The sequence below is a fragment of the Augochlora pura genome, chromosome 7 (assembly GCF_028453695.1).
Source record: "Augochlora pura isolate Apur16 chromosome 7, APUR_v2.2.1, whole genome shotgun sequence".
NCBI classification, from domain to species: domain Eukaryota; kingdom Metazoa; phylum Arthropoda; class Insecta; order Hymenoptera; family Halictidae; genus Augochlora; species Augochlora pura.
Window position 1 is genome coordinate 16355113 of NC_135778.1, and position 72089 is coordinate 16427201.

The following is a 72089-nucleotide window of genomic DNA, read 5'->3' on the forward strand; positions in this document are numbered from 1 at the left end:
ATATGAACAGCTCTATTCCCCGCGTCGCAGTTACGTTCCCACGCGAACTCCCTAAACACCGGCGCGATCGGCTCCCATCACCGGGAAACTATAACAATAAAGCGCCGGTGGAACATCGCCGCGGCGAAGAAAAACGAGCAGCGTATCCACCCTCTCGTTGCAACGCGCTGCCGGATACAAGCAGCCCCGAAGCTGTTCGAGCAAACACGTAACGAGACATAATAACAGAGTGCACAATTCCGCCGCGCAGGAAAGCTCTCTCGCCTCGAAGAGCCGATCGGAACACGAAAATTCGAAGTCGTTTTCGCGGTTAATCGCAGGAAGCGGCTTCGGGTACCATTCGTGACACATTATACGTTTCGATGGAGCCGCAACGGCCTGGCGGGATGATCGGCCCGGTATTCGGCGACGCGGATAACATCCTCGTTACGCGTTCTTGCGTGAATTAACGAGAACCGCGTAACGATATATAATAATAGGACGATACAATTTTCGGCACGAAAGTGTACGGGATCCGCGTTGGGACATCGGGGTTTCGGGGCCCCGACCGCAAACAGCCGTTCGCGTTGGGCCGGTCGAAGTGAAACCGTTCGCGGCGTTACTCCAGTTTTTACTTTCGACGGTACATGGGCGGTCGGGGCTGTCGAAAATTCGGCACGGTTTCTTTAAAAATTTATATTGTCGGCGGCACGCGCTCGTGACTTGCTAACGAAAAATGTAATTATATTGTTGGAAAAATGTAATTATATTATTAGAAAAATGTTTCGTAATTATATTATTAGAAAAATGTTTCGTAATTATATTACTGACAGAATATATCATAATCATATTACTGGCAGAATATATCACAATTATATTACTGGCAGAATATATCGTAATCATATTACTGACAGAATATATCATAATTATATTACTGGCAGAATATATCGTAATTATTTTACTGACGGAATATATCGTAATTATTTTACTGACGGAATATATCGTAATTATTTTACTGACCGAATATATCGTAATCATATTACTGACAGAATATATCGCAATTACATTACTGGCAGAATATATCGTAATTATATTACTGACAGGATCTATCATCATTACGTTAGCAACAATCTGTGTTGTATTTATATTATCGCAAAAATATGGCGTAATTACACTGTTAACAGTTCGATCGCCACTTCGGCTATACGTAGATGATAGATTTATTCGAAGTTTAATTTTGACACTGATACATCGTGATTTCTGAATCTTATTTCGATTGGCAAGGGGTGAGAATGTTAATTTTATGAAACTTTGGAGAGTTTCTGTCATCAAGATATTTTAGATATATTTTATTCTAACATTATTTCGAAACATCTTATTTCTATATTTATTATCTTTTACGTCGTTGAATATAATCAATTGTTTAAGTATCCTCTAGTATTTTTAAATATTTACAAGTACTTGAATTTATCTTCAAACAATTATCCTAGTAATCATTTCGATTATTTCTGTGAATTTCTACGGATTATTTATTGTTTCTACTAAAGACTGTTTTATATATAAGTTAAGCTAATCAATCAATATGTATTATTAATTTAATACATAGGGATGCATTTAAATAAATGATTAAATTCTGCCATCGGTGTGTTAACAGGTAATTTGTAAATTTTCGAAAATGAAACCAAAATAGCTAGTCACTAATTATTTCATTTACAATCATTCAGATAACAACGACACATTTACCAGTTATTTATTTAATAAACATACCACCCGGGACAAATATACTAACAAAACTTGTTAGAAAATCGGGACGAACAGCTTATTCATACTTTCCTAAACGGTTCTAAAACAGGTGTTCTCGCAGCACCGTGAAACATCGGCGTTAAAAGGAAGCATTAGATCGCAAACAAATTAGCGCAGGTATTATTTCTCCACCGCCGAAATCCGGTACAGGATCGTGCACGGTGCGGCGCGCGGTGACTTTCGATTTCTTTGACGCGGTCGCGCTCCTCGAAAACCAGTTTTCCCTATCTTCCCTCATTAAAGCCGGTCGGCACCGGCACCGGCACCGGCCCGCTCCGGCCCGCTCCGCTCGCCGTGGCTCTCTTCCCTGCGTTATCGAGCCAGCCGGATCGAAGGTAATGCAGCTCGCGGCGACATGCACATCGCCCGCGCTAACATTACCGACCTGCCTCAAGCGAGCAAGGCGAACCGCGTCTTGAGGACGCGGCGCGTAAAACTGGAACACTTATGTCATGGAAAACGGTGTCCGCTGCGGTGAAAGAGAGACAGAGAGAGAGAGAGAGAGAGAGAGAGAGAGAGACGCGCACGGCGGAGACGGAGAGGAAAAAAAAATCACACCTACGACCGCGCGCCGGCTTTTATTCCTGTTTCGTGTGGACGACGACGACGACGACGACGACGGCATCGCGGCCTCTATCTTTAGCGAGGCGACTTTGAACGCGCCGGCAAAAACCGCCGGCAAAAACCTCGGAATCCCATGAATATTCCTGCGTGGCTGCGTGCCTGTCCCGACGCGCCTAGAGAGACAGTTCCTGGATCTGTCTATCATCTATCTTTGAATAAAATGCCACGATTTTTCACGCTTTTTCTATACACGGTTCAAAACAACAGGAAAGAGCTACTTACTGTGGGGTAGAAATTACTGTGCCCTTTATTTCCTAGCGTAACTCTTTGTACTTATGCGTATACAAGATAAATTTTGCTTTTTTTTTTCAAAGTAAAATTGATCATTAATTTATTAAAATTAAGCATGTAAAAGACGGAAGTTTCTCAAGCACCGCAAAAATTGTTTTTCAATTTTTTGATACACCGATTTCGCAGAATATTCAGCGGTGCTTCTGAAACAGCTTAAGTTGACTAAATCGGACTACCAAATGCTAGGTGAATGCCCTATTTATTTTGCAAAATACATTACAATAATTTCGAAAAATAAATATTGCTTGAGAAGGCATCGGTCAAGTAAAACTGTGTTCCATCTTCCACGAATTTTAATAAATCAATAGAAAGACTCCTCGGATTCGTATTCTTCTGTTCGCGCGGTTTTGAATTCGCCGGGATCATTTTTGTTGCGAGAACATGATATCCGCAGTTCAGTTACGTGGACGCGAAATCGTTTGCCAATCGAGTTATAGGTGTTGTCCGCGAGGTCGTGGAAATGTCCGCAGCTGGGTTTATATTTGTTTCAAAATTGGTAGTCCGATAATACTGCGGCAGCGGCGTGTCGCGACCCTTCAACTTTGGTTGATAGTTCGGAAAGTGAGCCGGTAACACACACGTGTGTACTAAAAGTTCCGTCGCGGCGATCTGTGTTCTGCGTATTCGATGGAAACAACCCTCGGCATTCGGAACGATGTATACAGGGTGGTCCATGCAACTTGTGCGCCTCTTAAAAAATTCCACACTGTGGTTTGCATGAGAAAATGTTGTATACAAATGTTGCATGGTTTAAAAGGGTACATTATGTAGGGTATTTATTTTTTTAGCGATGCAGGTGTTTTGGAGATTTGGTGATCGATTTTATTTTTTTAGATAGAGCACTATATTTCTTGTATCAAAATATGGGAGGTTATGGACATTGTTATAGGAAAATATGGGAGAATATAGTTACAGTTATAGGAGAATATGGAACAATATAGTTATAGCTATAGGAGAATATGGAACAATATAATTATAGTTCTGAAGAATATACTTATCAGCTCTAAAACAGATAGTTGACGAGTAATTTAACTTAAAACAAGATAATAACTTCAACGTCAACCGCAGCTCTAAAAGGCAATTTAAAAAGAGGCTAATGTTTATAAAATGATCGAATAACGATGCAAGTCGGGAAAATAAGAAAAGCAAAGTGTCGAGGGACTCCGTAGAAATGAAATATTCTGCGATCCGAGCTCTTATCTGCACTGGATCAGCGAATCAATAGCTTTTCTGTCATACTATCGTTCCTATACACTTGCTGACAAAAGTTAAGCAATTTATCATGCCCTTAACGTTTGAATAAAATTCGATATTTTAACAGATACGCGCGTTATTGCATTAATAGTTAGGCACATATTATATAGAAACATATTACTCGCATTATTTATATTCCAATGGGCTCGTTTAGTGCTAGGACGAACGAAAATGAATAGGAATAGAAATAGAAAAAAAATAGCAGAGATAATAAAAAAATAAAAAAAGTTAATAGAAAAATACAAAAATAGGAAAGGTAAAAAGTGAAATGAAAATAAAAGGTTAATAAATCACGAGGAAATAAAGCTAATATTATCGTCGACGTGGTAGCAATTTCGATGTTATCATACCATCGAGTCTAATGTTCCGCGTTCCTTAACTTTTGTCAGCAAGTGTACAGGTATCGACGCGACAATTTTTAATATGCCGTAGTACACGGCTGTACGGTCCGCAAAAGGCCAGGAATCGGAATAATTTTCATCGAACGAGACGTGGCGTCCGAGATGTTATACTTCTGTTGCCACGCCCTTATATCCCGGCCGGGAACGACCGGCAGATTAACGTCGTGGAAACGTCGACTCGATCAATCGGTTTGTCATAATGGCATTTTTCTCCCGCGGTACGTAGCTATAATTGACCTTTATTTCAATACGCTTGCCGCATTCCGTTGCCGCGCGCCGTAACGAGTCTCGCGTGAACTTTTTTTTCTCCATTTCGCCCGGCTCGACGCACGGCGACGACGGCCGTTACGAAAATAACCATAATACTCGAAACGCCATTATCTCGTTACAGTTTCCAATCAGGTGACATTTCCTTTGAAGCATGCGACAATGCCGGGGGATCTAGGACTCGGCGCGCGTTGCATGCGCGCCGCCGCCGTCGCCATTCATAATATCTATAATTTGCAACGGCGAGGCCCGGCGCGGCCGACGCGCGTCTAGTGAAAACGGCCGTCCGTTTGTTCCGCGGTGTCGAGATTTGATACTGTAATTACGAAAGGTCGCGCGAATATCTGCGCCGAACGTTGGCCATCGATTTCACCGTGCGCGAGCGCGCGCGCGCCCGCCGCCAGCCAGAGAAACAAACGACTGCTGCCTGTTAGCCGGCTCGGATGAGTTAACTCGCCGTTTGCGGCTCAATGTGCGATCATCGACGATTTTCTATCGGTCGCATTTCGCACCGGGCATATCGTGCTGCTATCCGTTAGGGTGATTTTGCAATGTTCGCGTTTCTCGCTTTCTTTTCTTGTTGTGCCATTTTTAGGTATTTTTCACTCGAGGAAGTTGTGTACACTCTTTAGTAGCAACTTTCATTGGTGCAATTGTTGGTAGTTTGTTTAATATCCTTTGGTATTTTAATGGACATTGAACCTATTATGCTGGTCAATATACATAACCGGTTTTGCTTTTTCTATTTTAAAATTGTAACATTCTATTTTGAAATCGTAAAATTCTATTTTAAAACAGCAGAATTATATTTTAAAATTGTAAAATTCTATTTTGGAACTATAAAACTCTGTTTTACAAATTAAATATTCTATTTTAGAATTATATAACTCTATTTTAATACCGACAGACTTTCCAATAATACAAACTAAATTATAGAAGCAGAGAGTGTGTCAAAACTTATGCTGCATTCAAGTAATTTATCTTATTCCTTATTATAAATTCACGACACGAAAAATGCGTACAATACCATGGTTTGCATAGTAAAATCCCTTGTCATTTCGTCACCTCACAAGTGAGATATCAAAGCCACCGTTATTAACCAATCTATGAAAACTCGCCTATTTCCCACGCGGAGAACTTTCGGGGCCGTTCGAATAAATCGTAAACGTTGCCATAACCGGCTCATCTACCCTCAGCCCCGGTAAAAGCGAGGCGTAACGGTCTCGAAGATATTACCGCGTTAGCACGCTTCCGAGAGAATGGAAAGCGGAGAGAGGGGTCCCACGGAATGACCGGCGACCAAAAAAGCTCGAGAGTCGTACAATTAGGAAACTAGGTAAGAGTTACAGGGCATAGTTAAGTAGACGAGAGAGCGTTTCGTAGTCCCCGTGCCGTCCTGGTATTACCAAAGAGCGGAGCCCGGCCTGTCCTAACATCGCTCCTAATCCGAAATAGTGAAATCGGCCCCGCCGTAGCCCGTTGCGCAACGAGGAAACGAAGAGAAGACCCATTGACCAATAAGGGAACGTTGCGTGTACGCCCGAAAAACCTGCCTCGTGGCCCGCTCTCCGCCCGGATTCACTCTCCTCTCTTTCTCTTGGTTCTCGTTTTTCTTGGCTCCTACGCGGCCCAACCGATATCTTTCACTTCGATCCCCCCCCTCCTCGGCCCTTTCGGCTACGGAGATCAGCGTTCTGTGAAACCCTACCGTATCTAATATGGTCGCCGCTCTACGCCCCAGATTCGGCAAAATGGCTCCTGCCGGTGCCACGCTAAATTATTCCCGCCATTTTTTACACCGGTCTGGACAATTGTCGACTGCTCGTACAGTTTATTTGCATTTTCATTAAATGAACGTCGCGAACGTCGTTCTTTTTTTCTGTTAGTTTTAATATAGGTTGTTTTCTGTTAGTTTTAATATAGGTTTTTATTTAAATATGTTTGTAATCCTTTATAGCAATGTAATGAGATGGAGGTTATAGTAATTAGGATAATAGACAATAGAAACAGTAGAAAGTAAAAGTAGTAAGGCATAGAAATAATAGAAAATAGAATAATTGAAAATAGAAATAATATAAATATAAACCATAGAAAATAGAATAATGGAAAATAGAAATGATAGAACATAGAAATAATAGAAAATATAAACGATAGAAAATGGAAATAGCAGCAAATAGAAATATTTTTCATTTCGACATTAATAACAATGTACTTCAAGTCTAATTATGCACGCCACTATACCACTATCTGCCGTGATCTTATAGCTTCCGCATTTTCTACATAAATCAAAGTTCTCTTACTAGAATCGATTCTCAGCACATCGCCTGATAAACTGATAAAGAAACCAAATCCTTCAAGTTCCATTCAATTGGCATTCGTTTAAACGCAGCGCGAGCGAACACGTTACCAATAAAAAATCACACAACCACTCAAAAATCAAGTAGGAATATAATCGAGCATTTCCGAATCAATCGTTTAACCAGTTCGCAGTTCTCGAGTGTACTCGTCGCATCAAAAACCATTGCTATTCCTCCATGGCGAGCACTCTCGTCGAAACAGGTTAAGGACACGTATCTCGATATCACTTATTAATTAACCTATATATTTCTAAAACGTCATGTTTAAAGAAAATATGAAGAAAATCGAATCGAATACACGTATTACATAATTACATTAACTCGCAGACTTTACAAAGCAACAGCTAACTGGTTCAGCATTAAATTAGATTTAAAAAATCCCGCGAGTCCGTCTAACAAGATGTCTTTTGTGCTGCCGCGGGAATATATCATCTTACACCGATGATCATCCGCAATAAAAGTCATCACGCTCCGTTTGCTTCTATCGTGTCGATCTTGTCTATCGCGTTTAGTAGAAAGCCTATCGAGGGCTTCCGGTAGCCAAGGAACCCGGACGTGTTCAAATTTCTAGGCTGCTTAAAATTCAACGGATACCTATACGCCACTGTCCCAATATTCGGTTGCTTCCCCAGAAAAATTTAGCTCGCTTTCTTCTTTCCCGTCCCCGTCGCACGCTCCGTGTTTCGTAAACGAGAAGGGTCCCCCGTGGGACAGTTCTGCGCGCCGCGACGATTCGCGGCAGGGCACGGGAAGAAGAAAACGGCACGTACGCGATCGTCGCGAGGGGGGTGTGGGGAGGCACGCGGAAAGATAGGAAATGAAAATAAACTATTGCAACAGTTTGCTCTGCGGGACTACGCCGACGATAAGTGGTACGGTAGAAGGTTGTGGGTGGATGACAGATCAATAGCGGTGACATAGTTACCGAGTAAACCTGGCCCAGTTTTAACACGACCTCATTCCGCCGCTTCTTCCTTCCTTCCTTCCTCCCTTCCTTCCTTCCTTCCTTCCTTCCTTCCTTCCTTCCTTCCTTCCTTCCTAGTCCCTGCTTTATTCATCTAGTCTGCTTTATTCCTTTAGCGCGCGACCTCCGCATTCAAACCTACTCGATCGGGAAATCTAATTTGCCAGATGCCGCGTCGGTTGTCACCTTACCTGGCGACTTTCCTTCGAACGACAACCGTAGGAAAGTTCTCTGTGCCCGTCGTCGCCTCGTCACCTGCGAACATCGAACGGTATAGTTTGTCCTATTTAGGAGCAGAGCTTGCCCCGTGGGGCACCGTTCTTTCGGGACGAAATCGGGCGTCGGTGATAACTAGCCACGCCCACTTACAGAGCATTCCACCGCGGAAAAGTTCCACGGCGAATCGTTCGTTTCTTCGATGTAATTTCTCTCGAAGTGTTGCTTTACGAGTAGATACTGTTCCGCAGTGTTGTCTCGAGTTGGATCTGAAGCATGAGGCCACGCCCACTTGGGAGACTGCAGTGGAGAAAATGAAAAATAGGTGGTCTACCGTCGTCGTTTTCTCTGGCGGTGTTTGATACGTAGGGTAGACAGGGGCCAGTTGTATCGTGTGGGCCACTGTGACGGCTATGTTGCAACCAAAAGGCACGAAGCCACGCCCATTCGAAACAATCGACATATAATAAGCGGGGTAGATATAGTCTTCTGTTAAAATCTTTGATATTATTTGTCGTTGAATGACCAGACACTGAATAAAATTATTCTAGGTGGAAATGTTTTGATTAGATCGATGTTGCGAACAAGACACGCCTACTTAAGGCATTCCACATAAAAATGGGCGACATAGATCATCTTCCAATTTCTGACTTTTATTTGCTCTTAAACACCGTTTTGGCGCATAGACGGACCAAGATTCATCCGAAACAGATTGTTTGTCCGCAAACGTCATTTTCGGGCAACGTCTCGGCTGCGATCAATTCGAGAGCCAAGAAGCCACGCCCACTCCGAGCGCTCCAGTCAAAGAGAACCGCTAGACGGATAGTCTCGCGTCGTTCTCGCTGATATATCTGTTTCGTAGGTATCCAGGTGTGACTCGACCAGCAAAGACAACTGCCAAAAACTTTGTCGGTAGAGCGAATACCTGGCATGCGAGTTAACAACGATCCCGTCCTTCGTCTATTAACGGGCGCGGGCGCGGGGGTGGGCGGGTCCTCGATCGATGATCCATTGTGCGGCGGCGACCGCGGCTCGCGAAAAAGGCGGTTTTCGCACAGGCTGTTATTAGTCGAAAACGCAGACAACGATCTTCGATCCGCCGCTACGTGGAAAGAGGCTGACCTTTAGATCGTGACACGGTTAGACCCTCCGATGCGGCAACCGGAGCCCTCGTTACCCCGGCGAGAGATTAATGCCTGCCCGCCGAATGCACAACGAGCGTTGCGAGAAATTTTGATGATCCTCCTCGTGGCCTCATGCCCGCTTGCAGATTGCCAGTTGCTCGCGGTTAAACGTTATGGTTTCATAAGGAGCACGGCCACCGGGATACACTCCTCTATACGGCGACGCACAAGCGTTGTCTTGTACAGGACGACGGTGCACACGTCGGTGCTATAGGCTCCGTTCACGTTTACGATTTTTGTCGACCTTTCGATAGGGTTTCTATAATTTCAGTAGGTCATACAAGCGGCAATTTCCGCTTCCTGATGAATTTTTCGTTCGCCTGAAAGTTCGCAGTTTATTTATTAATTCTGCGTGCGCGAGAGAGTGTTCGCGATGCCGCAGTTATGCAATGTTGCGGTTATGTTATCTAACGATTTTATTTAGCTTCGAATTTGAAGGAATTTCATTTGGAATTTAATTTGGAATTTATGTTTGAATTTATATTTGAATTTATATTTGAATTTATACTAGAATTTATATTTAAATTTAATTTTAAATTTATATTTGAATTTACATTTCATATATTTGTATTCGACATCGAACCTAAACACGAATTTGACCTCAAACCTAAATCGTATTATAACGTCAAAATTCAAAGAATTTTAATTAAGTTTCTCCTTTGACTTTCAAAAACTTAAATTTAATTTTTACTGTGAATTTAACTACGAATCTAAATTTCAATCGACATTCGAATTACTATTTACATGTAATATCTATATTCAAAATCAGCCCGAGCGAATTACCCAATTCTCAGATATACTAATTAAAGAATCAGTTCTTATGCTACAAACCGCAGCCATTAAAATCATCCAGAATACCTTAACACATTTTTTTGTTGTTCGTCGAACCGCTTACAAATGAGAGCTAATGGAGTCGCGGCAGTGGTGATCCATAGCGTTCTCGAATAATGCAGGGGTAAATTATCGTCCATAAGAAAATTATCCAACGGGGTGGGTAAACGCTTTGGTCACTTATCGAAGTTTCGGGCATCGGGAACGTTCTTTTCTTTTTTTCTTAGCACAGTATCCTGTAAATACACCGCGCTGCTCTATGTATAGCTAACAGGTTGTTGAACAAAGTTCCGGTTTTGGCTACCGAGAAGCAGCCCGGCTTTCCCCCGCAGCGATACAGTCCCCCCCCCGTTTCAAACGCCGCGGTATCTTGATTTAACGACGGTGTCGTGTTCGGTGAACTTACTGTTTCACCGCGCTCGTGGGAAGTCGAAGTTGTGTGTATGACGCTGCAAGTTCGACGCCGGTGTAGTTCGTGCATGGAACATTCCATTTATCAGGCTGCAACGGAGCGACTTCATTCGAGGCATCGACGCGATCTTTAAAGTCTGCCCCGTACACGGCTGAATTTATTAGGATCCTCGCGCTATCGCGATTAATTTCGTGTGGCATTCGATATTCTTTCGCGAGAGGTTGTTATTACCCTTTCGAACTTCTTAGTTGAACCCTCGAAAGTGTTTAGAGCCACGTAGAATATTATTTAGAATATTATGTATCTTTTTATTTTTTTTAGCGAGTTCTCCATTTCTATATAGACTCTATTAAGACGCGCGAAGATTTTTCATTTATATATTTTAATTTATCGAGAGTAACGGAATAAATATTGTTAGAATTATGATAATAATGATAATAATAAGAGAAGCTTTTCTTATCGACGCGTTAAACGTTTCGCTGCAATAAGAGAAAATAATAATAAAGTCACACAAGAACAGATAAAACGTAAAAACTTACAACTAAATAAAACTAACTAAAAAATCGAAAGAGAAGAAAGGTATTAACACGAGATATGATTAAAAATAATAAAGCTTCTTAGCTTCTAAGGAAGGTTAATTCCAGCAGAAATTATATGAAAATATGGCGTAGAAATAAATTCGATCATGTCGTTCTCACGCGGATTAATCACTCCTTTATCTGTCAGCCAGCCTAGAAAAACATGAATAAATAATTCGCGGCATTGAAATATCACTGAAACATTTCACACCGATTTTTATTATCAAAAACAAGACAACGAACATTGCAACACCGACGAGCAATCACTGCATAAACTTCTCCAGAATCAAAATAATTTAATAATTCTAATCAATAAAATAAAAATAGCAGAATTCAAGTTTCTTAAGCTGTTAGCTTCTCGAACTACACCACAACATGTAAATCTCAACGAAGCTCGGTTTCGGTGTCCATATTGCAATAAAAATCGCCCGTACGTGCCGTGTCGCTCATACGAACCGACAGCGGCGCGGTCGTGCTAACAATGTACAGTTTCACAATAAAAATCCGAGCAGATAATCTCGAGTATATTACAGCTTGAAAATGTTTTGTACAGCTGCTTATGCAAGAGTTGGAGCAACTCCAATCTCTCGCGCGGACTCGCTCAAATATAAACAGAGATAAATTAAAACAATTACAAAGGCGAAGCGACCGGGTGTTATTGAAGCTCTGCGCAGATCTTGGATTTCGGGTGTCTTGCGAAAAATTCCAAACGGTTTCGATACTTGCGAAGCTTTGCATAAATGAGTAATGGAATTTATTATACGGAATGTGCTAAATGAAATTTATTAAATGAAGTTTGCTAAATGAAATTTACTAAACTAAATTTATTAAATGATAAACGTACAAAATCCATAGCCCAGTAATTGCACACTTTCTCTTTATATTATACAAGTGGACTCTAGAAGCCGTCCAATAAATAAATAAATAAATAAATAAATAAATAAATAAATAATAAAAAATATTAAAAATTGTACGTTTCGTGGAAGGGTCGTCAATCGTTTGATAGAAGAACGCTTAAATCTTCGACCACGCGCACGGAAAGCAACCAACTGTTTACATTTGAATCGATCAAATGCAACGGGACTCATTAAAAATTGCTAGAGGCCGATTACAAACTAATTAAAAGCGACACGGCTCGGCGGCCGCGCGATCGACGCGATTTCGATCGTTCATTGAAGAGAAGAAAAATACAGGAAAAAAGAACGAGAGGCGCGAGTGCATGAATGAGTTTTAGAACCATTGAAGCCCTCGATCCGGATAGAGTCGACGAATGGAAAAGTTGCGAGATCGCCGTAGGAACCGATCGACGGTTGGACGATGATCATTTTCACGGTGTGCCAGGTCCTATCAGCGGTAAAGGGCCGCGCGCGCGCGCGCGGCTGTCGTTTCGAGGCGTTCGATCGTTGCGCCTCGTCGACGCGCAAGAATGGAGCGTGATCCGCTCAATGCCTCGACGATAAGCAAGTCCGATTACCGTAGGCTATTTACGAGAAGTATCGCCTCGCGAATCGACTTATTTATATCCTTCGATGTTCGTCTGTTTGTTATCCACGGTGTATCGCCGCGGCCATTCTTAGACGGCGTTTTCCAACGCTGCCGACGACCCGCGCAACCAAAACTATTACTTTCTGCGATACCTTTCTGCGATTCATGAGAGCGGGATCCAGGTTGTTATGTAAATAGATTATTGGAGCAATGAAAGTACACCTGTCCGAGAGTTTTCGGAGTAATAATTATTGTAGTTACGTATGGAAACGGTATTTTGAATATTTATTTTAGCATTCTACAAGTACTTTGCGACGGTATAAGAAAATAAGATCTCATTTAATAGCGATGATTTATCGAATCGGAATAGCATTTAAAATAATTGTAGTTCAAGTGATAGGAGATCTTTATCTTGTTTATCTATTTATTTTTAACTTATCAGGATTACTAAGACTTAGCTACTTTTACTCGTGTTTAATTTCTGTTCTTCGCAATCGTCTCGGAACATTTACTGAAAGTCGAGTACAATTTACAAAATACACGATTAATTTAATTTACTAAAGAATAAATATAATTTACAAAAACAGGGTTAATTTAATTTGTTAAAAGACGAATGCAATTTCCAAAACTCAGGATTAATTCGATTGATCAACGCTCAACTTACTGAGTAGTTGACCGGATTTCATACAATTTTCGCGATAATTTATGCCACCATTCAGATCCAGCAACTAAAATAAGCAACCGTTTATTTAACCATGATAGATTTATTATTAATAGGACGGGTTAAGTCGAAACGAAAACCCGTAGAAAGATCCGCAGTCTCTTAATTCTATCTCAAAGCGATTTAATTGGTGCAGAGCCCACAAAGAAATGCGACGTTGTGGTTTCCGCGAGACGATAGGCAGAACGAGTGGTCTTTCTTTTAATTCGCCGTTTAATTGCAGCTAAACCGAACCGAGGAGCGCGTGATTTGGCGAAGGAATCGCAGCCCCCGTCGCCGCCGAATCGCTTCGAACTATAGCGTCGCGGTCTTCGTTCCCCGCGCCCTCCGCAACCCTCTCCCCACCCCTAGGCTTCTCCGTGGCGGTGTACACCGCGTGTTGACCGATTATCGACTGAAGGAGTCGATAAAGAACCACCACCGGGGAAAGCGTGTGTGCAGCGTGTTTGAAACGGTCTGCTGCACTGCGGCTGACCTTGAATGTACTTATCTACTGATGGGAAATACTGCTCACGACGTAGCCATTACACGTTACTCTACCTGTCCTGAATAATTTCGCGACTTGTTGTTCTACACATGTGCCACTGCGACAGTGCTACCTGAACCGCGTCGTTGTTCGTTGCCGCCGTAACCGTCCGCGACGGCCAACCGTCGCGGACGGGCCGAAAAAACGTGCTCACGGAGCCAGGCCTCCGGAAAATTATATGAAAATCTGTTCGGTATAGTTGACACGCTCGCGTCGATGCGAAAATGTTTTTCGAGATTTTCGTTCGACTTCATGGCGAGTCCTATGTGTATTGAAAATAGTAATTTATATTCTGGAAAATAATATTATTCGTTATTCATTGTCCACTGTATTTTCTTCAGATATACCGATTATTTAAAATAGCGTTTCTGAATTTTTATGAATTATTTAATATTCCATTTCCCAGGGTTAATGCTTGGAGAAATAGAAATTCATTGTTTCGAAAAATAAGCTCCTTCTTGGATTCCTCTTGATACGCGTTAATGCAACTGGAATGTTCAACAGCGGTTCGCTTTTAATAATCTACATGCCCGAGATATACTTGCTGGTGAAATAAACAATTTGAAAAATTGTTTCGAAGAATTATTTTAGAGAAATATTCTATTCGAAACGATCGCGTTCATTATTTTAGAGAAACATCTGTTCGAAAGAATTTCGAATAATTATTTTAGGCAGATCATTATTTGAAACGACTTTCAATCATTATTTTAGAGGAGCATTCATTCAAAGCGACTTCGAATAATTATTTTAGGGAACTATTTATTGGAAGTGACTTCGAATTATTATTTTAGGGAACTATTTATTGGAAGCGGCTTCGAATAATTATTTTAGAGAAACATCCATTCGAAACGGCTTTCGAATAATTATTTCAAAGAATTATTTATTCGCAGCGACTTTCGAATTATTATTTTAGAGAAATATCCATTCGAAGCGACTTCGAATAATTATTTTATCGAACTATTTATTCGGAACAGCTTCCAGCTAATTATTTTAGAGAAATATTCATTCGAAGCGACATCGAATAATTATTTTAGAGAAACGTCCATTCGAAACTCGTCCCGAATAATTATTTCGGAGAAATATTTGCTCGGAACGTGTTCGAACACCGCGCGTCATTTCCTCGAGAACTCGTTGTATCGTTGCCGATCGAGAATCGCCGGTCATCGTCGATCCCTACCCCGCGATGTCAGATCGCGCACCGTGACGCGGAATGTTAGAACGAGTTTTCGAGGACCGTTCTTTGCAGAACGCCCAGAGCAGCGTGTGTCCGACCTTCCGAATAGAATCTGTTGAAGTTTGGACGAAGTCCGGCGAGTATCTGCACAGCAAATGCCGTTCGTTAACCCCTTGCACTATCGCTCCTTTCATGCTGCGACGATTAGCTTTTATTTTTTCCTACTTCATAATTTTCCCAATCGGACCAGACAATTTTTGTTTCCCGAATGGTCTTTGTTTATCTGAATTTCTATACTTCGATGACGGAAGAATTTATTTTTATAAAATAAATCGATAAAAATTTTATAACATAAATTTATAAAATAAAATATCGATGTAGAAGGAATTAATAATATTCGTATTTAAATAGAGCTTGCATAAAATCTTCACCACGAGTCCGACTCGTTATTATATAGTGCAAGGGGTTAAAAATTGTTCGGCGGTGTGTCCCGGTCGGAAGAGCGATCGGTACGATCGCGCACAGATCGGCAGATTCGAGGGTTTTCGGTGATAATCTGACGTCGAAGAAATAGGTTAAAGGGTCGCGAGCATTTAACGGGTCGACACGACGGTACTTGGGGGGAGGGGTCCCGGTGACTGAATTTTAGCTGACCTGCTTCCAACGTTGCCGGAACTATTCAAACACGGCCCCGCGAAGCTCGAGCCGGCGTTTCTGACTGTTAATGTAAATACTAGATAATGATGATTCGCGAGCACTTTAATGAGACCGTGCGGCAACGCGGCGGCGTAGGCAGCTCGCATTAATCAGATCCGTCCTGAAATGAATGTCCTTAAAACGCTGGAACATCGCCGCCGCCGCCGCCGCCGCCGCGGTTCAGCTGTTCCGCACGGTAATCCACGCCGAGCAATTAACCAGTCCCCCGTAGTTCTCGGGCAGCTGACATCAATTGCAGCCGATCTACTTTTGTATTAGTCAAAATATTCGTGTGCCCGATCCGGCTAATCGCGAAAGGGTCGCGGCGTTCTACAATTACTAGTTTCGGGTTCTTCCTGCAAAATTTCTACGGTATATACTAATTATTTTAACGCGTTTTGAGGGATCTAGGTTAACTCTTTGCACCCGAAGCCATTTTAAGCTTAGATTCAAAATTGCTATTTTGACCAGCTAGTAGTATAGTACTTGGTATAATTTGCTATATGAGATCGAGTCTTGTGACTCGTAAAACTGTTATACTTTTAACAGAAGGGTCTTTAATAATATCAACATCATCTCGTTAATTATATAACAATTTTCATTGGCGCTTCAGAGGCACCGCTCGAGTGGAAATGGTTAAATAGAACTGTACAGCGACATTGATTACAATGGAATAACTTTTTAGGGGTTGAACGAAGTGTTTTGGAGATGAACTAGTTTACCGTACGGTGGTTATATTTTTTTACTTGGAACTGAATTTCTTTTTCTCAAAAACCTGGTGGGAAGATTTAAAAATTGCTTCTGAACATTTTATCGAAATGAATTAATATATGATAGAATAAAATCGTTTAATTTAATACAGGGTGTCATTTAAAAGAAAACTACAGACTTTTACTCGAAAAACAACAGTTTTTGAAATTTGTTGCGTATCAATAAATAGACGATTTAATACCGATCAACTTTCATCGGGAACATTTTCTTATCAGATTGTCGAAAAGTGACAAAAATCGTGGCAATAATTACGTGACACACCCTGCGCATTTCTGCAGTTTTATACTTCAAGAAACTTCATTTTTGAAAAATAAAAGGAGCGTAATAAAAATATTATACTATATATAAATTGACGATCTATATTTTGTACTGTGTTTAGCAATGTCAATTTATGTACAAAATACCTAACCCTTATTCTATTGTCTACCCTATATACTTTCCAAGCAATATTCCCCAACAAAATCCAAACAATGTATGAACATATTCGAATCGACTGCCAAAGAAAAGAATACATTTTTCCACTTGTCCTTACAAAAGACTGTGATCGGTTGTTAAGCAGGCATACGTGTTTTGAAAATGAGCGGCACGCAACGGTACCGATCGTTAGGTTCGATCCGAAGTAATAACCAGCCGGCCTATTAAAATATTGACGAATTAAGGGGAAAGCGAGGCTCGCAGAAAGAGAAAGAAAGAAGGAGAGAGAGAGAGAGAGAGAGAGAGGAAGAGTTAATTGTAGATCGTGCGCGATGGCTCCCTTAACCTTCCATATGCCGTTCTTGCATACCCGGGCACGCATCCGTCTTCGTGCAGGTGTTCACGCGTGAAGCGTGTCGGCAGCGTTGCTGTTGCTGTTGCTGTTGCCGCCGCCGTTTTATATATTAAATACCACACGTCGTTCTTTTAGCGAGGGACAATATAGCGCCTGCTCGCCGCGGTAAATGTTTCGAGCGAATTCACCGCTCCCTATTCGGAACATTGTCCATTGACTGTGCACACTACGCGCGAAAATATGGCGTTTCGATCGGTCGGTGCAACCGAATACTCGCTCCGGCCACGTGTTCCCTTCAATTAACCTCCAAGAAATTCCAGTCGAGGTATACACATATATACATATACATGTACGAGTACCTATTATGGAACGCTTTCGCCGAGGGTAGAAGATTATCATCTATTTTATTACTGAATTTACATACTTAATTCGCTGTGTTTATTTCTGCGCTGAAAAATATTTTCGTTGGTTATTTGTACCACTTTTTATTCGAGCGAATACTCGTTCGAATGAATTTTTATTCGAGTGAATTTTCGTTCGGCTGAATTTTCGTTCGAGCGAATTTTCATTTGAGTGAATTTTTATTCGAATGAATTCTTATTCGAGTCAATTCTGAGTATCAAAGTTTATATTATGTTCATACATTGAATGACAGTTTATGTAGAATTTCATAAAGATTGATGCGAAATAACTAAGTAACGAATTTATATTTTATTTGGTGCTTGAATAAAGGTTCTCATGGAGATAAATACTAAATGAGTAATTAACTTTTACGTAGTTCCAATCGAGGTATAAGTACCTATTATGGAACGCTTTTCAAAGGGTAGAAGATTTGATTGCCGATTTTATTACCGAATTTATATACTCATTTAATTCACTGTATTTATTTCTTTGCCGAAAAATGTTGAATATTTGTATCATCGACCGAAAAATCGATATTATTAGCTAAAGTGGTCAACTTTGATATATTCATTTAATATCGATACAAATTAATATGGTTGACGTGTAGTCGAAATATTCATTCACATAAATGAGATATTACTATTAATACTGCTGTTACTATTATTATTACTATTATTATTATCATTACTACCATTACAACACCTACCGAACCCTCTCTACACCCAGTGCAATTCAATTATATATATAATAAAAAACAATACATACATATATATACCTATATATATATATATATGAGCCGTTCAGTGCACACATCGACTAACTCCATAAAACAAAAAGTCGAGAAACGCGATGAAATGATGTACATTGATTTTTAAAATTCTTGTTATAACATAGATTCACATATATAATGTAGAATGAATAAATATAGATATAGCTTTCATTTAACGTATAATTTAATGTATAAAATTAATATTATTTAATGTATAAAATTAACAAGAAAGAATAGCTAAAAAGAAAAAAAGAAAAAAAAATTTTGCCGTTTAATGGTGTTAATCTTTATTATTCAGGAAAGTTATTATAAATATAAAAAGTTATGACTATACCAAGTGCTTTGACACTTAAATTTAAGATTTTTCAAAAAGTGGAGTTAATCGATGTGTGCACTGGGCGGCTCATATAATCAACGCAGCACGCAAAATGCTTATCAGATGCAAGAGAACGCGTCAGGATACGCGAAACGCTCGTATATAGAAACGAAACGGCTCGAGGGTAAACCGAGGACCTCGGGTCCGCCTAAAAATAACGCGTTACTTATCGGAGACGCTCGGCTATATAGCACAAGCGTGTTCGGACAAAGATCACGACCATCTCTGGCAGAAATCCGTCTCGAATTTCGCACGTTTTGAAACGGAGCCAGGTAACCGCAGCGATCGCCGCGTCGGAGACGGATGATAAACACTTAGTTACGCTTGTTTCGAAATCGTCGGACTGGGGCCCCGGCCGATCCGCGGAGAGCTCTCTCGGCGCGGGCCCGGTGATCGCGCGCGTTTCGATTGGCCGGGGCTGCTGCGAAATGCATGCATGGCGACCGACGCCGCCGCCGCCGCCGCCGCCGGTGCACCGGCGTGCGCTTACGTGAGCATCGCGAGACGATCGGGCTCTCTCGTCTACGCACTGTTCCAACAATTATTGTTATTAGATTACAATTAGTATTATTTCTTTGTTATTGGTCGTATCTCTTCGTAAGCCGGGCTTCTTTAGTTACTCTATTTTATTAATTAAAATTAACCTTGTATGTTGAGTACCTTGCGTGAACGAGGGAATCAAATTCCATGCATTTATGGTGAAAATGAATATAGATGAAATAAAACAGCGATTGAAGACAACTGAGAATATTAGGGCATTAATTCCAACTTATTAGAATTATTTAACCACTTAGCTGCGTCGATATATTTAGAAGATAAATTTTGTTACGGGGTTTATCGATCATACTGAGTGTAGTCTTTTTGACAATTGTTCTAAAATTATCCTAAACCGTGCGAAATTTATGACTATGTTACCATAAGCATTTCCACATAAATCGTAAGAGAAGAATTTTTATTATAAGATATAAAATTGCCATTTTCTTATGACGTGTATACACTAGTATATTCGTCATTATGACGATTAGTTATTATGACAAAGTTTGGATGCACACGTGGCAACGAATTCGTCGTCGTCTCGCGAGTGCGCCAGGCTCCAGGGTTTCAAAAACTGGCAATTAAACATTTAAATCCGTCTTATAGAACGCCGTAGAAATGGACAACGAAGTGTTAAAATCGCCATCTTTTTATCAGGAAAAATGTACGAATTTCGAAGCCTTTTGGACTTTTGTCCAGCGTCGGTCGCTTCGTGGGACGCAGTCTGGAAACGACTCGCGATTACAGACGGACCGATAGACGGGCAGACGGACGAACGTACAGATGGACGGATGAACACAGGCAGGCAGACAGACAGACAGACAGACGGAGGCGCCCTCGGTCCACGCGGAGAGCCGAGAGAGCGAGTTTGTAGCCAGCAAGAGCGCTCCTCTCTCGCGGGGAGAACTGTGTCAAGGGCAGAGAGCTAGCAGGGCACCGGTCCGTGACGAGCCGAAACGAAACGAAACGAGCCAGCGAGCGAGCGAGCGAGCGAGCCGAGTTTTACCTGGCCGTGTCTACCTCGCGCCGGCTTCTCCGCGGCACTCCCGTGGCCGAACTTCGCGCCCAAATCGCTTTGTACTTGTGAAATAGTCCCTTTCCACTCCCGGCGAACGTTGGTCACACCGGCTTCGGCTTCGGCTCGTCCGCCTCCGCCCGATCCATTCCCGCCGCCTTTCACACGCGTTTTCTTGCCTCGGCACCGGGAATCTCTCGCGTTTCTTCCTCGAAAATCTACGCCTATCGATGGATTTTTTAACGCGGCGATAACCGAGCCGATATTCGCGTTGCAAGTTGCTTTTTTTTTTCTTTTTTTGGTAATAAGTTTGTGGCATGGTTGGAACAGAATTTTATTTCACCGATATTTCGAGGACGCTTTTTAAATAGAATTTCGATATTATTTAATATGTAATTTCATATTAATCCTTCGCAGTCGGAGCCATTTCAACTAGAAATCCAAAATATTTCTTCGGACTTACAGAGTTTCCATTTTATGTAACCTGGAGCCTCTGTTACATTATAAAATTGAATTTTATGACTTATGTAACAGATAGCTGTTAACAGTTTTTGAAATATTAGCAAATTTGATAAAGATTATTTTAAAACGTGGCATGATCATTTTTAGGGGCGCCTGAGTGTCACCATTCGACCGCAAAGAGTAAATATTAATCAATTTCATGTAATTCAATATATAATGCTTTCTATATTAGTCAATATATAATTCATTCAATATTTTAGAATAATTATTTGAGGTAGATTCTTCGGATAGCATTTTATTCAGATAAGGATTTAAATCAATCTTGCAGATACAATTTAATTGGAGTTATGATTTTAATCAATTCTTCGGATACAATTTTGTTCGAATAATATGTCGGATAATTTTTTCGAAATTACTTTCATTCTAATAACAATTTATATAGATTCTTTGGATACAGTTTTATTCGAATAATATATCTGATGAATTTTTCGATTCAAATTTGATTTGAATAATTATTATAATTAATTTCCTGCACATAATTTTATTCGAATAATTATTTGTATGAATTCCTTGTATAAAACTTTATTCAAATAACTATTTAAATCAATTCTTCGTTCAAAATTGTATTATAATAATTATTCGAATTAATTCTTTGTTTGAAATTCGATTCGAACAATTATTTGAATCAATTTCTTGCACATAATTTTATTCGAATAATTATTTGTATGAATTCCTTGTATAAAACTTTATTCAAATAACTATTTGAATCAATTCTTCGTTCAAAATTGTATTATAATAATTATTCGAATTAATTCTTTGTTTGAAATTCGATTCGAACAATTATTTGAATCAATTTCTTGCACACAATTTTATTCAAATAATTATTCGAACTAATTCTTTGGGTACCATTTTATTCAAATAACTATTTAATTCAATTTTTCATATACGAGCGTATTCGAATAATTATTCGAATGAATTCTTCGTATAAAATTGTCTTCGAATACCATTCCGAACGAATTTATGTCTTAAAACTCGAACGAAACTTGATCGAATAAATTCGTTATATGAAATTGTATTCGAAACCAAGCTGCTGCATCGTGTACCTACATCGACCCCGTCGCAAAAGCGAGTTTTACGAGAGAAAGGATAAAAATGGGCCGAAGGGACAGCATCGGTATCCGCGACGTTGTTCCGCCCACGATCGGGCGGCGCGATTCGTCATAAACCGCGAGCCGAGTTGAGGCGGCGGCGGCGGCGGCAGAGCGGAGTCTCATTGTCAGTCGTCTTAAGGAGAAGTCGAAGCTTCTGTTCGCGGCTGAAATCGCACAGAAAATCGTTCCAACTGGTCGCCGAACGAGCACACACGTTCCAATCTGTCGTTCATCAAGCAGGCAACCAATGCGACGGGTTTTGCGGGAGAGCCGCGCCGCGCCGCGCCGCTCCGCGCGTCGCGTCCGCGGTAAAATGCAATCCGCGTCGCAACAACAAATCGCGCGGGACCGTTCTCCGGCGCGCGCGCGAGCGCGCACACACGGTTGCGCGAACAACGCGTTACAATAACCGTTCGCGAACGAAATTTTACAACTTGCCCGGCGATAAATCATAAACCGCCGCAACCATCTGCGCCCGCGTGCCGTGTCGAACGCGATAAAACGAAACGCACCGCCAACAAAGGCTTTAGCAACTTTTATCGGATGAAAAATATGTATACTCAAGCGGCAACGCTTCGCCAGATTTTCCGTATCGGATCGGAAGAGTTCCTCAGAGAAGTTTCTGAGAACCTCGGACCGCTTAGAATCTCTGCAATAAATGTTTGCACAATAACCAATTACGAGTTAGGCGACGTTTACGCTCAGACGGTTGCTAAATGAATCATTCGACGTCATCGTTTTGCGTTATCAAACGCGCACTATGACACTTATTAAGTGAAAACCGAGACATTTTTCACATTTACTTCGACCTACTTTAATGCAAGATAATTCATTTTTTTTTTTTTTTTAAATAATTTCTGGCTGGAAAGAAGCGATCATGCGACTCTCTTTCGAGCGATTCTGTTTGAGACGCTGTCACGTCTTCGATCATTCTTCGAGAAATCCTGAACTGTCGATGCCCGATTTGAAAAGTTTATCTGCTGGTTGATAACCGGGTGACTGACAATTTTAATAAATCTTTTATATAGCGTAACAATCTGTAGCCTGGCGATCAGGCGATGATTATTCCATTGAAATTCTAGATAAATTTACTTCGATTAGCATATTATGTTATTATATAATTATATAATACATTATATATTGATATGATACCTTATATATTGATATGATACCTTATATAATTAGATAATACATTATACAATTGCATAATACATTATACAATTGCATAATACATTGTACAATTACATAATACAGTATACAATTACATAATAAATTAAACAATTACATAATACACTATATAATTATATAATATATTATGCAATTACGTAATACATGGCCATCGCACGTAGTTATTAATTACCGCAGACACAATAAAAAACGAACCTATCACAACTCATCCAGGAGATCGAAATTACTCATTCAGCTTTAAATTAGTTACAAACTATTTGTTTAACATATTAAACGAACGTAAGCATGTGCCATCGGTGGCACACGTGTTAAACAGCGGAGAGAAGCGCATCTTCCTCGAGCTACCTTAAATATTAGCAGCTCGACGCGCGACTATCGACGTGCCGGTGCCGGTGTCCGCGAGATTCTTCTGCGAGCGGATAGGATCTCTAATTATGGTTACGGGGAGAGACGAAGTTTTCCCCCAAGGAGGCGGGAACCCGATTCCGAATCGCTCGGGCCCGGGAATGCGCGCTTTCTTCGGAAACACGTGGCTCCCGGAGTACGTGAAATATTTCACGGAGCGATTCGTGAGCGGTGCTTGCAACACACGAACGCACCTCTCTCTCTCTCTCTCTCTCTCTCTCTCTCTCTCTCTCTCTCTCTCTCTTTGTCTCTTTATCTCTCTTTCCCTTTCTCCCTCTGTCTGTCTTTTCTTTCTCTTTCTTTCTGTCTCTCTTTCTCTTTTTTTCTGTCTGTCTGTCTCTCTCTCTCTCTCTCTCTCTCTCTTTCTCTCTCTTTCTCTCTCTCTGTCTCTCTTTCTCTTCCTTTCCATCTCTCTTCCTCGCTCTCTTTGTTTCTCCGTTTCCCCCCCGCCCTCGTCCCTCGGTCGGCTGGGGGAATAAAAAAAAAATTTCCTTTGTTAATCGGTTCGGGAATGGAAAAAAATGAAACGGTGAAAGCGGTTCACAGTTCAACGCGTACCGGGCAGCAGCTTTGTCCAGTGTGAACATTAAAGTCAGATTGAATCGCTCCAACCTCCAACCCCGGGTTGGAATTTGGATCAAGGAGGGCTCTGCTTACGGAGCGTGACGCCTTTATGGAGCTTACACACGGAACGATCTACGCCCGCGCGTGCGCGTACGATCGCGAGAAAATCGAGATCGAGATACACGCGGCGCAAAGGCAGACGGCGATCGTACTTTTTAGTCAGCGATACAACGGTCCGACCCCTTATGCTCCAACCCTGTTCAGGATAACGCTGACCGTTTCAATTGTTTCGAGATTGTTGTTGTTTTTTTTTTTTTCGTTTTTGGGGAATCGAAGATTTTTATTGCGATTTTTGACATTTCTTCTTTGCGATTGATTTCGTAGCTTCAAGATTCAATTTTGGAAGTATTTTATCGTCTCAACCCTTTGCGTACCCTTTGTACATTGAACTGTTTCTTCTTGTTCTATGTTCATCCCTTAATGGAGTAAAATATAGGCTACACTATTATTAAAAATTGTGTTTGTATGTTCAACATACTATGATTTGTAATTACAATATCTTGTGAGGAGCGTAAGTTATCTAAACATGACTTTTCTCTTTTAGTAATTCGAATAAATTGCGAATAACGCAGAAATATTTTCAATTCTTCACAGTTTTGTATTTTACCTGTTTCTTTTCTGTCACAAATAAATGATATTCGCAGTCTATTTATAGTAAGAATATAATGTATATACAAGTAAAGTTACAAAGGTAAGTAAAAAATTGAAATATTAGTATAGTAAAATAATGCAATATTGAAATATTAAAATATTAAAATATTAGAGTATTAAGATATTAATCCATTAAACTATAAAAATATGAAAATATTAAAGTATTAAAATATGAAAACATTAAAGTATTAAAACATTAAAATATTAAGACATTGAAACATTAATAACTTAGAACATTAAACTATCTTTATGCCTATACCGGCGTACTCGCACCATCACAATACTGAACAGATCAAATGAAAACCTGCGAAGACAGTAAAACAATTTAAGAATCTTTTTACAATATTCTCGACCTATCAGACTTTGAAGCTCGATTCCTCGGATAAATACAAACTAAAAAGATCCTCCGCTAAAATTGATTTGCTACAGATAAAGCACGCGATCGAATATACTCCCCCCCCCCCCCCCCCACCCCCTCGAACCTCGGCGTTCACGAAAGCGCAGGTCCCTGTTATTCCCCCTGCTCCAAGGAAAATACAAGCCAGATCGGCGGCGGTATCGTGCGCGCGATAGTTTCCGGTCGTGTGCATTAAGGGGTTAAGTTGAAAAAGCTCGTCGAACTTTTAGGACAATCCGGAGGAAAGCGCGGCGGCCGGCCGGCCGACCCCCGGCCTGGGTCGATATGCGCCCGGTGTGGCGCGGCTTTTGAGCACCGAACACCCACGCCTCTCTTGCTCTATTTCACATACGATAATGCTCGGAAGTTGGGTCGCGGGAGACCGGGTTAATGAGAAAGAAGTTTGGAAATTGGCCGTGCCGCCCGGCGAAAACGTGTAATGCTCCTCCTCCTCCTCCCCCCCCCCCCTTCCCCCGGGGGGTGGGGGGGGGGTGTAAACGGGCCGCGCGAAATCTATTCTCGAGCAAGCAGCCGACGTTATTATTTTTATTTAGCGCGGCGTAATAATAAACCTGGCCGCACTATAATCGAAAGGTTCCCCCGGCACGGTAATGTTATAAACTAACGCAAAACCGATACGGGCCGCGTGCGCGCGCGCGCGCGCTCTGTCCATTAATTACAAGTTTCCATAGCTGCGGACTATCCGGCCGCGCGTAACTTTCTAATTATCGACGCGTTTGTTCTGCCGGCGATATTCGATTTTATTCAGATCAGACAATTTTGTGGAGTTTACGAAATTGTCGCAGTTAGGCGACACGGATTTTTATGCAAAATAAAAGTTGTCTCTATCGATTGCTTCAAACATGAGCCAAATATTTCTTTCACTCGTTAATAAATTCTCACGAGTTAAAAATAATATGCGAACGTCTTTAATTTTATTCCACGTTCTTGTTTTCAATGTTACGTAACTATTTTTTTACTATAAACGCACAGAAGTCCAGGTACAATTATTTAATCCTCTGTTATATACAAATTAACGCTAAACCTACTATCAAATGAACAGCTTCGCGTTTTGTTATTTCATAACTGTCCCGGTTGTAAAAATTGCTTTTGTTAAAAATTGTTAAATATATTTCTTTATTCAGAAAATCACTGTTACAAAAAATTGCGAAGAGTTTGAATACATTCCATGTTGTGATTCTTATAAAGTAATTTTCGTACGTCGCTTTTAGGTTGGTACAGTATTACTTGTTTAACTTTAAGATTTTCTCGCGGAGGTACTGTAACCATCTTTCACTGTCGCATTTACAGGATTTATTTATACACGTCCCAGTAACATTTACAAATTTTTTTTCGTGTTGAAAGAAGTTAAAACTGGCGGCATCGGCTGTTTCGAAACGTAGTCGAATTTTAGAAAGTTCTTCTTGCGGTGACCACGATTGCGGCCATTTTGTCTGTAAAATGCTTCATTAATAATAATAATAATAATAATAATAATTCTTACATATATATATTATTGTATACATATTCTTAACAATTATTCTAATAATTATTATTCCAACAATATTTTCAATTAGTATCAGTTTGGCTGAAATAGAAGTAAAAAGTCGACAATTAAAGTAATAGCGACGCCATGAGATTAGGTGAACAATTTACCAAGTAACGTTAAAATAAATTTCATAATTATTTATCACGCTAATGCGAACACTTGGGCATCAGAATCCGAATTATTGGAGCACGCCGCGCTATTCTCTATATTCCAGCTATATCGACGGTTGCTCGTTCGACCAATTCTATCACCGAACATGATCCCCTCGTCGCGAGCCAGCCCCACGCGCGGTCGAACATCCCTAAACCATCGATCCGGGGAGGAGATTAAAACATTCCAGTAATTCTATCGGGCCCGGTGAAACGCCGAGAACGGGCCACGGTTGTGCAGGAACGTGGAAAAACCACCCCCCGAATATAGAAAACGGCCGACGAGTCACGGGGGAGAACTGTGACCGAAGATTTTCCATCGCTGCGCATTAACCTCTTAAACGCGACGCGCCACTGTGGCGGTTCTCGCCGATGTTTCGCGTTCTATTCGATTGTATTATCAGTTAGTATTAATTGTATCGGTTATTAAAGTAAACGATTCAAGTGAAAGTGTATATACAGGATGGTCCACGCAATTGTTTCAAGTCATAACTCCGTTGTCATTGCATTTATGAAAAAATGTCAAAGGAGAAAGAGAAGAGCACTGAATCGTTAATTACTAAACGATATTTAATATTTCTTAACGTCAATTAACGTTATTTAATATATTTAGTTCGAAGAGCACTGCGTCCGTAGGCCTTTAAATTCTTTTTTAGAACGCAACAAAATGGTAGAGGAAACTGTGAATATATCACAGAAGAACTCCTTTGATTTTTAAAGCACTGTATACAGGGTGTCGCAAAATTGTGGTATTTCTGGGTAATGAGCGGTTCCCGAGGTTATTTCACGTAACTTTTTCCTGTGCGAAAATGCGATGCGCGGTTTTGTTTATAAGTTATTAAGGGAAAACGGGGACCAATGAGAGACGAGCGTGGCTGGCGAGAGGTGGCAGAGATCAGCTGATATACCAGGGGGCGAGCCAATCAACGTAATTGGGCTTAGTTTGCTAGCTGGCTCGTCCGCCTTACGAAGATGATCTTGTCTCTTATTGGTTAATGTTTCTCTTTAATAACTCGTAAACAAAGCCGCGGATTGGATTTACGTTAAGGAGAAAGTCACTTCGAATGGCCTCGGGAACTCATTATTTTCCAGAAGTATTATAACTTTGGAATGCTTTGTACATTTTAAATTATACAAAGTAAAACGTACAAGTCTTTCGCTATAATTTTCTTGTAAACTATATAGTGTGTGAAAAAATTTTTTTCAATTAAATTTTTGCTACTTTTACCTTTTGCCAAAACATGGAAAATTTGAAAGAAAGGGTTCAACGACTCGTCGCGAATAATTTCAATCGTCAAAAGTTTTAGATTTATAAACAGAGTTCTATGAAAATAAAGTCGAAAAACGTCGGCGCCATCTATCGAAAAAATTTAATACTTTTTAATTAAACAACAGTCGATTTTTCTGCTCCGCTGTGTCATCCTACCCGCAACAATTTCTCCCGATAACGCTAATCGCGCCCACTTGTTAACCCAATTCGCGCTCACCAAAGGGCGTCTCACCGGTAAACAAACGGCACGAAAGAAATTTCTCGCCCCAACCCGTTTCGGGCTTTCTCGCGAACGTTTTTTTTTATCGGTCTCGAGAAGTCGCGAAAGGAAAAAAGAAATGTTTTTCGGAATTACACGGAGCAGTTTCACGGCCCGTTGAAAACATGTCGGCGACTTGACCCGTTTCCGCGACACCCCCCCCTCCGATGAAAATCAATGAACCAAATTTGTCTTTCGTCGTCATAAACGCCGTGGCGCAACTAGAGGCTGCGACGTTAACCCTTTGCAGTCGGGATCCTCTTTAAGTGGAAATCCAAGATATTTGTTTAGACTTGTTGCGTTGGCATTTTATATAACTTGGAGCATTTTATATATTATGGAATCGCATTTTGTGATTCGTGCAACAGTTAACAGCCCTTAACAATTTTCTAAACGCAAAGAAATATGATGAAAATGATTTTGAAACGTGGCATGATCATTTTCAGCGGCGCCTTAGAGTCGCCACACGACCGCGAAGGGTTGAGTCGTTCGCTTCGCGACGTTTAACGACAGCCGGCAATTAGAATAAACATGTCGAGCTTAACGTTCCCAAAGATACATCTCTTTTCCGTTGCTGCTCCAGAAAAGCCCGCGCTTCTTTTCTTCGAGACGGCACGCCGCGCGGCGGGCGACCCTGTTTCATGTTTTCCTAAAATGTGGAACATTCTGCCGCCGCAGAAAGTGCACATCGTCTATTAATAGTTTGTTATTCGCACACTGTTCTAAGAAACGAATATACCTCGCGACATGGAAGAATTAAGATGGCGCTCTCGAATCGATCTAAATTAATTCGGAAAGCGAAACGGGATATCTATTTGCATATCTATTCATCCATTTATTTGTGTATTTATCTATTTATTCATTTATTTACTTATTTATATATTTAACTATCTATCTATCTACCTATCTATCTATCTATCTATATATATATTTATTTATGTATTTATCTATTTATTTACCTATTTATTTATTAATGTATTTATTTACCTATTCATCTATTTATATATTTATATATTCATCTACTTATCTATTTAAACACCTCTTCATTTATTTATCTATAAAGCGAGCTATAGAGTCCAATATAAATATATTAAAAAATAATAATCGAACATCGCGCAGCGTACTGACTGACCATAACCTCTTCGAACTAACAGTCGGACAGGTATTTAACATAAAAACACACAAGAGACACTGAAAAGAGTCTTCGATAGTTCGAACATGTCCGATTCGTTGACGTTTCTGGTGTTTCAAACAGACCCCTATTAACTCTTCGCCGGGAATGCATAAACGCGGATTCCAATTACCATGCTCTCATTAACGATCGGGATTAAGAACGGGCCGTGCTGAAAGTGGGGCAAACATGTATAAATTAGTAATTAATAAACCGCGGTTTTTCCATCGGAGAAGCCTCTGATAAATTCAATCAATCGAAGACACAGCCCTGACAGTTCAAACGTCGAACGACGGTTGCACGTTTTTTCGTTGCCGGCCGACATATAATTCGATCTACGAATTTTTAACGGCGTTATCGCATAAGATCTCCGCGGCCTAGTTATTTTTATTACAGTCGGCCTTTATGCAAATCACGGTTGTCGCTTTCTTGCGGGAAGTCAGGTTGAAGATCAAGACGAACTGAAGCAAGACACCGGGCACGTACAATGTCGATGATACGAGTGCGCTGCCGATTTTTATGCGAAATAGGAACCGTCTGGACTTGATGGTAAGAAGTAGATGTTAAATATAAAGAAGTTTCTTTATTTATCGCGCTCATTAATTTAGCAATAAACAATAAAAATAAGATTGTCCTTGTCGATCATGTAAAACAGAATCTGGCTAAATATATTCGTTCACTTAACCAGTTTAGGATTTTTTAGATAAGTAAATAAGTAAGTTAGTGTACTTTCGTTGCTATTATATTTTATTTAAATACAAGATAAAATATATAATTTCATGAAGAACAGGCGACGTTCCTCGCGATATCTTTTCAAAGTCTCGTCAAATTTGACAAAGAAAAACAGATGAAACACTAGCATAAATTATTAAATATTCTCAGATAGCACGTTATAGTCGGCAAATTGATCGCATAAATATAATAATAATGAGAACTCAACATAACCTGACAAAATTCATGGAATAGAGTGTAATTACTAACGGTAAATACATGGGTAAATTTAATAAGAAATATCTGGATAATATTAAACTCTGCATTTATTAACTACGATCGAAATCGCTGCGTTATTTTCGAAAGAATTTTCACGTTATTAAATTACTCTGTGCTCGACAAATTGTTTAAAAACGACCGCGGCACGCGTCGCTCACGGTCACGTTCGGCCACGGTAATTTTATAAAACGCGTCCCATGAAACACATTACATTTGGACAATTCTCTTTTAAATGGAAAATCGCAACGACAATTCGTTGTAATTTATTACTTGAGAAATGTAAGAATTATTTAACGATCACTAGCTAAAACCACCATTTTTTAATTATCTTCAGTGAAAATTTCTTTACGATGTCTATTACGATGGTTGAGAAATGATTTATTATTACAGCTATTGTTTATTATATACTACAACTATCATATACTATTACAGATATCTACTATTACTGCTATTTATTATTGCAACTAGTTATTATTATGACTATTTATTTTAGCAACCAGTTATTATTATAGCTATTTATTATTATAGCTATTTATTATTGCAACTATTTATTATTGCAACTATTTATCATTCCAACCATTTATTATCCCATCTCTTTATTATTACAACTTGTCGCTGAATTCTCCGAGCCGAATCACTTTCCGCGACGGAATCATTGTTCGCGGTGATTTTTCGGAGCAAGTGTCATCCGATCGGCGACTCCGCGGTACAAAGTTTTCCGAGGGGGGAGGGGAGGGGGAAGTATCAGCGGAGGCGAATCGTTCGATTCCGGGGCATTGTGCGTCAGGGCGAAATCGAGTGACACAACAATACGCGTCGGAATTGGGACGGTGCTGATACACGCGATAGCGGCCGCTGTCTAGGGGTTTTACACCGCCGTCGCCGCCGCTGCCGCCGCGGCTTTTTGTCCTCCCCGCGAAGGCGGGGGCGGGCGGAGCCCGAGAAAAACGGACACAAAGGTAGCTAAGTGCACCGAAGCAAAACGCGCGCGCGCGCGCGCGTTGTCTTGGCCGCGTTCTCTGTCCTGCGTGGCGTCGCGACGCACGGCGCGACCGTCGCTGGAAAAACATTCGAAAATGTCGTCTGTTTCGCACCTATACCAAACTAATTATTTTACTAATCAATTATTTAAATTTAGAATTAATTTAGGAACTTCAGTTTTATAAGATTTATGGAAATTTTATAATACTTATACGCAATATAATAATTATCATTTTTGCGAGACTCTTGATTTTTTCTTTTTCAGTCATTTCTGTGCGTTTATTACTTCTCTCTTAATTTTAGGGTTATTTATTTCCGTGTTTATTCTTCATACTCTAATTAATACAGTAAATTAATAAAATAATTAATATAGATATAATACTATAATAATGTTATAATTAATTAATAATTAACATTCAAATGAAATAGCAATAGTTTTTTTAGTACCGCATTAAACGACACTAATCTTTTGTTATTTGACAAAGGGTCCAATTCACTAGATCATAACGAGGATAATTTTTTTTAATTTTTCCATTGCTTGAAACGACGAAAAAAAAAATGAAAATTTCTCAATTAACAATTTTTTATCCGATTCTGTAACAAAAATTGCAAACATACATTGTCCGAATATTAGCAGAAGTCTTCTCGATATTTTTTTATACCTTCTACTTCAATATAAGTAAAGTTACGTTAACCCTTGACCTCTATAAACTATTATTTTTATTACTATTTTCCTTTGAATTTATTATTATTAACTACTATAAACTTCTATTTTTATTATTATCTTCATTGGAATTTATTATTACTAATTGCTATTGTAATTACCATATACTGTTATAATAATTACCATTATCTTCATTTCTTATTTCTATTTATCAGTATTATTATTATTATTATTATTGTTACTTCTCTAATTCGGTTAGTCCAGTTTCAAAAAGGCTTCGCAGCGTCGGAGGGTGTCATAGCCATACATTTGCCGGCGACGTGCGTGTGCCCGTTTTGCGCGTGCACACAGTACAGGATGACGAGAAAGGGAAGGGTGGGGAAGAGTGAGGGGAGTAAACGAAGGCGGAGTTTGCACGCGCTACGCGCGGCGCATGCTCCTGCGTTCCGTCGCCCGAATCCGGAGGACTCTCGTTCCCGTTCCGGCGCGGGACGCCCTTCCAGTTTAAATAAGTTCTCGTTGAAAGGGGCCAGTTTTCCGCGGGAAACTGGCAAACCGGGTCAGGCGTCAAGTTCCTTCTTTTCAAGAAATTTTCGGTTTCAATTTCGCACGTTTTCGCGTCCCCCTTTTTGAGCGCCGCCCTCCGTCAACCCTCTTCCCGCCGCCACGTCGAACACGCAGCCGTTTTCTTTGCGCTTCTCGCGAATGTTGTACGAAGCGTTGAACGCTCCACATTTTTATCTCATTTCGGAGAGGTCCAACGCTAAACGGACCGAGCCCTGAAAGCAATGGAAAGGGCGCAGTTTGCGACGATGAGAAGATTTTATTTATTTAGACATTAAGGGTGGCTTTTAATTTTAATGCTTGGATTTAGGTGCGCAGCCAATAATTTTCTTTCTAATTTCAGCGATTTTGAATGAAGATTGTAAAATTGGACATTTTTATTGCCTTGGTAGATTCAGTGTTAAATGATTTCGCAGCTTAACCCTTCGCGGCCGTATTAAGTTCGTGCAGTTTCGTATAGGTTATGTATTACTATATATTACTTTCCTTGGTAATACTATTCATTATATTATATTATTAATATTTTGTATCATTAATCATTTTATACTGTTAATATTTTGTATCATTAATTATTCTATATTATTAATTATTTAATTTAATAATATTCATACATTATTTATTTATTTAATATTACTTAAATCGTCCACCAATTTATAAACAAAAACGGACAACTTGGGAGAAGAAAATACGATTATTCAAACCTTGCGCTCCGTTTCCATAATTATTAACAATTACCAACCCTTAAAATATCGTCCATTTTTGTCTACAAGCTAATAAACAATTCCATAGAATTTACTGTACTCATTATTATTAATAAACGTGCGTAGTCGGCCAGTAATTACGTTTCCCCGAGCGCTGGTTTTTCGAAAACGATTTCGCACGTTCGGGAGATGTTGCGCTCGCGCGCGCGCTCGCGCCACATCCCCGCGTTTATAAATACAAAAAGAACAAAAATAGTGGGACCATAAAGATTGTCACGAAAATATTTAGAGCAGTCTTTCCGGATAATAAACTGCCGCCGTCTCGTAAATATGCAGTTCGCTTTTTATATTCTGCAGAGCTTTTATACAGTGCCATACAGAATTTCGAAGCTAATACTCTTATTACCATCGTCGACTATAGCATTCGTGTACTATGTTATATCGAAATATAGCATGATTGTCGAAGTATTCCGTGAATATCGAAATTATCCACATTATTCGTTTATATTCGAAAAAGTGTTAAAAACGCGGTATTGTGAAAATTGTAAAAATATTGTACAGGTCGTGAGGCACAATTTTGTAGACCTAAAATGCGCAATAATTATGTAAAATGGAAATAAAGTAGATTGAAAAAGCTATTTTGGATTTCGAGTTAAAATGTCTCCGAGCTAAAATGTCTTCTGCAAACGGTTGAACGAAATTAACCCCCTACTGTACCATTTTCTTTGCAATTACACCAATCAGAACTTTTTTAACTGCAATAATTTCTTAAAAAAATAGAAAAATTGCATTTTTACTGTGTGTTTATATTTTGAATATTTAACTCTGGAACAACCCCTTGTAAAATATTAAATATGTAAAATAAATTAGGAGTAATTGGGGGAAAGTGGGTAAATAAATTTTGAAACATTGAAGTTTACTTTATCTTTTTAACTCACGTCGTACTCTGTATTTTATATTTTGAAAATAATAGATAATTAATAATTGGCTACTAAGCTTTCATTCTGAGTCGTTCGCAATCTCATGGTGTCACTATGAATTGATATGAAAGTATTAATTACACAAATATACTAAATATATAAGTAGAATAAAATATTGCTATTTAAACGTTTATATATTAGATACCTCTCGCAATTAACAAAATAAGTAAAACAAAGCTGCAAATAAAAATTCATCATTGAGCTACCCCAAGCTCCAACATTATCATATAAATTGTTCAATATCAAATCCCTCTCACGATCGATGAAACAGATAAAATAAAAATAAAAATAAAACATTGTTTAACACCAATATTGTGCAAATAGAAAAATATCAGTAAATATAACTACCATATTACCTAACAACCATCTTATACAACGCACAAAATTATACTCCTCTGTAGAAACCTGAAATGATCTAAAACAACAGCAATAAATAATAGTAAAGATCGGATCACCGTGCGACCCGGAAAAGAGGCCGGCCGAAAACGGCGGGGTTGCCGGGGGCGAAGTTCGGGTTCTTTTGGAAAACATGCGCGCGGCGGTAATGCGGCGTTTAAGGCTACCTGTTATTCCGTGGTGTGTCAGCCTATTTATATCGGCCTAGATTCCGCTTTTACATCGCAAGCCACAGGTACGCGCCCCGAGGAGCGACCGAGAGAGCAAGAGAGAGAGAGAGAGCGAGAGGGAGAGAGCGAGATTCTCACGATAGGAACGCGATAAATTTACGAGCGCGATTAATTTTTGCGAAATCGTCTGGACGCGCCCTCGCTCGCGGTTTTCACGCCCGGATCGCTCGCCGATGTCCGCTCTTGTCTCTTTGACCGAGTTCCCTGCCGCCGCGACGCGTTACGGCCACTGAATCATCGGTAACGCCGCGTTGCGATCGGCCTTTTCGTTTTTTCCCAGGTTACGCGCGAAATCGTAACATATCGCGTCGACGGGGGACTCGTTCCGTCGCCAGGAACCGCCAAGCCAAGGTTTTAGAAACCGCGTGGTCCGAGCCGCGCGGCTCCTGGGACGAACCTCCTTCGGAGATTGTTTACGCCGGGGTTTGTTCGAACGCGAAGCGCGAGCGAGCGAGCGCGTTCCACGCGTCGAACAGTTTGCGTCATTTTATCCTAGTTTATTCGTCCGCTGCGGCTCGCTCGCCGGGTTTTATTTATTTCCACGGCACTCCGGCCGCGAAGTTCCGCGTAAATCCGCCCGCGGGGTGGATGTTTTTCGGGAATCTTGACGGGGCTCGTAAAATCTGATTTATGCCGAGACGTTTCAGGGGAAGTTGGAGGGTTGATGCGAATTCGATTGGGGATTAATAAATGGTAGATTTGTTCGGTGGACGAAGAATATAGTGAATAATCAATTTGTTCATTAGATAATTCATTTGGTTAGTTAAGAATGCCTTTGGTTAGTTACAAATAAATTTAGTTAGTAGAAAATAAATTTACTCATTGGAAAATAAATTTGGTCACTTTACAAATAAATTTGGTCGCTTTACAAATAAATTAAGTCGTCAAACGCTAAATTAGGTCATCGAAGGATAAATTTGATCAGTAAAAAATAAATTAGGTCGGCGAATAATAAAGTAGGTCGCCAAACAATAGATAAATTGACCAAAAAATAAATTACGTCGCCAAACAATAAGCTTTGACATTGAACAATAGATTGGACCTGTAAACAACAATTTAGGACATCGGACAGTACCCGTCGTGTTAGTAAACGATCATACTCCTTGTTTCTCACAGTGAGGAAAATGTGACTTACGTCACTATGATTCGAACCCACTCCAAGGTGATGGAAAGCTACAATGATTTCGCTACGGTGTGAAGATAAATTGAAAATTCCATGTTGACAGAAGGTATGGCGCAATGTAATTTAAATCTCGAGAATTTTTTCAGCAGTGAAAAATCGTTTACCGTATATTGACCATTTCCCTCGATTTTTCATTGGATTTGTACCCATTTAGCAAACAAACGCGATCATATTTTACAAGCTAACATTTTATAGTTGGCGGATGCTGCGTAAATTAACTTGATCGTCCAATAAAATAGAAAACAACGACACCTTTCCCACAGCGTATGAATAAATTGAGTGTAGAGCACGTTGAAGTTGGCTATAAAGGGTTGATAAGGGTTGATGAAACGAATCTGTGAAGAATTTGTTAAGATTATAAAATTATTTCATTACAACTATTTTTTATGGTGACGATTTTGCTCAATTTTTTACTGTAATTGTAACTTCTTGCTGTAGAAACGCTATCGAATTTTCTAAATGAAATAATATAAAAAACTATAACATTTGCGCAGAGATTAATTGATTTAGAAACATAGGAATGTTAATTAAACGTAACCTGAATTTCTAATTTCACGCATCGATCCCCTCGCATTCGGTTTTTCGTTACAATTGTCCGCGTTCGAGCGCAGAAGCTTTGCATTGGAATAATTTCTGTACTATTTTTGGACACGGCTTTTGAATATTAAGTTATGCAAAGTTCAGACCAGTGTTCTGAAACACACGGCGTTCTTTATCTGCTGAACCTTACCCTGGCCTGCTTTATTGTCCCACGTTCCCATATTGGCCGGTTTCAGGCAAGGAGACCAGAATATTATTAGAAATTAATAACACGTCCGGTCTTATTATCGCACATTCCCACCGCAATGATGGAAACACGTGTCTCTTGTTTCGTGGAAATTGAAATTCGCACGAGAATTTGCAATAACTACAACATTACAATTAGACAATTACAAAATTATAAATTTGTTTACATTTTTCTAGGGGATGTCTTTGTAATATCAAGAACTATACAACAAGAATTATGGTTTTATTGAATTATTAATTATTATTTTGAGAAATATTATAAGTTAGATATTCTCCAGGTTTTACAGTATCATGTGTTCCAACTAATAAAGGGCATAGCCGATTAAGATGGTCAAAACTGCCCTTAGAGGTTTTCTAATGAGCCCTACACCGTTCAATAGCTGACCAATTAAAAACTCATCTGTGCAAACTTTTAACCCTGTAACTTGTCCGTGAGGGTAGTTACAGGGTAAAATAGATTTCGCGGTTTTCCGACATTTTTCCACCTTCAGCGGCTTTCTAAAATTTTGAAAAAAATATGGCTTATTTTGGACATTAAGCCGCATGTTATAGAACTTTTTCAGATTTTTCAGTTGCAAGCTGTGATTATCAAAAATGAAAAACCCCCCAAAAAATCGGAAAATTGAAGATTTCTCACTTTTATATTATATTCAACACTTTTATATTAATTCCCTGATATGGTACTATCATGGCTCGTGTACTCAATTTTTCTCAGATTTTCTGCTAACCTGCAACATTGTCGAAAAAAATGAAAACCCAATGTAATCGATGTTTTTTGCTGTCAGAATGAAGCTACTACTTTTCTAGCTTACCGCGAGAGTGGATTAAGTAATTTTAAACGTTATTGCATCGAAACAAATAACTTTTTAACCCTTAAAATGCGAATTAAGCGAGCAAAAAGATTGTAACGTGCGGAACATATCCCGAAATTCCACATTCCCACATTCCTACATTCCTACATTCCCACATTCCCACAACCCTACATTCCTACAATCCTACATTCCAACATTCCAACAATCCTACATTTCTAGATTCTTACATTCCACATTCCTACATTCCACATTCCAACATTCCTACATTTCTAGATTCTTACATTCCTACATTACCACATTCCACATTCCTAAAATCCACATTCCTGCTTTCCAACATTCCTACATTCCTACTTTCCAACATTCCTACATTCCTACTTTCCGACATTCATACATTCCTACCATCCCACATTTCTACTTTCTCACATTCCACATTCCACACTCTTACATTCCTACATTCCTACATTCCCACATTCCAACATTACAACATTACAACATTCCTACATTCTCACATTCCTACATTTCACATTCCTACATTCCTACATTTCTACAAATCCACATATCTACGTTTCTACGCTTCTATATTCCTACATTTCTACTATTCTACAATTCTACAATTCTACAATTCTACAATTCTACAATTCTCCAATTCTACATTCTGCATTTCTACAATTCTACAATTCTACAATTCTACAATTCTACAATTCTACAATTCTCCAATTCTACATTCTGCATTTCTACAATTCTATAATTCTACAATTCTACAATTCTATGATTCTACAATGTATGAATGTCGGAAAATAGGAATGTAGAAATGTTGGAAAGCAGGAATGTGGAATGTAGGAATGTAGGAATGTAGGAATTAGGGATGTAGGAATTAGGAATGTGGAATGTGTGAGTGTAGGAATGTGGAATGTATCAGGCTCTACATCCTTGGACCAGTCCGTATCATTACAAACCTCCTTCATTCCGACATCTTCAGCCTCTACATCCACGGACCCATTGGCCGTTTGCACGAAAGAAAACTTTCTCATAAAAGGAAGTCATAAAAAAGAATTGGTTTCCAGGATGAAGAGTCATTTCTACCCGTATTTGCTGAAGACGGAAAGCATAGAAGCAAAATTAATGAACTGTAATCTAAGGAATGTTAAACAAAGCCGTAATGAGAAAATATGTAGTTAGAGAATGGATAAAATGAGAGATACTCCAAAACTATTTTTGTATGTATGTTGACTTAAATATTTTTCAAATGTTAAAAAAAATGTTCTTAAAACGTTACGAACATATTTGTAAAGTCATTTAAATAAATGATGTGATATAGAATTGGAAAAATAAAATGTGTTTTACGAAAACAAAACTTAGCCTCCGACGGGATTTGAACCGGAGCCCAGCAGCACCGAAATTGTACGCTCTAACCATTGCGCCAACCGATTGAGTTGTAATGAGCGGAAACATTTCGGCATACATTCCGCACGTTACAATCTTTTTGCTCGCTTAATTCGTATTTTCAGGGTTAAAAAGTTATTTGTTTCGATGCAATAACGTTTAAAATTACTTAATCCACTCTCGCGGTAAGCTAGAAAAGTTGTAGCTTCATTCTGACAGCAAAAAACATCGACACATTGGGTTTTCATTTTTTTCGACAATGTTGCAGGTTAGCAGAAAATCTGAGAAAAATTGAGTACACGAGCCGTGTTAGTACCTTATCAGGGAATTAATATAAAAGTGAGAAATCTTCAATTTTCCGATTTTTTGGGGGGTTTTTCATTTTTGATAATCACAGAAAGGGACTTTGATTTTTCTATAAAAATTAAGACAATAATGAGAATAATAGAAGTAGTAATGACAATAATTGTGGTAATAATAAATTGTGGTAATGTTAAAGTTATGTTATACTATAACAATAATTATGATAACAAAAATAATAATAATAATACTGTCGCTGATAAAAACAAGAGATGATAACAATAGCAGTAATAACAAATTAATAACATAAGATGAAATGACACGATTAAAATATACAAAATTTCATAATTTAGCCTTAAATGTTAGAAAATTTTTGGAACCCAAATTCCACGCATTCGGGGGGTTAAAAAGGGGCACGACGAGAACCTGTCGTCGGGAAATTCAGCGGTCCGGCGTCATCTCGTCCTAGCTCGACGGGCTTCGATCGGGGTCGCGACGCAGAGATGTTATCGTCCGGTTCATCAACCCCTTCCGCGCTTCCTGGGCAATCGCCGGAATCGGTTTCGATAAACACTGTGGGCATCTTTGAACGGTGTCGGAGTATTTCGAAGGTGGAATCCAGGTGTTATTTCGGTCGCGACCGCCGCGCGAGTGGCTCGGCAAGGCTCGATCGCGGTCCCGTTTTAGCAAACTAGTAGACTCGCGATTTTCTAATATTGATTCCGCCGGCCGGCTGGTACGCAAGAGCGGCAGCAGCAGCAGCAGCAGCAGCAACGAGCGGCGAACGGCGGCCGATGCGAGGCGATATCCAACGGCGGGTTGCATGTTCGTAAAATGTTATATTTTTCCACGCCGTCATCATCCTTCGCGCATGGCCTACTTGGCTTCGTGTAAAAAGGGCTCGGCTCTAAATCGGGAGCAAGTTTACACTGCCCATCTCTCGCTCTAACTTTATCGACCATCCACCAATAATGATGCCTGGCCGACGCCGAGAGCCCGAGCCGAGCCGCGCGCGCGACGCCCTCGTTCCGCCGCTTTTCCGCCCGAAAACGCGATCGTTCCGATTCCGGACGGCCGCCCGACGGCCGCCGACGCCCGACGCTGCCGGCTCGATAAACCGAGATGAAAGATGCACTTCGCGTGCAACACACTTGCGCCACTTCCTCGGGAACACACACCGCCGCCCCCGCCTTTCTATGGGCCGCGCCGCGCCGCGCCGCGGCGGTCGCGTGTCACGGTGCTCCGCCAGGTGTATATTCCGCCCCGAAAACCTTCGCGAACCTCTACGCGAACTTGTCCTTTCCTTTCCTTTCCTTTTCTTTTCTTTTCTTTTTCCTTTCTTTTCCGCCCACCTTGCATTGTTCCCGGTTGTGCGGTGGCACGGCTCGCGACGCGCGGTCGCCGGACTTTCGCCGGCAATTAAAATTTGTCGGAGTCGACGGACGCGACCCTGCTTTCTTCTTTATATTTTGGTAACGCCGCCGACGTTCGCACGCCGCCGCCGCCGACGCCACCGCACTCGCGGGATATTTAACCCCTTAAGCGACCAGACCGTGACAGTCACGGGCTGCCGCAGGGATCGCGTGTTTCTCGATAACGTTCGTTACGAGCTTCCCCGTCGATTCTTATTGTACGATACACATTTACTGTAATAATATGTTTATGTAATGATAGTAATAATTTGGTTCAAGTGGGTGGGAAACAGAACCCTTTGCGAAGAGAAAGGAAACGGGGCGAAAAGATTTTACGTAGTCGTCGCACGAGTTACGATAAAAATAAATATAAAAATGTATATGTATTTTTCTGTATTCTTATTTTAGGTTTTCACGTTAATATATTCGTGGAAAGAGAGATGTAAAAAATAAGAAATAGTATTGTGGCCTTTTGTATAAATAAGGTAATCGATTTTAACATTTTAGCTCCACCCCTCATATTTTTCATTGAAATATCCTGCCGTGATATTATTAAGCCAATAAATAAATTATGAATACTTTTATTATGTAAGAGTAGAAGATTTATTATCGATCGATTTACTGTTTTTGTTAAAAAAAAAGAAAAAACAATAACAGTCGAATTAATATTTATAAGGCGGTGAAAATTTTCATTGACGTAATTGATTGACTTAATTGATATTAAGAAGCGTCGATAAAATAGAAAATGTCAATTACCTACGTCCACCATAATGTAATAAATATTTACGGTACAGAAAATATAATAAAATATGTAATGAAAAATTGCTAAAAGAGTATAGAGAAAGATTAAAAATATTTTCTACGTTATTTTAAAATTATTACAGGTAATAAAGCTACTTCTATTGATATTTTTTGAATACATTCATTTATTGAGACTCACAATAATATAAGAATTGTGATAAAAATGCTTCCATTAACAATTGTTGAATATATTGATTTATTCAGGCACTTAATATTGTAAAAATTGTGATCAAGCTGCATCCATCAATAATTGTTGAATATATTAATTTATTGAGGCACATAATGTTAAAAAAATTATGATAAAACTGCTTCCATTAATAATTGTTAAATATATGTCTTTATTCAGACACAGAATATTTTAAAAATTGTTATTAAGCTGCTTTCATCAACAATTGTTAATATAATAATATATTTGAATGTATTATTGTAAGCTTGAATATAATATGAATAATAATATAAAAATTGTGATAAATAACTTCCATTTATAATTGTCAAATACATTAATTTATTTATTCAGACACACAATATTACAAAAACTCTGATCAATTCGTATGAATTCTACCTTGTAATTTTTCCTCGATTTCTCTTAATGGTTTACGAATCATTCGATGTTAATACCTACACCACGCTTTGTTGATAAATACACTCGAGTTTTCGGCAACCGACTCGGAGAAAATCTCCCCCCGGAGAGAGCCGAAGGATTTATTTGCACGCGCCGGGGTCCGAGTTCCATCAGGCGTCGCCCATTAAAGTCCTGAACCGAGATAGAGGACGATTGTTGTTCCGAACCCTTTACGATCCGACACGCGTTCTCCCTCTCTATCGCGCCAACATATTTAGAACTGTTGAGCAACCTCGCAACCGTGCTCACGTACCATGTAATTGTGGCGTTATTGATGAACGTAACGTAAATCATTTGCGCTGAACTCAATGTCGAGTCTCTCTCTCTCTCCGGCGATGCATTAGAACAGCCAGAAAGATCTCATTTTTTAACGATCCTCTCCCGGCTTCGCGCGCTCCGTCGACGAGATTCTTCGAAAGAATTCCGCCCCAGGTTTATAAAATATTTTCTTTTTCAATTTATGGGCTTTGTTGAACTTTAAAATGAATTAGATCGTTGAAAAGTCGACCGATAAAAAATTCGATGCAATAATAGCTAGAAACATTTTATTTAATAAAGGAATTTAAATTATTTCGGATTAATTGAAATAGTCTTTTATGAGTTTACTTTTTCAATAAAATTTTATATTAATTACGTTGACTTCTTCGTTGACAATTTTAATAAATTTATGTATGAATTATAATAGCGTTTTCGATAGCTGGGATGTTCAGTTTTTGTTTATTTTGTACATGTATGTATTTATTAACTGTATCGTTCTCTTTGCCATTTTATTCCTACCTTTTATTGTTATATTAGTCAATTTTATGATGAATATTATTGTCATTACTACTATTACAACGCTAATCAAATAAATAATTAACCTTTTCTTGGTGAAATAGTATATCTCTGCGCGCCAAGATCTCTTCGAATCCGTCGTCTTTCGTCTCGCAGCTAACGCGTCGAAAATTCCGCCATGAATATCTCGCTTCCTATATTTTTCTTCAGCCCGAAGCATCGTCGCGACTTCTAAAGTTCTCGACGTCCGGGGCCGGAGTCGGCCCGTGTTACCGTGTTACCAAAGCGGGGAGGAAAATTCGGGCGGTGTTCGTGCGCGCTGGCGAAAACTAAAATTATCGTCAGCGCCCGATACTTGTCGCGGGTAGACGCGGTTTTTTCGAGCCGGCTTAGTCAGTCTGGGGTCTGAACGTGAAGTGCAGCGTGCAGCCAGGCGTGCGGCGGGGGCTTTCGTGCGTGGAATAGGCTCAAGGCTGCGCACCGGTGCAACAACGCCGAGCAGCTAACTACTCGCGGCGTTACTGCCTACTGGCTTCACTGCCGGTTTGCCGGGGCCCTCTCTGCTGCTACCTGCTCTCCCGATCGGTGATCGATCAATCGGATCCGATAGGGATCGAGAGAACTTGCTGCGGAAAGGCGCTGACGTAGAACGATGAGTATCCGCCGGGAAGGATATACTCTCTCGTCTCTCCTCCCTCTCCCTCTCTCTCTCTCTCTCTCTCTCTCTCTCTCTCTCTCTTTGTCAGGCCGCTCGCGAACCATCGAAATCCTTCGCTCGAATCGCGACGTCCACCCGGAGGAGTCCTCTGTTCTCCTTTAACCGATCGTTCCGCGTTTCCTCCTCCGTCTCTCCGCCCTGCGCTCTTTTTCCACGGCGAATCGGCTTCTTGCGCAACCGTTGGCCGTCTTCAAAGTCGATCGACTGGACTGACGCCCGTTCGTAAACATTCCGCATCGTAATTCACCGCTGTCGACGTCTCAAATTCAGAAAAATTTCGGGAAACGGAGCTTGCGATTTCATTTTATTATTTAATGGAATTATTGTATTAATTCCTCTAATCACAAACACATTTGTAAAGTCATTTAAATAAACCATGTGATATAGAATTGGAAAAATAAAATGTGTTTTACGAAAAAAAAAAAATTAAAAAAAGGGTTAAAATTTTGCACAGATGAGTTTTTATTGGCCAGCTATCGAACGGTGTATGACTCATTGAAAAACCTCTAATGGCAGTTTTGACCATCTTAATCGGCTACGCCCTTTTACGAAAAATAGGTTGGAATTTTTTATTATTTAAAGAACGTTTGTTTTAACTAGAATTGTTATATTAACGGTCTAATATTTTCTTAATATATATAAGACAATTTAAAACTTCAAGAAAGAAAGACTCCAATTTTTTATTATTATTATTATAAGTACAGTAATTACTTCTTCTTTTCTGAATATTATATACATTATACATATATGGAGTATATATTACATTTATACTATATAACATCCAATAATGTAGAAATTATTATTTATTTCTAAATGTCTTTATAAATATAAATATAATGCCATAAAGACGAGGACAGTTTAAATTTTTCATAAGAATCACGAATTGAACAATATCATTGTTCAATATCAAATATCAAATATCATCGATTCTTGTTTATCGTGGAATACACTAACCAAACACTTGAAACATTGGATGCATACCAAAATTTGATATTAATAAATATAACCAGAGCTCGCTGCAAAACAATGTTTTTAAAGGCACTCTGCGTCGAAGAATGTAATCGTTTTGCATCCACAACAATAGTAAAAATAATTTCCACGTCGAGCTGGCCATCCTGAAGAATCTGAAATCCCTTCGGAAGCAACGTGACCGAACACTAATCTCGGATCTCGATGAAAATATCCTAACAACAATGCGACGATACCGCTTATCTAACCGATATCAGGGGAAACAGATCTATTGTTCTGTTAAGACGAGTGTATCATCGATTTTACCTTTGCTCGTCGTGGACAGAGTTGACTCATCGATCGACGATCACTTCCTGTGATCGTAGTCGATCCTCGATGCGGTTCGAGCAAGGATAGCGCGCATCATCGTGAGAATTCATGACTTGAATCGGTGACAGTGAAAACGTGTATGATATTTAATTACCAATATTTCGATTGCTTAGAGTTATTTGTGTGTGCTGATGATCAGTAAGTACACTTGGCTGTGACTTGCAATTAGTCGATTCTATCTGTTGGATGATATTTAGGGAATACTAAAAATCATCGTCACTTGGAAAATGATGGTAATAAGGATATGTATTCCGGAGGTGATTTGAAGCAACATTTTCCTTTGCAAAAATGTTCTCTGAAGCATTGTTAACGAGATATTAACGAGAAACAGTGACCAATGAGAGGCGAGATCTGACGCCGGACGGAGTATATCCGTTCATTAGTCCGGCCGTCTTGCGTCAACTGATCCTGTCTCTTATTGGCCACTGTTTTTTTTTAATAACTCGTAAACGGAGCCGCGGAGAAAATTTTTGTAAAGGAAAAAGTTACAGCAAATAACCTCAAGAATTTATTTCCTTATTGGCAGTAATTTTTGGCGCACCCCGTATATTGTTATATCTACATATCTATACTCATATGTATACTCATGCAACCTGCCACAATCTCAATTCTAAGCTCTTTCACAAAATATAAAACACTTTAACAGTGAAACATAATTTGAATATAATTATATCGTTAAACAATCTTCTTTGCATAACTTTTCTCGTCAAAAATTAAAAAGAAAAAAACTTGACAATTAATTGGTTAAGCTAGAACTTATAATCTGATTAGATGCGCGTCAGTGTATCAATAAACGTATTCCTCGACTTATCGATATTTAATTAACCCTTTGCACTTCAGCGGTGACTCTTAGGCATCACTAAAATCTTCCATCACGTCCCAAGATTATTCTTACAGCAACCCAATTTATGTTTAAAAAATTGTTATGTAGCGAAACTGTTGGGGTGAGTGACAAGAATCAATTTCGTATGCATAAAAGTGCACTTTATTGCACAGAGTGGCAATGCTATGAGCCAGGAGAATTATTTCAGATTTACGATTATTTCAAAATGACTTCGAGTGCAAAGGTTGTACATATTAAATTCCCGATAATTTTTGCAATAATTATCATCGAAACGCAAAGGTGTCAAAAGACATCTTTTGGTCTAAATAGACAGAAATCGGGATTGAAAAAATGTTGAACAGGGTCCGCGGCGGACGTGTATCGAGGGAGAGACCGGCAACAAGAGACGAGAGGAGAGGCCGCAAACTCTCTCGAGCTCCCTAACTGTACCGTTGTCTTCTGCTCCGCCCACGATTTCGTCACGAGACGATCGAAAACCCCGAAGCATGCAGCAAAGCGAGCGAGAGATCGTACGGGTTCTCTCTCTCGCTCTCGCTCTCTCTCTCTCTCCCCGTTCCGCACGCGATATTATAATTCCTCTGCGCGGACGCGCCGCGCCGCGCCGCGCCGACATGGGAGTGAGTGCAAGTGCGTAATGCACTTCTTACCATTCGACGTGCATTAATTGGCCGGCAAGAGAACCGGGCCCGCGCGTTCCCCGCGCGCGCGCGCGCGTACCCGGAGCGGAATTCCAGTCTAGTAACCATACAGTTGCTGCTGGTTCGAGCTTTAAAACGTTTCCCAGCGCGTGATACCGCGATCGGCGCTCTCCTCGGCGAGGAACTGAAATCGGTCGGGGAGAGAGAGAGAGAGAGAGAGAGAGAGAGAGAGAGAGAGAGAGCATTGTCTGACGGCGGCTTTCTTTCTTTCGAAACACTTTTACCGGGAACGAAACCTCCGTTTCCGTTCGAAGCCGATTCGGGGACCATCCGGGCCCTTTAGGGGGCCCGAGAACGGTACCGTGAACGATGTGATTCCATAGTCCTCGATTCGACTGATCCCATAAACGTTTATCGTGCCATACAATTTTTATGGTTTAAGAAATATTTGTATTGTGTTTATTATTTTGGAAGAGTATAATATACATTGTTATTACATTATACATCATTAGTATATCATACATTACTAGTACAATATACACTATTAGTATACTATACATTACTAGTACAATATACACTATTAGTATACTATACATTACTAGTACAATATGCACTATTAGTATACTATACATTACTAGTACAATATGCACTATTAGTATACTATACATTACTAGTACAATATACATTATTAGTATATTATACGTTACTAATACAATATACATTATTAGTATACTATACATTACTAGTACAATATACATTATTATTGTATTATACAGTATTACTATATTATATTCAATAAATACTTACAATAACAGAGCAAGAATAGAATCCTTAGTAGACCACACTATTTCGGCAATTTTAATTCATAGCACGAACTTCTCCTTTCCCATGACAACTTTTTAATTCATATATTTTATATTTAAATGCGACCGTCAGATTGATTAGGTAGTATATTATAATTCTCCGAGTTTAATTTGCTCGTAAATACGAATTTTATGTAGACTGTCCATGTTATTTCTTAATTGATAGTTGTCACGGCACTCGTCTTCCAGTTTATTAAAATTATTCAATGATATTCTCTCTTGCACATATACATGTAAAAACGATCGTATTTTTATTAAGCGGTTTCAATTCTCTCAGCTCGATTCGCTCATAAATATTCCATTTATCCAGATCCTCCATATAATTATTTAATTCGCGATCGCTGCGACGCTTTTCTTCCAACTTGTCCAAACTAAAAATATCACGTTTTCTTTCGCGATATAATAATAATAATTATTGTTATTATTTTTTATTAACGGGCTAATAAGGCCCTTTTGATTTACACGGAGTTCACCTACATAGTTCGGGGTAGGCTTATAAATAGTATATAAAAAAAATGAAGAAAGATGATATTATAATATAAAAGTAAATATATATATATACAGGGTGGGGCATTTTAAACAGGTCATCCGAATAACTCGCTTGTTTTTGAAGATAGGAGAAAATGCATTAGACCAAACTTATTTGGTATCGCTATAATAAATATTAACAATATTTAGTATTGTAAAAATTTGTCCAAGTATTCCATTTCGCTGGCACAGCAATACAAATAGTTTAATCCGTCAATCGTTGCTTACAAAGAACCCAAAGCCGTACCGAATGCGCGGGTCTATTAAAATCCGAACCGCGTTCGCTGAAGCCTGGAGTGCGTTCGACGACATCCAATGTGCATTTTCTTAAGCTCAGAGTACATTTTCTTAAGCTTACGGTACATTTTCCAAAGCCTCGAATACATTTTCTTAAACCCAAAGCATATATTCTTAAACCCAAAGTGCATTTACCTTAATCTTCAATACATTTACCAAAGTCCAGCGTGCATTTTCCGAAGTCCGACGAAGGCGCGTTCGATGCAGTCCGGCGTGCACTTTCCGAAGTCTGAGTGCATTTTCTAAAGTCTGAAGAGTACTTTCCGAAGTGCGTCCGACGTAGTCCAAACCGTGTTTTAACTCTTTTGGGGCACGGTGGGATTAAAAATGTCCCACCATTTTAATGTACATCAATGCATGATGGGAGACTATTTAAGTCTCATTCTATAAATTCCGTCCCATTCTACAAATTCAGTTGAATTATTATTTATTTATGTTTTCATATGCTCTCAATAAAATGATACCAATTTTGTTGAATTAAAAACGCGATAAGATTTCTGTGCCACAACACGGGTCTATTTATTTCCCGAAATCCTGTGCCTCGAAGAGTTAATTGGCAGAGTGGATAACGGCGTTCCAAGGAGCGAAGAGGATCGCGAAGCCCGATTGATTCGTGCCGCTTGGGACGGGCTATTTAATGGGGCCGACCGGCACGATATTATTGGGCTGGTGGGGCGCGGTACGAGTTGCGGCGATCGCGTACGGCGTATACAATGCTTAAGTGATTGTTGCCGCCGGTTTCGCTCGCCGGTGGGCCGACGGCGGCAAGAATCATTCGGCCTGTATAGTTGCTGGAACAAATAGAACGACTGCAGAAGACCGTGGGGTGACAAACGGAAGTGCACTTGAGCGCTGAATGCCGGCGGTTTGGGAGCGGGCCGCTCTGCCGGTGCTCCGGCACTTCGCTTCGGATATTTGGAGCGGGATCTTCGTGGCCGCTTAAAAGAAACAACCATTTTTAATGCCCCGGCCAATCCGATCGCGCGATCCGCTCTCCGCCCCGCGCGGTGCTGTGCGATCTCTCGTTTGCCGATGCTTGAATTATTTCAGCGTTGCTTCGAGGCTCGTATTGTAACTAATATAGTATAGTTAAATTCGTCTAGACGCTGCCTATTATGTTATAGAGTCAAACGTGTATGCATAATAATAATGATAAAATCCAGGCCATTGATTTTCTTTCGGCAATTTTTTAATTTCGCATGATTTTAACCCCTTGCCCTACGACACCTTCCGTAGGAGTTATTTTGCTGCGTTATTTAGCAATCATTCATCTTTATTTGGTTTTGCTTTAATTAAGTTTAATTGAATTTTAATTTAATAAATTGATTTGATTTGATTGAACTTAAATTTAATAAATCGATTTCATTTAATTGAACTTAAATTTAATAAATTGATCTCATGCAATTGAATTGAATTTAATTTCGATCCAGAAGAAATGAATAATATTTATATTTAACAGATGTTGCGTGGAATCTTCATCACGAGTCTGACTCGTTATTATAGTGCAAGGGGTTAATTTGTCGACAATGCGAGCAGTTAGTTCTAATTTGTCAAAAAGTGACTAAAATTCTAAATTGTCAAAACCGTGACTCTGGTCAGTTACATTTTGTCAAAAAGTGAATAGTCAGTTCTAATTTTTCAAAAACTGAGCAGTTTGTTCTAATTTGTCGAGAAGCGAACAATCAGCTCGTCGTAATGTTATTCACTCGAGAGTGTTCAGCGTTTCAGAGTTACCAAACCAGACGGAACTCCTTTGAACGAGGTTAATTCGGTATTCGTTCAGCGTTGCTCGCAAAATCACGGATTAAATATTGCGAAACCCATTCTGCTTTTAAGCACTAAAGAACAGAGATTACGTTCGATTTTCTAGGCTATTTATGGCATTATAATAGTCACGCAAGTGTGACCGCGGTTCCTCGCCCCGGGAACCGAAGCGTCCCGCGCGGATATGTCGGTGCGCCGCACTAAATTATATCGAACTGTGTAATTAAAATTTTAATTAAAATTCCTGGTAACTTACATCTCTGATAAGAATTCTTTATAGCTTAAATTTGTAATAAAAATTCATTACGACTTAAATCTCTAACAGAAATTCATTACGACTTTTTGTAATAAAAATTCATTACGACTTAAATGTCTAATAAAAACACATTATGACTTAAATCTCTAATAAAAATTCATTACGACTTAAATGTCTAATAAGAATTCATTATAAATCGATTGTCCTATAAAAATACGCGGCGAGTGGCTTCAAGACAAATTTTAAAACACTATACCCTATAATTCACTATAGTCAACAAAAAGAGAAGTCACGTACTAATCGACTTAAAAACATCCTTACCTATTAGTTTATATTAGAATTATAAATTTGTTATGGGAATAATTAATTATTAAACACTATTAGAACTATAAATTGAACTTTAATCAGAACTTTAATTATTTAAAGAAAGGTATAAAATACGTCCTTTTCATTTAAGATATTTCAGGTAACTAACACGAATCAATTCAACAAAAACAATAACGATCAGAAGAGATTCAATAAATTATCGCATGCCTTCACATCTTAAACATATTCGGTGGTAAATAATAATTTGATTGATTTTTGCATTTCAACTTATTTGTTGAAATTCAACAGTTTACAATCCTCCCCTATTTGTCACATTTTCATAAAATCAGCACGTTGCATCAAATCCCGAAGAAAAAGAGCAATTTAATTTAAGAATTGCCATAATCGGCACCGAATACGACAGCCTAAAACATGACACAAAAGCGACCGGTTAAGGGTTGTCGGATCTCGAAGCGCAAAAGGGTTGAACAGCGGGGTGGGTAACCAAAGGACCCGTCGGAACCATTGAGTCCGTAATGCGCCAAACAGAGCGTCGCGACGCGATGCGTGACGACGACGACGACGCGACGCCGGGAGGGAGGGAGGGAGGGGGACCGAATATAGCCGGCAGCCGTTCGAGAAAGACGGTGGGGGACGGGAGGAGGAAGGAAGGAAGTAGGTGGGAAAGAGAGACGTTAACGACGGAATCCGAGAGGGATGTGTACGGAGAGGCGAGGCGAGGCGAGGCGGCGAACTGAGAGCCGGCAGCGGTGCTCGGAGTCAGGGGTGACCGACGGCGATGGCGTCGTCGCGGACTGCGGTGTTGCGAGGGATCCCTTGCACCGTGCACCGAGTCCCACGAACTCTGCGATACCTTTAGAATTCGCAGAAACGCGAGAACATGTTACTTGCGTGAATTGTTTAATTTAGAATTTATCACGTTTTTAAATTCACGATTTATTGTTACATGTTTTATCAAGCGATTCTTTAACCCTTTGTACTATGATTTATTTCATAGCTATTCTCGTTAGCGTTTGCTTGTTATTAACAAATTTCTATGCCAGTTAGGAAAGTATGTTTATCATATAATTATATTTAGGTTTATCATATTAGAATATTATTATTTCGTATTTATTTTATCGCGAAAGATATCTAATATTTCAAAAATTATATAATAATATCAGAGCTTACAGTAGTACAATCGAACACTTTACCTCGATAATAGATAACAAATTATTGGTTGCTGTGGCAACCGAATCACCGGTCAGAATAAAGTGGCTACCGGTCAATAAACTGTTGAGCGTGAATCTAGAATAATTTTCCTGACTTATAGTATATCTATTTCATATAATAAAGTGCATTTTATGCATACGAAATTGTGTCTCGCGATTCATGGAACAGTTACGCTTTCGAGAATGTTTTAAATGTGAACTTTGACAATATAAAAATTTTAGTGGTGCCTCAGATTCACTACTTGAGATTAAAGGGTTAAATATCGAAGAATTTAACTTCGATCTAAAAAGATGTGAACAACATACATAGCTATGTTATGTTTAAAATCTTTATAACGAATCTAACATGGCATTACAGAGCAAGGGGTTAATGTTTTCGTCACACGCCAAACTTTCGGCAGGATGGGATTCATCCCTTTGAAATGCATTTGCGCCAATATAAAAAGAAATGAAATCCGTCGCTAAGTTTGTTGAATTGCTATGATATATGTGAAATCGAAAAATATTGAAGGGGGATGTGGTTTGTGTGCAAGAGTGTTCTTTTTAAGAGAGAAAGAGAGAGGAGTCTAAGAGAGATATGGAGAACGAGAGAGAACTAAAAAGTAATATAGAAAGAGAGATAAGTAGAGAGAGAGAGAGAGAGAGAGAGAGAAAGGGAAAAAGAAAGAGAGCGAGAGAGATAGAGGGAGGAGAAGAAGAAATGAAGAAAAGAGAGAGAAATAATGAAGATTTAAAACAGAAAAGGGAGGGGAAGCTTGAGACTGATAAATGAAGAGAGAGAGCCAGAGAGCCCAAAATAAAGACAGAAGTAAAAGAGAGACAGCCAGAAAGCCCGAAATAAAGGGAGAAGAAAAGGAGAGGGAGCCAGAGAGCCTAAAATAAAGAGAAAAAAAGAAAGAAAGAAAGAAAGAAAATAAGAACAGAAAAGGAAGAAAAATTGATAGATAAAGACAAAAGACAGGGAAAGAGAGAATCAGGCAAAACGGTAAAATCCAAGATAAAGAAAATCTAAAAGAGAGGGTGAGAGAACAAAATAAAAATAGAGAAAGAGCTAAAGAGAGAGAGAGCAGGCAAAAGGGAGCGAGAGAGGGTGAGAGATCGAAAGAGCGAGGAAGAAAGAGGTCGTGACAAAGAGAGAGGGGGAGACAGTAGATTCTCGGCGAGCAGAGGCGGCGCGCCACTGTTGTCAGAGGGTAGAGAGAGAGAGAGAGAGAGAGAGAGTGGGGGGGGGGAGCAGCGTTGTGGAAGAAGGGATGTGGCGTGTGGGGGCGAGGGAGGGACGCGGAGTGCGGTCAAGTGTACTGGGTAACTAGGTCAATGAGAGAACCAAGAGAGCCGACGTTGTTGCGGGAGCACAAGCGCGCCACCGCGAGAGCCCTCCCCCTCTCTCTCTCTCTCTCTCTTTCTTTCTCTCTCTCTCTCTCTCTCTCTCTCTCTCTCTCTCCGTCTCTCCTGCTCTCTTTCGCTCCACGTTCCTCGGTCTATCTGTCTTCGCTTGTTCGCCCGTCGGTTGTTCCACGTTAGCCGACGCGGTGTGCGCCGCTATCCGGCCGACGCATTTCCATGCCGATTCCCCGCTGCGTCTATTACTCCGCCGTTGTTGATTCACTTAAACGCGACCCTGGGGTTGCGATCCGCGGCCTAAGGAGCACCCGTGTCGTCCTCAGCTTCCTCCCAGTCTCTCTCTCTCTCTCTCTAATTCTCTCTTTCTCTGCCATCGCCTTCATCGGATCCAGACGCCGCGCGCCGTAGGCCGTTTACCCCGAAAACACCGGGAAAAGGGATCTCTCATCGAAATGTCACCGTGATGAACAATTTGCTTATTCATAGATAATCGAATGTATATATATTTTTTTTTTACTTATATTTTAAATCGCATGAACTACACTTGCGGTTATTAGCGACGACTTTTAGCTGGGGATGTTATTAGAGTTTACTGTAGAGGCTTGAATCTTTCAGGAATGAGTTATCTTGTCTTATTTGCTTCCTGTTGTTAACCAGTTTAGCTGCGTCGATATATTTAGAAGATAAATTTTGTTACGCGTTTCCATCGATCGTACTGTGTATGGATCTTTTTGACAATCGTTCTAAAATTACTCTAAATCGTGCGAAATTTACGAATATGTTACCACAAGTATTTTCACATAAATCATATTTATATCAAATATTAATAATCAAATTATAATTTTATTATAAGATGTAAAATTGCCATTTCCTTATTACGTGTGTACGCGTCGTACGCAGCTAACAGGTTAAGGTTATCGCGGAGGTTTGGTTTCGTTTGGTATTTAGCGCGGAGTTCCCTGTACTTGGAACTATTTAGAATGTATATCGATTCATGCATTTTTCTGTAATATTGCTGCGCTTTCGATGCGGTCGCGCGGTTAGGTAACGCAGAAAGCTGCTCTCGCATTGTTCGCAATTTCTCTAGTTGGGCGAAAGGAGTTAGTTGTGTCGCGGACGTTTAACTGGAATCAAAATTGTGCAGAAGTGGAATAAATATTTAGTTGATTGGCAGAAACGCGTGTAAAAGCGTGCTCCTTTTTTTAGTTGTTTCAATAAGTCGCGCATAATTGAAAGACTTCTTAAAATTAGAAAATTCTTGTGTCTACTCACGGTCGTTTATAATTTAATAAACGCAATCTCTGACGTATTCTAGACAGCACAAGTTTAAAATTTCTCTGCGATGTACTGTTAAAAAAGTAATCTACATTTTTCAAACTTTTATACTCTTCAATTTCTTCAGTCTCTTGTTTTTTTCAGTCTCCAGTGCTGTCAACAACTTGACCCTAATATTCAACAATATAATAATATTCCAACAATTTTAATTCAGCGATAGATGATAGTGTATAATAATAGGTAGTATAATAATAATAATAATAATAATAATGATAAAATTTAGGCGATGGATATTCGTTCGAGAAATTTCTATTCGCATGATTTTAACCCCTCGCGCTGCGATCCTGCACAAAATTTCTATCACGTGTCTGACTCGTTATTATAGCGCAAGGGGCTACGCGCCGTTCGCGTTTTTATAGGAGAATGCGCGCGCCTTGAACAGGTCAACCTTGCCGAGGTCGCGTCGCGGCTCGGAAGTTCTGGCTCCTCTACGCGGGAGGATGTGGTTCGCAAGGGGTGGTGGAGGCTGGTTGATAGGCGAAATGAATGAGCGTCGATAACTGGCGTATCGATTTCGAAGAGGGGTTTGGGGCGCGCTGCGGTGACACAATCGACGGGCAAATCGTGTCTCGCTGGTAGCTACCTTGTCTCTTGCGAGTGCTATCTTCGTTAACGCTGAACCTAACGCGCCCGCTTCAAATTATCTGCTCCACATTCTTTTTTATTCCAACGCTGTGAACTCGAGCGGGAAGCGAAGCGGGCTTCGAATTCCGTCGATTAACAATTTGTTCGCACGGAAAGTGATCTTGAATGTGAAGCGTTGTTTCACAGTTTATTGATCTGTTTCTTCTATAGTATCTTCCCGCATTGTTGCAATTAAGAATTTCTTGGAAATAAAAAATTATTCGAATAATATATTTTACAAGAATAATAAACTTAGTTATAATAGAACAGAAAACAATTTATTGACGTTATCGAGTCCATCTGTTTTTAACATTTCGCCATTTCCTATAATAAAAGAGTCTTTGTAATGGCAACATAAATTCGAAACATAGCTTCGAATATCTAAATATCAAATATTAAATGTAACATTTAAAATCATTAGAATCATCCCTTATTAATTAATCGCGCGCCTGCGATACAAATAAGCGCAACCATTGTACAATTAAAAATTACCAATGAAACATTAATTCGCTCATTTAAATCGCAAAGAAATACTACAAGAGAATCGTATCGAAACCATTCGCGAGGCCAGCTGCTAAAACTGGCATCGTGTTCACTTTAAACATAGTAATACCTCATTGATCCCGGCGTTACAATTTCATCGAGCCCATTCGTGCGATACGATCGAAGTGAAAAAAAGAATCGAGCCCTGGACATACATATAAGCGCTTGTGCAACCGGAGCGAAATGTCAAAACAAATTGATCGAGTGCTCTGGCCATTGATTTCGATTTGGCTGGCTCGTCTGACCACTGTTCGCCGATTCCACTTACACCGAATATTGGCTACCATTCTTAATCTCTCGCGCGCGTAGCCCATTAAAACCGGGCCGAGGAAACAACGATCCGCAATTTCGTGATTAAATAACAATAATGTTTGGACACAATCCATCGAAAGGGATGAAACAGAAATTTGTTTTATAAAAGAACAATGTTAGTTCGATTTTCTAGCTTTTGCATTAGTTGTTGGTACTTTATTGATTTTATTATATATTTTATTACATACTGTATTATTATATATTTCAATATATATTTTATTACATGCTGTATTATTATATATTTTATTGCATACTGTGTTATTATATATTCTATTACATTCTGCATTATAATATATTTTATTGCATACTGTACTGTTATATATTTTATTACGTACTGTATTATTATATATTTTATTATACATTTATAATACATCGCAGCGGTGAGATTTTATCATTTCACTGTCCTAAATTCAATACAGTGACATACTTAAAAAAGCAAACGTGATTCGAAGATATATTACCAACTAGCATTATCTGTGTAATGTAATACTGACATATCTCCAAATGTATAATAAGGCTAAAGCATTAATCACCATATCTGACTGTTCCAATTCTACGTTCTTTGTATCTGCATCAATATTCAGGTATCAACGCGTGACTAAAAATAGTCGTTCTCTCGATTGCTCGTCGAATGCAATTTAACGTAAAAGAATCCAATCATAAAATTTATTTCCGTAATCGAATCGAAATAAAAATCTATTTCGAACGAGGCAATCGTATCTTATCATTTCATTTAACTGTCTGATATTTTACAAGTTACAACCACTTTTACAGAGTGATGCAATAACCTTAAGATATGTTTACTGTACGCTCAAGATCTCGGACCATTTTGTGTTAATATATATATTTATATTTATATAGACTTTCTGCTATTATATTTATCTATATTTATATTTATTTATATTTATTTATTTTTATTTATTTTTTTTATTTTTATTTATTTTTTTATTTTTATTTACTTTTTGAATATACATTGGTAAAAAATTTAGTGAAAATATTGTACTATTAGCGAAGCAAGATTCGTGCGCTGATATAATAATTTCGTGACTAGCCATTGCAAGGGGTGGATAAATTTTCGAAAAATATCGGCGGCCGTGAAAGCTCGCGCGAAAGCCGACCTTGCGAAAAGCCCGGCCCTCGCAGCGGCGCAACAACGTCCTTGACACGTTCCCCATGAAACCGAGCATAGACTACTCTGTCGGTAGTAGAGTCCGCGCTTTGGAAAGCCGTGGCGTTCCGCGATCCGCGCTGGCATCGGGGGATATTCGAGAGCGTAATTGAATCGATTCGCGGGGAATAGGCTCGTCCGAATTAATTTCGGCTGTCGTTACCGCGGTCGATTTCGAATGCGACTGGGTTCCGGGCCTCGCCGAGCGAAAACGTAACAGCGTAAACGGCCGGCGACGAGGATGTGTGCGCGCGCACGCGTCGCGGCGCCGCGCCGCGCCGCGCCGCACACTTTTAACACACATCGATATACCGGTAGTACAAGGTGGTCCAAGTGCATCGGGTAAATGGGTCAAGCGAATTAATTCTGGTTGGCGAGCCGCACTTTGTGTCTCGGTGCATGACGAAACCGTCGCACGCGCGTACCCGACCCCGAGAAAAACTTCGGCGAAGAAACGAAGTTAGGGGCGGCTGCCGTCCTACGGCTCCGCGTCTCGTCGCTGTAAAATCCACCTTTCTACGCTCTGCGGGAACCCTTTGCAAGTGAGCGGGGGCCGTCTCTGAGACACTGTACGACAATTTTTATATCACGTCTTAAAATTGTTTCGACTTTGTCGAATTTATTTTTACGGTATCCCATATTTTCTAGCACACGGCGGTCTATATGTAATAAATAAAGTTATAACGTTCTATAAGAAGTAGTCTATAAATGGACGTTTTTAAACAAATTTTTTGTTAAAATATTCAACATCTTTTACCAATAATTTATAGAACTTCGTCTTAATATTTTAGTCACCGAGGCCTTATTATAGGCGCTTCAGTAACCAAGCTCGATAATTTTATTTTAAATAACAATTATTAGAACAATTTTTTAACATTTTCAACAATTTTTTAACTACTATCTTTCAATTTTAAAACATCCGTTAGAAAACAACCCTTCGGACTTTCAAAAAAATTAATCGGGAAATGCGTAAGAAAAATATAAAACTTATTTTCCTATCAAAAAGGTCCACCATTCTATTGGGTTGGCGATTAAGCGATTGCGGATTTTGTTAATAGATGGTCTTAGCACATTCTTTTGTTTTATCAATGTTCTCAAAGTAATTAAGTTATATTGTTTTCTTATTGCCTGGACTTTCGTCTTCAATCTAGTAAGAAGATTGTATCGATTAATTATTTAGTTTCGTTTTTATTACAGTTTGAAGATGGAAGGGCAGGGCGCGCGTTTCAGACACATTTGATTACATTATTTCCAAAGAAGAAGCAAGCATCGCAAGCACGATTTTTATGTTATGTACAGCATATTAAAATGAAGCCTCGAAAGAAAGGCAGCGTCAAAATTGATTTGTCTAATTGAATAAGCTTGTATTTTTAAGCAAAAGAATTGAATTTTCCTTCTTTTTTTAAGTCCGTTGGCAATTACTTAGTTGCCAACCCAATATTATTAAAGAACAAAGGCAATTTTCGTGACTCATTGTCAAATTAGCAAAAGCGAACTACAGTCTCCAAGCTGCCAATTGAAGAGAATTTGCTATATTTTCTGCGAATCCTCGTCTCTCGAATTCTTTTCGAAAACTCCGAAAACGGAGAGCACCTCGCTCGCGCGACCTAAGAAAATTCGTTGTTCCACGAATACGATAAATAATCGTAAACTCTGGCGTCCGCATCGATTTATAACCTGGCATACACCGCGGATGATCGAGGATCCGCGATCTAGTTGCAAGGATGACTGGAAGATACGTGTTATCGTCATAAATCGACGAGCACCTCAATTTCTCGGGTTTCTCGGAATGAGAAGCGACTTCCGTCGCGTATTTTTCTCGAGCGACCAATGCCACGCGCGCCTCGTCATCCGTTTATTTTTCTAATTTCTTCGATTCGTTCCCGGAAACGCGACGACGACGGCAACGACTGCGACTCGTGTGCCACGATTGTTCGCCGTTATCAGCCCGCGCGCGCGAGAGAGAGAGAGAGAGAGAGAGAGCAAACAATGCCTCTCGGCCACCGCGGCCGCGGCCGCGTGTAACGCAGAGCTTTTCCCCGAGTCACGCGAATTTTCGAATCGCTTTCGCAATGATTGATCGTCGTTACATCGCTGATATAATGACTGGAAGAACGCGTGAGTGACTCGCTCCTGTAATTGCAACGGTAATTTACGGCGTCTTAACGGCCGCCGCGTGAATACAAAATGAGAGTAACGCGGAGATACATCTCTCCGTGTATGTTATATCGGCGTGTATTCTAATGAGCTGTTCAATATGTGGGACGCGCGAGTCTAATATTAAATACCTTAATGAGCAGGGAACGGGGCGACTGTTTTCTGAATTTTCGTCCAGCCTTCGAACAGAGATGTCGAATGTAAGGAAGAGAGGAACGACAATCAGCTAATCGCTCTAGATTAATTTTACAGATTGCAGTGGTTTCAGTGGACTTTTTTATTTGCAACAGAATCGTCGATATTCCATGTTAACGAGTATATTAATACTCGTTATGGTAGATTTATTTATTTAAAACCATTGATTTTTCTCAAGTTATTTTTATTATTGTTGTAGCCTTAATATATTAGAATCATTTTTATTTAGAATAGAACCATCGATTTTCTGTATTAATTTTTACTATTGTTATAACCTTGGTAGACTTTATTATTTACAACATAATTATCAATTTTGAAGATTAAGTCGAGCGCCGCCGTCCGCGAAGGGATATAAATGACGACAGTCTGAAATATTCCATATCAGAGTTCATTAATTCTAAAGATTAGAATTTGTTTAAGACAGGCATTTCTGTATTGATATCTCGTTGAAAAGGGTGTAGTAGTAAAGCAGACGGGGCATATTTTGATTAAATCAACAGCTTTTGAAAAAAGATATACAGTTTTATATATTTACGTAAAGACCCGACATTTCATATGCACCAACCTAATATTTCTAATAAAACCTTCGATTTTTGCAAGATAATTTTTTCCAATACGATAGTCTTCAATACCTTCTTTTATTTAAAATACAACCGTCGATGTTCCAAAAATTATTTTTCTTGTTCCAGTAATCTTAATAGATTCTTTTACTTAGGATACATTAGTATAGCACAGTTAATTGCTTTCCAAAGTACATGATAATTCATGTGTAACTCTATTGTACAGATAAATTATTTAGGAAATGCAAGATAAGTTTCATTCGCAAGTGTCTCTATATTGCAAGGAAAAACATGGACGCGAAATTTAGGAGTCGAAGTCTGATCAAAGTCGACGTATGCCACTTACTTAGCTGACATTGCTAAATCAGATCTCAAAGAAGTCGCTGGTTTGGTACCTTGGTTAAGCAACATTTTGTTGTTCAAAATTTAAATAGCGTAATTATTATGTTACTAGCTTTAATTGTCTGAGTTTTGTGCTTCTTTTAATAGCGCAAGTACGGTACCCTTTTTTAAATACTGCGACTATGCTATACATTATTAATAGCGGAATTATACTATACATATTTAATGGCGAAATTATGCTACACACTTTAAATAGCGCAATTGTGACAATTCTTTTTCTAAAGTGCAATTACGATATCGCTTATTAGCGATATACTTTACAATTATTTTCCACAATTATCAGATAAGTCCAGATTAATTTCAGATAACAGCAAAATTAATCACAGTACATTTGTACTAAAAACTGAATTTCAATAAATTTCTTTCATGAATTCCAATCGCGCAATATATTTTTGATGGAAATTTGAATGATTCAATTTAACATTAAAACGAAATTAATCACAACATATTTACAGAAGAAAGAATTGAGTTATAAAGAACACCTGTTATAATTCTCAATTGCGACATACCTTCAACAGAAAATTGCTGCTAATTGATTCTAAATAACGGCGAAATTAGTTACGACACTTTTTCTACCGAAAAGTTCAATTATAACGAATGCTTCTTCTAATTTCCTGTTTATTTAACTGTTATACATACTTTTAACAGAAAATTACAGTGAATTAATTTGAAACAGGTAGAAAACTAGTTACAACAAACTTTAAATGAAAAATTGCCACATACTTTTACTTGGGTCGTTTAACAATACACTTTTCTTCCAAGGACTCGCAACACATTTTACTTCCAAGGACTCGCAATACATTTCAAATTAAATTTCCAGATAATTACTTTTAAACAATTACCATCCCTTCGCCGTTCCAACAACAATCTGCCCGAAGCTAAACAGATCAAATTGAAAATCTTCTCACGCAGACATTCGATCGATGAACAAAAATTCTGACAAAACTGCGAGACAGCCGAAACGAAGCTCTCCGCGAGCGTCGACTCTCGAAGGGTTGACGGGGTCCGGCGTGGAATCGCGGCGGAATAATCCGGCCGTGCCCCCGGCGGCGATCGTCGGGCAAGTCGATCTATCGGTGCTCGCGCCGATAGAAAAGAAACTGGAATTCCATCGGCGTGAGAATAATCATCGCGATTTCCAAGAAGTGCGAAACCAGTATCTCGCTCGTCGGGAATGAAACGGCCGGTCGGCCGGCCGGCCGGGTCCGAGAGAGAGCGCTTGTGTGACGGACGCACTCGCGTGCGTTCGCGTGCATTTTCACACGCAATCCGCGGATACCTCGGTTCGCGTCAACGGGTTTTCACTCTCGACGAGAGCCGCGTACGCGTGAGCGCGAAGAAGGCGCGCGCGCGCTCATGTCTCGGATTAGGCGAGCTCTCTCTCTCACTCTCTCTCTGTCTCTCTCTCTGTCTCTCCCTAGCGCGCGCACGCGTGTGTGGGTGGCGGCGCGGTGCGCACGTGGGCACCGTACGGGAGGCGCTTAGAGTTACGGCCTCCTCCGTGTATGTATACACATATAGAAAATTTCTGTGTACGCCGGTGGCACGCATGCGGATCTACGAGCGTTGGTAACGCGGCGCTGCCAGCCAGGAATCAGGTCACTCGTATCAAACTGACCTACATACCGTTATCGCCCGTATTATCGCCTTTGATAAAGCGCTTATTAAACGTACAATTATGCCGGGTAAAGATTCAAGGCGTCGCCGTTGCTCTTCCTCCAACTTCCCCACATGCCGGGCTACGACGACGCCAGCCCCGCGATCGATTCCGCACACCTACACACCACCCGGCCACCTCACTTTCAGACGAACACGCCGAAACAACGTCGGCCGAAATTATTCTTCTCGATGGAAATTTGCCCATCGAATTGTTCGTAATACCATGCTTGACGGAAATTAAGTAAAAACGAGGGAATGTTATTCATCGGATATTCTATTCTATTCTAGTCTAGTCTATTTATTTATTTATAGTATTTTAACATAGTTGGACTAATTATAAATAATATTATTATTATTTTAAAGATCGTAGATAACTTTAGAGATCACGGTAAAGCTATTAAAAATGATTAGAAACCATTAAAAAGCATTACAAGCTATGAAAAACTCTTTAAAATAATAGATTAATGTAATGGATTCGAAACGTGCTTATTTATTTATTTGCACTATTTTAACATAGAATAATTTCAAACATTAAGAAATGAATATTATTATTAGTAGCAATATATAAAGGCTGTAAAAGTATTGAAAAGAAACGCAAAAGAAATATAAAAGAAACTGGAAACTGAGCATGTCGAATAATAGAGTAAAAGTAGTCACGCACGATAATTGACCAGAAGAAATATAAACAGCTTTAATAAATATTTCGTAGTACTCCTATTACCTAACGTTCATCGAAACTATGTACTTTTATTCTCAGTAATGCAGCAATTGCCAATAATAGATCAATGTGCGAAAGAAATGTAACTAAAAACATATGACACTAATTGCACATTGTCACCTTTGCAAGCGAGAGAGACACCCCCGGAGTTTCGTCGGTTCGCCAATTCGCGACGTCGTCGGCCATTGCGATTTTCCAGCGGCGATTAGCGGCCGGCTACGTTTCAGTGTTTCCTTTTTTTCTTGCCGCGGCTGTAAACGTCTATATTCACCGATGCTAAATGATTCATTTATTTCAATTTGTTTATCTGAAGATTACCGGGCCGTTTATTGTGCCGTGCCGTTTGCATTAGCATACATTACAATAACGCGGCAGCGAAACGAAATGGGTCGAGTCCGGTTTTATACGCTTCCCGCCGCGCCGCGCCACGGTCGCGATCGACGATAATTGAATGGAATCATTCGCGACAAAAAAAGATTGTCGCTCGATCGCGATCGGTCCTCTCGCTGTTACTTAATAAATCGTTTCGCAGAGTGTTAAACGGCGACGATAACCGGAGAACAAACTCCAACGCGTGGCGTAACGAGTAATATTCCTTCGAATTCACGGGGAAACACGGAACCAGTGTCGGCGAGACAAGATGGCGGCCGTGTATCGTGGCGCAAGAAGATGACCGGCTCGTGATTTCTCCGTTCGATGTAGTTTCGTTCGTGTAATTATAAATTAAACGTTCGCGACTGAGTTCAGAGGGTATATTTATAGTGAAAAAATATTTGGAATAATATTTTTAATAAGAGATTATTCGTAGCTCGAGTAGAATAGTTTAGGTAACTTTGGTAAAGAATACCTTGTTTCGGTAATGTAGAGTACGATATAAATATTTATTTCGACGTATGGAGTAGTATATTTTATGCTGATGATGTAAAATGTTAAAAGAAGCGATTTATTTTAATACGAGATAATTGAATAAAATAGAAATATTTTATTCGACGATGTTAAATTAAATGAGTGATATATTCCGCACTATTGCACAAATATTTTCTGTGTTTTCCAAATAAGATACTATTTTCGGTATCATCTTAAAACGGAGCAAAGTATTTTATTTTTAAAAGCACATTCCCTTGAACAAGTAGAATATTTTTGATTCGCGATAATATATACGTGATCTAAAATAAAATATAATATTATTTATTATTTAAAATGTTATCTACCTCTGTCTCCAAGTCGAAGCTACGAGCCTCCGAATGAATAATTTCTGAAAGTTGAATTTGTAGTTGTTTAATATTCGAATTCCGGTGGACTCGTTAACGGCGCAACCGCGATACAGGTGGGACGCTGCGCTTCTAGGGACTTCTCGTCCTAGTGACTCATTGAGCTTTTTATCCTTCGGCCGGCACCATCGCGCCGGTAATAATAAGACGGGGTAAAAATGCCGCCCCAACACGCTAAAAATAACGAACAACAACGACACGGATGACCTCCCACTGGCCACCGTCCTTCCTCGACTCTGCTCGAACTCTTCAACTTGACCTCGATAGAAAAATTATATTCCTGCCCCCCCCGTATCGCGTGGGTCAGCCTGTTTTCTCCGTCCGCGGATCTATCCCGTACTCCGGGGAAATTTTAGCGCGCGCCGCGATTAAAAATCCCGCGGCTTCAATTTTTCAGCCCGTTACACGCAAACTTCCGTCCATTTTCCAGAAACGCGCGCGCTGCTTACTACTCCGCGCCGCGCTCCCCTCGAACCTCCCTTCACTTCGAAATCCGCCGCGCGCGCTTCGAATAAATTACAAAGCAAAGCCGCGCTCCACCCTTGAGCCACCCCCTGGACTCAACCTCGCCCCGGGCGAAACTCTGGATTAACCCCTTGCCGTACTATCTTCTCTTCGTAGTTGCAAGGATGAACACATCTTTTTATTATAATAATTTCTTTGAAGAAAAAGGAGAAATATTTATTGCGTTTGTCTACATTTACTTAAATGGTTAAACCTTTCAACTCGAGTGACGACTCCGAGACACCACTGAAATTGTTATAGCACGTTCCGAAATAATATTTATATTATGAGAAAATTAGATTTAAAAAATTATTAACGATCACGAAGATACCAAAGCATAAAAATTCTTGTCGCCGTGGCAATTCCGCATTTTAAATAGGGTAAGATGATTATCAATTAATATATTATATTTTTAATACGTCGAAAGAAATATTATATATATTGCAATACCGAGACAATGCAATCACAGAAAATACAAAAGCATAAAATGTCAACGTGACAATTCCACGTTTAATTAGAAGACAGCTTAAATCTTGGTCCGGCAAAAATAGCATCGCGTAAAACAGTTGACTGCAATTTTGCAACATTGTTCCACGCCGTAAATCACATTTAGTTGTTGTGTATTTCGAGACACTTCAGAAACGTCGCGCATCTTCGAGTTTCATTGATTTTCTGATTTACGAACGGCCAACTGCGAACCGTATAAAATTGGATGCCGCTTACCTGGCGAATTACCTGGGGCACGGGCGCGATTGTTAGCCGACAATATCGTACCGTGCATTTATTATAAAACCCTGGTACCACTGGCATTGTTCTTTCGTCCTAGTAATCGGTGGAATTGATAGGTAGGCCCCCCCCCCGTGTATTTAGCGCGTCGCGTTTAGTATTGCTCACCTGCGACCGGTAATTTTCGCTTCCTTTTTATCGCGGGCATTGTTTGTCGAATAGATGGACACGTAAACGATGATTCACGGGCCGGCGAGAGATAAGCGCGCGCAGCGTTTTTCGAATACGTTCGAAAGGGCGAGCACGATTTTCGATGAAAACGCGAGAATTGCAAGAGATCGCGATAGATCGCAACGTATCGCAGTCATCTACGGTCCAATGATACGGGATCTGAATTTGATCTAGCCGGATTTAACCCTTCGCACTACGCGACTCCTTTCATGAAGCGTCGATTAGCATTTATTTATTCTTAACCCCTTGCCGTACCATTTTCTTTACAATTACTATGATCGAAATCCTTTCGATCTTTACTAATTTCTTCGAGAAAAGAAGCAATTTTATATTTCTAGTGTACTTACATTTACTTGAAAATGTTTAAATATTGGTGACAAGAGAATAAAAGTTGATTACCATTTAAAGGAGCGGATAAACATTCATACCTAACAGTTTGTTACTAGATATCTGCATCGCGAGGCTGACTCGTTAAAGTACGGCAAGGGATTAAAAAAAGTTAATAATATTGAGAAAATTGTTATATCATTTCCAAAATACTTTTGACGTTATTATAGATTCTTCTACTTGGAAGACCGTTAAAAGCGTAACAGCACATTCATAAATTGAACCAAGTCATAGAAAATGGGAATACCAGCTGTATTCAAAGTAGCTATTTTGGATCTACGCTTAAAATGGCTTCGAGTGCAAAGGGTTAATATTTAGTAGATCTTGCGTGGAATCTTTGCCACGACACCGACTCGTTATTATAGCTCAACGGGCTAATAGTGCCAGATAATTTCTGTTTCTTGTACTGTCTTTATTTATTACCGTTTCTAGATTTTATTAACAAAAGAATTCAATTTAATTCCGATTTAAAAGAAATTAATAATTAGTAGATTATCAAATAATAATCAGGAGATGTCAATATTTAGTGGATATTGCATGAAATTTGTATCACGACTCCGACTCGTTACTATAGCACAAGGGGTTAATCGATCCGCGATCCACGCAGATATCTGCGATCGATAGGGGGGGGGGGGCTCGGTAAACAGATGCATTCATTTGTATCGGCTCGCGGTACGCAATGCATCGGCACACGACACTCGTTGTCCTTTTCTTTCTTTTTTTTCATTCGAACAGCTCGCCTCCGTAATTAGCATTATCATTGCATACTTCTCTGTCGCCGATACGTTTTCCCTTTATCGCGCTTATAAATTGTTATGTTTATAGGCCGTGTCCACGATCGCGGCGCGACCGAATCCTGTTGCGTGTAACGGCGTCCAGATCGCATTGTTTAGAAAACGGAGGAAATCGAAGAGTTGCATACCGTGACATTTGTTTGATTAATTATATGGTCATTTAGGAAGCGATTCGACGTAATTCGCGTTTCAAGTGAATTCGAATTTTTATAAGGAAATTAGAAATTGATTGGAAGTCGATTTCGACGATTGGAGAATTCTATGAGATATTAGGTTGGTGCATATGAAATGTCGGATGTTTACTATTATCGTTTTTTAATAGAAATTTTAATAGATATTTTAGGTTATAATAGATTTTTAAAATAGAAAAGTGAATTATAAAATGGAGAAGTGAATTATGAGGTTTTTGGTAAAAATATAATTTATGAGATTTTTACTAAAATCTTAAATTACAATTAATTTTCACTATATATGAGATTAATTACATCTAATATACTTTACTATCAAATTACAGTAAATTGTTATTATAATTCTCAGATATAATAAATTTTCCATAGAAACTTAAAATAATTGATTCTAAAATGGAATTCCATCGTCAACACCATTTACTATTTTGCAGTGCCTCTCAGATCTTAATACTGAACTTAGTATTTCAATTCGAATTTCTTGGTGGAACAAGGTTATTTCATACTGGAATTCTGGAATCCAGGAAAATCGGTGCAACAATAGGTCCAGTGTACGCGGTAAACAGAGCAGAAGTTAAGGTGGCCATTCGTACCGGCGGTAGACGCGCGCGTATCCGCTTGATTCATACCGCGGCGCGGAAAATTTGTTACCTGGACAAATACCCCCTAAATAACGAACGAAAGAGATAACAGTGGCGCGCAGGCTTAGTCGACGATATTTTATTGAATAAACATGAGAACGCCGGATTCCAAAGTGCAATTAATACATATACATATGTTTCGGAATAAGCAGAACCGTGTATTCCAGGAAGTTATTGCTTTCCGATAATAAATTATACAAATGAACGCACCGCGGAAGTGCTTCATTTTTAAAAACGATATGAACACTGTTGCAAACTGTTTTGTCCTTGTTCGTCGAATACGCCCTTCACGATCGTGACATACATATACAAGTGCTTACATGTTTAACGCATTATTCGGATTGTAAAAATAGAAATAAGGAAAATTGCATACAAGAGAATAAATAAAAATTGAATGAAATAAGATTGATAGAAACTGAATAAAGTAACGTATATAAACTGAATAAAATGACATTAATAGAAACTGAATAAAATAAAATATTTAAAAATTGAGTAAAATAAAATGAATAGACGCTAAATAAAATCATATAGAAAAATTGAATAAAAGTTTATTCAGTGTAGTGTAAATGTTTCAATTATCGTGGCATTGAATTAAAAATATATGAAAATTGGAAAGTGTTATATTTAAATAAATCTGTATTTTTTATTAACCTTAAAATTTTGATTCTCTATGTATTTAAAAATATGTATTACATAATGATAGAAATATAATTTAGAAATATATATATATGTATAATGTACTAGGATATAATATTACATAATACAGATAATTGAAACGTCTATCCCTATAGTATTATTTTTAACAGATAATCAAATAACGCTCGTTCAAAATAAGAATAAACGTTTTATCGTTACTTTTAAAAATGTTGCTCCTTTTGTTAGGTCTAACACGAATAGCTAATACTCTAAGCTGACTGCTAGAAAATTCGAATTTTAGTGAAACGTGGTTGCCAAACCTGGTCCAAAGCGGACCCAACTTTCTAAATCTAAGAATTCCGACATCGAACTGTACGTTTCTAAGGGCACTGTATCTTTAAAATCAATTTCAACTAATTTAATATTATAACAGCGGATTTGATTGACAACAAACTGATTATACTAAAAAAAAAAAAAAAAAAAAAACTGAGAAGACCGAATAATCCGTCGGAACTGTACCATTGACTTAAAACATTCAAATATGCTTAGGTTTGTTTAAAAATCCTTGCTTAAACAATTTAAAGAAGGAAAATGCTGTGAATATTATTCCTCCTGTACGAGGTATATTTATTTATAAACTATTTTTAAATCATGCGTTTAGGTACCGGCAAAAATACTAAAATGAAAAGATACAGGTACTTAAAAGATATAAGGAAATCCTACCTGTATTTGAACTTGGAATCGAAACGCGCCCACTGCTATAGAATCGATCCGCTATAAAAACTGTCCCCCGTGTCCAGTATCTGGCACGTAATAGAGCAGCGGGATCGCGCGCTAGAAACCGTCCCGGGGAAACGGCGGTGCTACATCATTTCCGACTCGTGACGAGCGCCGTGACGGCGTGTTTCGAGTTTCACGTGAGCGCGCCTGGACACGCCGTCACGACTACGTAACGATAGAGGCGACGTGAAAACTATTCACGGTCTTTGACGAAATAAAATAACGACTTCGTAGGTGGGCGAGACGCGAAGTGCGCTGGAGAGGAGGGAAAGAAAGAAGACGTATGCAGAGAGAGAGAGAGAGAGAGAGAGAGAAATAGAAAGTTAAAGTGAGAGAGAGAGAGAGAGAGAGGGAGGAAGTGAAAGAAAGAGAGTTAAAGAGAGGAAGAGTGAAAGTGAGAGGAAATGAAAGAAAGAGAGAAAGAGAATGAAGAAAAAGGAGGAAAGGGAGAGAGAATGAAAAAGAATGCAAGAGAAAAAGACAGAGGACGGGAGGGTGGGAGGGAGGGAAGACGAAAGAGACGCGGGCGGCCGGGGAAGCGAGAGACGGCGGGGGTTATCGGAGTCGGTTAAATAAAAAGAGAAAACGGGAGCGCCGAGGGATTACGTAGGCGCCGCGAACGAAAGTGAGAGCGGAGATCGGCGGTGGATCAGAGGGAAGCAGAAGAAGAGGTCGCCGTGAAAGAGAGAGCCGGTTTGGCTTACTTCTTGCTCGCGGGCAAGTTGAACACCGGCGCGAAACGTTTACGTCTCTCTCTCGTAACCGCTTAACGTAACAGCCGTAACTAGTACCATTGCCAACGAAAGCTGTCGTGGAAAGTAAAAGCGGATGAGCCACTTTTCGCGCGTGACGAGCCTCGGCCGGCCTAACGGTGGGACAAAGACCGGCAACGGGCGGCCGCCCCGAGGACCCGAAGAGGAGGAAAGAACTTTCGCCCATTCATCGCCCCGCCGCCTCTATCTAGCCGACTGGCTGGCTCTCTGGCTCTCTGGCTCTGGCTCCGGCTATCTAGCTCTCTGGCTTGCTCTAACGGGACAGCCAGCCGGCTTGTTCTAGCCCGTTCGCGCGAGCTAGCCTAGCGAGAGAGCCAGGCTCTTGAACCGACACTCGCCTTCGAGATTACTATTGCGCTTAATGCACCGTCTTACGCACGCGATATAAATACGTGCTAGTCGCGCAGCAGACGCACGAGAGGTGCATCTAGCCGTGCCCCGGTGTGCGCCCACGGAATTGGCACGTGCGGATGCGTTTACGCGCGCGTTACGCCGCGCACGCGCAACACAACGATCGAACGACAACGGCCCACGCCGCTGCAACGTGCTTCTTCGCGGTTTTATCAGATTTTTCGTTTACTTCGATGATGAACCGGCGCTCGCGATGGAACCGAGAACTGATTCCAGATGAAATCTGACGGCTTCACTTTATCCGCTGATTTCTAACCTCTTTTTGTAATTTGTTTGTCGACTGACTACTAATCGATAAGTGATTCTTTATTTATTAAATCGTGTTCACCATGTTGGTTTCTTGAGGGTTGATATAGATGTTGATATCTTTTGATAAGGGCTAAATAACATAGCGATGATTAAATAATTAAATTGTATAAATAATAGTAGCTGATGGTATAACAGAGAAGACTAGAATATGATAAAGTGAAAATCGTATAAAACAAACGCGTGTAAGTAGGTTAAGATATATTATAAATAGAATAATATAGATTAGAATAAATGAGATAAAATTGTAGCTCGAAGCTACAATCAATTGAACCGAAAATGAAATTTGCCAAGTTTTTAGTTTCGATATTGAAACAGAAATTTCACAACTTTCAGACTCAGACCTATCGAAATGTGTCAAACTCGACGCGCGCGATCGCTATCGTCCGCTGTTACATCCTACTCCTAACTACGATCTAGACGGGACGAGTTGCTTCGCAGATAAGAAAACGTCTCGAATCGATCTCCGCTACAGAATCAATTTTTCCAAAAAGTCTCTCAAGATAATCGAGTTCCAAGATAATCGCACGGCTCAACATTTAAAACGAAAACGGCGCTCTTTACGAGCCATTAATTCAAATGCTGCAGATAACAGATACACCGCGGCTTGTAAAAAAAAAAAGAACTCACATTTTTATATATTCTAAGAATTCGTACGTCTCGTATACATTTTTCTTTATCGATATATGTTAATACGTCGAAGAATTACGTCGGTCGAATGTTAATTCCATTCGTGTTCAAGCTTTTTTGGTTTCGCTCCTGACGCATGGTGAATTAACAGTATTTTATCGGGCGTTTCGTAAATTCGGTTACGAAAGAACGTATTCCACGTGTGTCGAACATTCTAATGTTAATAGTTGTACTGTTCGCATAACATTAAATAGAATTAAAACGTTTAGGCCAGAGTTAAAGCATTTCGTTGACATTCTTACCTTTCGCGAAACTAAATTCGCGAACCTGAGTTGCAGCAATGTACAATTATAATATGCAATGTATAGATGTACAATTGTATGTACAATGAACTCGATTGCCGTACTTTAACGTGCCAAACTCGCGACGGAGATTTATAATAATAAGCAGTTATATACGAATGTTCATCCGTTCTTTTAAGTATGAATTAAATTTCATTCTCCTGTCACCAATATTTAACCGTTTGCACTCGAAGCCGTTTGAACTGTAATTCTAAAATAACTTTTCTGACATCTGGCATTTCTATTTTACATGACAAAATCCATTTTATGCATATAAAATTGAATCTTGTGACTCATGCAACAACGGTTATACTTTTAATAATTTTTGAAATCTAATTTTTCATAATATAGAAATGACATTGAAACGTGCCGTAACAATTTTAGTGGTGTATCATGGTTAAACATTTGAGCAGATTTA